Here is a 71174-nt window from a genome sequence, read left to right as displayed (position 1 = left end):
CACACGGTTTAGTTCCAGACTCCACTGCGTCCATCCCGCACTTGGCGTTACGAAGACCATTCCAATCAACAAATAGTAAGAAAAAAGCTGAGAAACATATGGTAAAACCAAGACTTAGAAGCTCTACTATCCACTTTGTTATGATGCACCAAAGCCCTTTGTCACAGTAATAGCTATAGAGCCTTTCAAAGAATAGGTCCAAGTCAGCTATTGGTTCCACGCTTAAGCGCTCCCCATCAAGAAGCTCGGTAGGNAACATGATAAACACAAACAAATGATAACAAAAAAAAAAATCAAAAGGAATCAAAATAAGCAACAGGGTTAGCCACAAACATTACCTTCAAAAGAAACATGAATGAAGGGATTGAAGCAGATGAAGATAAGACAAACCCAAGTCAAAATTAGTGGTTCAGATGATCGGGAGAGATTAAAACCCCCAAAAACAGCAGCCGCGAATCAAAGAACAGAAGGAAATCGATAGAAACAAGGCGAAATCAAAGAGGAAAATGAAAGGGGTTGCGTGCAAGGGAAGAAGAAAATTTACAGAATTAATCGGGTGTTATGAGTTGGACTGAGTTGAGAGTTCGATTGTGTGCTTCCAATCTTTACACAGCTCGGATTTCGGATTAAGAAACAAAAATAAATAAATAAAAATGAGAGTCCCGGAAGAAACGTGAGGTCAGGTCGTCTCTTTGCTTCTCCTCTCGGCAGCCTTAATCGAGCAGTCTGCTCATTTGGGTTGCTCCACTTTTTGTATCTCACCTTCAAATCATTAGCTTAATTAAAAAATAAGGGCTCACATTCTATAACTCAAACCAGATATTTTCAGTTAAATTTTAAATTTTTTTTATAAATATTTTATTTATTTAATATGTAAATTTTAATTCTATATTAAAAAAATCAAATGACTCGAAAAACTTGATCACCCGTAGCTTGTCCGATTTTGGAAGGGTTTAAATAAATGCAAATTTTATAAATTAAATTGATTATTCGCGTACGATATCATTATTATGTATATATTATTTTTTATATTTAATTTATATAATTATTTTTTATTATTTATTATTCCGCTACTCTTTAAAATATTTTTTAATTATTTGAAATATAATTTTTTTAAAAATATATTGGGGTTTGCAAATATTACTTAAATGTTAAAAAAAAAATAGTCTAATATTAAAAATAAATTATTTTAACTATATGAATTAACTTAATTTAAAATTTTTATGGTTGTTGCTTCATTATTTAATAAGATTAAATAATTATTTTAATTTTATATGAAATAAATAAATAAATAAAGCAATTTGATCCGCATACCAGAAGCGTATCTGATCAGAATCTTTCTTTCTTTTTTTTTCAATATATATTTATTATTATTGTTGTTATTAAACAGGATTCTTTATATTGAAATTGGGCTGCTAAATGGGCTCTGGGCCCAAATGATTAAACAGGATTCTTTATATGGAAATTGGGCTGCTAGATGGGCTCTGGGCCCAAAGGATTAAACAGGATTCTTTATATGGAAATTGGGCTGCTAGATGGGCTCTGGGCCCAAAGGATTAAACAGGATTCTTTATATTGAAATTGGGCTGCTACATGGGCTCTGGGCCCAAAGGAACATGCTACAACTTGGTTGGTGAGTGCCAAGGCCCAAAACTCATACTACTTCATTCGGCCTTTGGGCTTATATTGGACTGACGAGTTGACATTTTTTTGTCGGGTCAGCCAACTAAGAATGATTATAAAAATTAACAATATTTAACGTTTCTATTCTACTTAAAAAATTATTGTGAAGATTAAGAATATTTAACGTTCGTAATGTATGTAGTGATGCGTTGTGACTCATAAATGTTTGATATTTGAATTTTATATTAATTTTAATTATTAAGTATATTTTTAAAAAATGATATTAAAAAAATAAAACACTCAACAACCCAACCCGAAAATACAAGGTTGGATTGAGTTGGATGTAAACTCTTTTCGGGTTGCTCTTTCATTTGACAATCTTTTCATAAATCCACAACGACAATACTCGCCATTGGTGGCATCCATCTAATCTACAATTCATATTGACGATGTCTCGTGAACACCCAAATTGATTAATGGCAGTGTGATTTTCTCTCCCTTGCACGTTTTTTTTTTTTTTGTAAATGTGGTAATTTTCGATTGAGGTAAAACATAACATCAAGAAAATATCGAGAAAATCTTAAGTCCATACAATAATTATTATAACAACACATTTCCTCGATGTTTTTCTCGACATCTTGATCAATATTTTCTCAATACTCAACATCGAGAAATGTGGTAATGTTTCGAGCAAATCGTGACATTCCTTACAACCATTCAGATTTGTTATCATGCATAATTATCTAATGAGATGAACATACAATTTGTAAGCTTTAATCGGTTAACTTTCCCTCCATTAACTTGAATAAGGATAAATCACGTTGGGAGGACTCGTGTTGGTTGGTAGGGACAACATTCACTCTTAGAGACAAGTAGTAAGTAACGCATCTATGTTGCAAGGGATGTAGGGAAATGTCGGGGCCACAAGGTGCCGAATCTTGGGCACGAGACGTTGTATTATATTTAAATATCACTGATATTCTAATAAACAATTTATTGATTACGATCCAATCATAAACTATATTTCTCTTATGTCGGTGAGAGGACGAGACTCATTATTTATGTTCCAAAATCAACCATCGAGAAAACTATTCATTAATTCTTTAAAATAAAATTTTAATGATTTTTATCCAAAATTAATGGTACGAGTATTTTTGTAATATATATATATATATATATATATATATATATATATATATATATATATATATATATATTTCCATTTTTTTCTCCATCAAAATTGATTAGGGATAAAATTTAAATATTATCATAATTTTACAAATAAATTCTAAAATTAGAAAAAAATCGAGTGATTTTTCTGAAAGAATTTTTTATTTTTAAACCAATTGTAAAAAAATCTTGAAGTTAAATTATAAATAAAGTGATTTATGAACTTTAAAAAATATATAATAAATCTATTTTTTTTTAATTTTATATCGAATAAATCATTAATAAATTAATTGATATATTAACTATAAATTTAAATATAAATAAGACTCTACATTAAATTTATAATTTTAAAATTAAGTTGGTAATAAATCAACAAAATTATTAAAAAAAATTATTCACACAAAATATAATTAAAGAAAATCCAGGCTGGCCCACGTTCCTCAAGATCCAAGGGAATCCAAACAATGAGGATAGACTAATCCATATTCCGAATAAGCCAAAAGAATTTGGCGGGAACCAACGTTCCCTCGAGCTGGCTTATACGTAGAGTCCGAGTAAGTCCGTTCGTAGTCCGGCTATACTAACCCAGCTCCCAAACAACCCAGGACATTTGCGCGGGATCGAACGGGCTGTTTTGGCGGGAGACCACGTGGCAGGCCATAGAGCAGCGCTAGCTCCCCATTCCCGCCAAAATCCATTCCATATATAAAAGCCCATCAGATTTCATACCCTAAATCACCTCTTTCTCTCTGCCCTTTCCCATCTCTTCCAATCGGTAACAATGGACGCCTCCGAGAAGATTTCTTCTCCATCATCATCTTTACCCTTCAAATCGAAGAAAACTTTGCGCTCCAACTCCAAATCCTTACTTCAGGATCAACAATCTTTGAGTTCCAAGACGCCGGAGAAGCCGGCGGAGCTCACTACCAGAACTAGGAGCCGTAAGGTTGTGCTTTCAATCAAAGAGGTGCGGCGAGCTGCTGAGAGTGTCCGTGAATCTAATCGTCAGCTGCCTCGTGATCTGACCACGGAAGGGAGTAAATCGGTCAGAAGGCAGATAGATTCGTGGTCGAATGAAAGTCCATCTAGTAGATTCAAGACTTCTGTTGATAAGTCTAAGAAGTTGCCTGAGAAGTAAGTCTTTCGTTTCTTGATCTTGAATTTGGATTATTGATGGCTGGTTGCTTTTAGATCTAGTATCAATGTTTAGTGAATGAATGTTGTTACTTTGGTGTTTGCAGATTTGAATTTCTGAGCAAGTTCTTTGATAGCTTGGACTCTGTAATGCGGTTGTTACGATTTAAAGGTGTAGCATCCAACTTCTCTAATGTGTGTCCCAAGATCGAAGTCCTTACTGATAGGTACTTATTCTGCCTTCTACATTGACTTTTCCTATCTTTCATCGGATGCCATGGTCAATTTATGTGTTGATACTGCAGATAATTTAGTATTTTGAATCTTACTTAGGTGCCTAAGTAACACTGAAGACGTTTGTTAGATCCTCTATTGTTAGCTTGTAACAAAATAATGCTTGTTTGTAATGATAATTAATTAAGAAACGACGACTATGGACTTTGTTCTAAATATATGATTATTTTTTTCGTGAAGTGCAATTGCTTTGTTCTGATATAGGTAGTTAAGCCTCACAAGATTGATTCCAAAACCTTCATTCGTACTTAATTTTCTGGCCATTAGTTATTTGACTTATTTTACTACTCATGAGAGCATCTCTAGACCTTATGTTGTGTTTTCCGATTCTGAACTTCGATGGCTGCGAGTGCAGGAGGTTTTCATATGGTCATTTGGCCCAAATGAAGTTTATTGTACCTGAAGCAATAGAGCTTAAGAAGGTCATGATCTTTGATGAGCGGACCAGTTGTATGAAGCCAGATCTTCACATATCATTCAATTTTAGCGTGCTAGATTATAAAGATGACCTTGAAACAGGAAACCAGTATATGCAATTGAGAAAGTTGTTCAAGGCACGGCTTTCAGAATTTGCAAGTTCCCATCCAGAGGTATGCTGCATTTTCCTTCTCTGATTTGTAGATGTAGTATTTGTTTGTGTTTGTGGTCATGAATCCCAGAATGTTAATTCTCTCTCTATAGTTACTGGTCTTAAATGTGAACTTGGGATCCCTCTGTTATTTGCTAGTGCTTGGAGTTGATAGCATTCTGGTCACTGAAGTTTATAGTTATCATTTATTTGATGACCACTCATGATGGCTTGATTATTCTTATTCAATTTGGAAGTCAATCTTTTCCTGTAGGATTTTGGAAATATTGTATCCCGCATCTTCAAATTTTAATATTCTAAGACATGTTTTTATATTCAGATTGATGATGTTCCAAAGGATTTGCTGCCAAAGCCATTCAATTGCTCAAGTCAAGATCTTTTTCCAAAAACCAACTTTTTATCATCTGTCAAGGCACCAATTGAGCAATTGGCCGCTGAGCAACCAGCAATTTCATCAAGTGTTGCAGAAGATCATTCAAACGAAAATCAAGGTTTTCGGATAATTAAATCTACCATGACTGTTACTGGCCCAAGTAAACAGAAGGAATTAATTGGGTTATCTCATTTTTCACCATCTTTTACCCGGCGTTTCTCTCAGAAAGTTAACAGAGAAACGGAGAAAACTGGCCAAGCTGCTAAGCGTTCTGATCAAATTCCATTTTGTTCCGATGCCGAGACAAAAGTCGAGACAGAATCTTCATCTATGCCTTTCTCCCCTGTTAAACTACCTTCCAACTCAACCTGCAATTCAAACTGTCCTGAAAACTATGCTTCTCCCCTTCGTTCTTCAGCATTGCCTCTTCCCACAACTCCCAGTAATATGGCAGCTAGAGTAGCCCTTACAAATGAAGACGACCCAACTGCAAAAACTAGTGATATAAAATCAACTCCTGCAAAGCTTGTTTCAACCCCGGCTCGTCTGATGGCTAGCACACCTGCAATGGCTCCACCAAAAAGAAGCTCCATGAGTCCCGATGACGATGATTCTTCTCGGTCAGCAAACAAGTTGGTTCGACGTCCTCCCCGCTCTAGATCACTTGTATTTGACACTCCCACAAAGGAAGATAAAAATGATGATCAAAAAGATCTTACAAGATGTGCATCACCTGACGATGACATCTTAGATATTCTACCTCAGAGCCTTGTGCAATCGGTATGACCATTCCCTAATCTTATAATCAATTCTCTCTTATTTTGTGCTTGATTGAAACTTCCATTTGCAGTCAAGCATGGCAATTTATGTTAAGAATTTCTCGTGTTCTCAATTTGCAGATCAGAGAGAAAGAAAGGAAGATTAAAGAAGAACAAATGCCGGCAATATCTCAAGCTAAGAGACGACAGAAAATGATTGCCAGCCTACCCAAACTCTTCAATGCTATCTTCTTCTTGTTCCACAAGCGCACAGTTATCACCAGGGAGGAGCTAATATACAAAATAATCGTTGGCAACATGGACATTGTTGACAAAAGTAAGCAAATAACGCACCTATTATAATTACATTCCACTTCATTTTAGCTTGTCTGGAGCTGATTCTGATTCATTTCATATGTTCTTACGTGTAGAGGAAATTGAAGAACAGATAAATTTGTTGCTAGAACTGGTTCCCGATTGGATTTCTGAGAAGTTGGCATCCAGTGGTGATGTATTACTCTGGTAAGCGTTGGAATATTATCATAATGGACCTTCTGCAAAAACTTGATGATTCTCCGACGAGGGGTTACTTAAAATCCTGTCTGGTTTCTTATTGCAGCATCGATAGATTGTCGAGTGCCGAGACGGTACGCGCTCGACTTGCAGAAGCTAAGTGAAGAAGAACTTTGGAGCTGAAAAGTTGCTTGTTGTTGTTGCACGCCAGTGATGGGTCCATTTTGTTTCCCAGCATCTAACCTCGCAGTGTAGTGGTTACACAATTCAATTGCCAAGCCCATAGCCTCTGTAATGTAAATTAACCATAAACCTAGAATACGAAAGTCCTAACTTGAATGAACAACACCTTTTGTTTTGATTGATTCATTGCCCTTCACAGAATTAGTGTCACCTCATTGTCTATCTGTGCTGATATATAGCACTAGGAGGGTAGTTTCAAATATTCATGAAGGAAAGTAATATATTATTTATGAACATTCAGTATTGAATTCAAGGAGTATGTACTATTTGTAGCATTATAATTTTTTTTACAACATCTTTTCCAAGAGTCACTTTATTATGCTCTTTTTTTACGTTCCTTATAAGAGTAGAAATGTTTCTTCGTTGGGGCCAGCGTCGTTGATGGCACACTGCATGACGTCTAGCTTTGATACCATTGAGATCTCACAATTCATCCCCAGAACCTAATGTTCTTGCTGGCAACTACTACTCGGTGTCTGGCTCTGTTACCATTTGTAATAGCCCAAGCCCACTGTTAGCCGATATTGTCTTCTTTGAACTTTGACTGAAGTTCTTGCTGGCAACTACTACTCGGTGTCTAGCTCTGCTGCCATTTGTAATTGCCCAAGTCCACTGTTAGCCGATATTGTCTTCTTTGAACTTTGACTGAAGTTCTTGCTGGCAACTACTACTCGGTGTCTGACTCTGCTACCATTTGTAATTGCCCAAGTCCACGGTAGATATTGTCTTCTTTGAACTTTCCCTTTCAGTCTTTCTCTCAAGATTTTTAAAACGCGTCTTTTAGGGAGAGGTTTCCACATATTTATAAGGAATGTTTCGCTTCCCTCTCCAACCGATGTGGGATCTCACAGAATCAAGATTTGGAATGTGTATTCGTTACCTATATGCTCCGACATTCTCTTCCATTTCCTTACGACATGATTACGTTACTTATTACTTCTAAGAGTAAACTATCTCCATATGACCAACCTAATTTCTGCCGCATGTTTTTTCTTCACTCATATGCACTTTAAGAAAACTACCCGAAGATCACCCTACATAAAATGGTTCAAAGCAAACACTGAAAATGAAGATGTATTTTGTATTCTTATTCGATGTGGTCTTAGCTCATTCATATACTCCTCCATTACTCGGGTGTCACAATTCTAATACATTTGACAACGAAACTATAGTAATATACAACCAAACGAGATGCAATGTCTTGTAATACTCACCTCCATTAAACAAGCATCAATCCTACAAGACAAGGATGAACATTAACAAAATGGGCGCAGTCATTTTACATCTCCAATAAAGAAACTTATCTAAATCCAATGGAGTTCTTGGAAGTTGGCTCCCATTGATATCTACGAACAAGAAAACCAAGATTCTCACTACAAAAACCACCTCAAAATGGTTGGTTGAGTATTGGTGAGTTAACCAAATGAGGCCCATACTAGAATTTAGAACACCACAACACCCTTCTCTTGGCAAGAACAATTGGGGTGGAGCTTCCCCTTTGCTAGCTAGAAACATACCCCATGACACTCTTGAACTTAGGTATCTCAAGCTCAACTCCGCTCGTACTCGAGACGAAATCTTTCCTCTTCTAGAAGACGATCAGCATAGCTATTACTTGCCCGTCTCGTACACGCCTCGACTACAGTGTCTCGAGAAGTCGAGGTACGTGAAAGGGAGTTCGTTTTTGTCGAAATTGTCTTTACCGTGGAGAGGGAAGAGGAAGACATTGTTGGGATCGAACTCGAGGACGAAATGGTTCAAGGGATGGGATTATCAAAACCGATGGCCTCAAGGATGGTGCTAAGGTTCAGTTTGATGTCTTATTATATGAACTCATGGAATTCTGGAATCAAATCGAATAGACATCATTGTTGATATGTATAAGGCAAAATGATGTTAAATTCACGTGTCACCAACCAACGCATCACTGATATTAATAACATCAGTTACAAATGTCAAATATTTTTAATTTTCATAATAATCTTAAAAGTAGGGTAGGGGGCCGGGTTTTAACCCTATTTTAAGTTGTCGGGTTGTTTTTTTTTTTAAAAAAAAATATAAAAAATCATACTCGTATACAATAAATGTTGCATTAATATTAAAATCCCATAAAGTTTAAATATTAAACATTCACACATTACAACATATCACTAATATCGGTTATACATGTCAAATATTTTTAATTTTTGTAATAATCTTAAAATAAAGGTAAGATTGAATTAGACTGTAATTCTATTTTCGAGTTCAAAAAATGTTAATGTGCGAACTGACCTAAATTTTCCGTTTTTCAAAAATTTAACCAAACCCAAATTGAATTTTTTATTTTTTATTTAGCTCAACTCAGTTTTATATTTTATGTCCGATAGTTCTAGCTCAACTCAGTTTTATATTTTATGTTGGATAGTTCGAGTCAATTAGATTATCGACTAATATATGTTGGATGAAAGTCCCGCTAATTTAGAGAATGATCATGAGTTTATAATCTAGAAATACTATTTGGTAGGAGGCTTTTTGGGAAGTCCAAAGTAAAGCCATGAGAGTTTATGCAAGGTCCATATGTCTTGACGCCATCCCGAGTCTCGGGATGTCGTTGGCCATCATAACTCGCTCTGTTATGCCATCGAGAATGACAAGATGAGATGCGACGTTGCATTGAGAGACCTTGGCCCGAGCAGAGCCAAGGTCGAGCTGAATGACTTAGCCTTGTGTAGAGGCAAGTCGGATGTGTCGCAGACGATTGAACATGTACGTGCAGGTGGCGTGTGTGGTAGAACAAGCTTGAATTCTACCCAAGCGATGTTCGATGGGCGAAGACAAACTTCACCTAAGGTCCGACTAAGCCACAAAGTCGGGACGAAAAATATACATGGGACTTAATTCCCCTCAAGACTAGTCATGAGCGTGTCAAGATCACAACGCTAAGGCACGATTATATCAATGTTCATATCATTGCAACCAACAGAAACAAAAAAATTGAACTAAAATGGGATTTAAATTTTCTTATGTCCGTTAAAAGGGAAGAGGGCGGGAGATGAGAGAAATCAAGAACAAGGAGGATGGAGTTCGCGTTCACCCACTCCAAAATATACGCAGAAAAGCCGATCTCTCGGCCTCTCTAGTTTCCAGAATGGTTCAGCTAAATGGTGATGGAGAATAGCTGCAGCGATGTTTTCAATCACGCCTACCAACGCTCTTAAACAGATAACAAGAAGCATTAGCAACTTCGCAAGTTCTTCAACCCCACGAACTCTTCAAGGATCGTATGTTTCTACTTTCAAGCAAACTCTTCTTGATCGAATCAAAAACTGCTCCACAATAAACGAACTGGATGGTATTTATGCTTCAATGATCAAAACTAATGCAACCCAAGATTGCTTTTTAGTGAATCAGTTTATTAGCGCGTCGTTAACATTCAACTCTGTAGATTACCCTGTTTTGGCCTTTACCCAGATGGAAAATCCTAATGTTTTTGTGTATAATGCGATGATTAGGGGATTTGTATATTGTGGGTATCCATTTCGAGCTATACAATGTTATGTTCATATGCTAGAATCGCAGGTTTTGCCAAGTAGTTATACGTTTTCGTCATTAGTTAAAGCTTGCACCTGTATGTGTGCGCTTGATTTGGGACGGATGATCCATTGTCACATTTGGAAGAATGGGCTGGAATTGGATGTGTTTGTTCAAACTTCTCTAATTGATTTGTACTCAAATTTGGAGAGATTTGGGGATGCGCGAAAGGTGTTTGATGAAATGCGTGAAAGAGATACTTTCGCATGGACTACTATGGTTTCAGCTCTAGCTCGTGCTGGAGATATGGATACGGCTAGGAAGTTATTTGAGGAAATGCCTGAAAGCAATACTGCCACTTGGAATACCATGATTGATGGCTATGCAAGATTGGGAAATGTGGAGTCTGCAGAGTTTCTCTTCAATCAGATGCCGGCTAGGGATATAATCTCCTGGACAACTATGATCACTTGTTATTCTCAGAACAAGCAATATGAAGAAGCGCTGACAATTTATGGCGACATGAGATTGAATGGGATTATTCCCGACGAGGTAACAATGTCGACTGTTGTTTCAGCTTGTGCCCATGTTGGAGCTCTTGATCTAGGAAAAGAGATACATCATTACGCAATGTCTTGGGGGCTTAATCTCGATGTTTATATTGGATCTGCATTAGTTGATATGTATGCTAAGTGCGGGAGTTTAGATCGATCACTTTTGGTTTTCTTCAAATTGAAGGATAAAAATTTATATTGCTGGAATGCTGTAATCGAAGGGCTCGCTGTTCATGGTTATGCGGAGAAGGCGCTGAGGATGTTTGTTATCATGGAGAGGGAGAAGATCATGCCCAATGGTGTTACCTTTATTAGCATATTAAGCGCTTGCACACATGCTGGGTTAGTTATAGAAGGCAGAAGTAGATTCTCGAGCATGATTCGTGATTATGGAATCCGTCCCGAAGTTGAACACTATGGTTGCATGGTTGATATGTTGAGTAAAGCAGGATTGCTCGATGAAGCGTTAGAATTGATTAACGGTATGGAATTTGAACCGAACTCTATCATTTGGGGAGCTTTGTTGAATGGATGCAAGCTTCATGGGAACTCGGAGATTGCGAAAGATGCTGTTCGACAGTTGACGATTTTGGAGCCCAAGAACAGTGGACATTACAATCTTTTGGTTAGCATGTATGCTGAAGAAAAACACTGGATGGAGGTTGCTCATATTCGAGCAATGATGAAAGAAAACGGAGTAGAAAAGAAATATCCCGGGTCAAGTTGGATCGAATTGGAAGGGAGAATTCATCAGTTTTCAGCTTCAGCGGATTGTCACCCGGATTCTGACAAAATATACTTTATACTGACAGAATTAGATGGTCAGCTGAAGCTAGCTGGTAACGTTCTCGAGCCTTCAGTATCCGAAATTTGACATACGTTAAGGGAGGGCCTGGTGAGATTGTATGTTATTTGCCTATCAGCCATTTCTGCTCTACTGATTAAGGTAGATTGAAGGGAGAAATCTCAAGGCCAAGTGCTTATTCAGATCAAGGCTCAAATTAGCCTCATTTAGAGCCATGGTAATCTTTGAACTTAGGGATGTAAAGCTCGAATCTCTACGCTTGTTCGTCGAAGTAAATTCGATCATTATATTTATGCTAGCGGTATATTCACGTTCGGTTTGTAATTTTTGCTCCAGTGATCGAAAGAAGAAGGGGCCGTGACTAAATTTATAACTAGAGAACGTACTGCTATCCCACGACCGGAGCAGACTTAGTGAAGTGATTTGATTGAACAACCCCAGCTAATGGATACCCTGTAACAGGTCAGTCATTTTTCCTTCTCTGTACAACACATTCATATATTTCAAACACATATATGATCATAGTGTCTGCATTATGCGCTTCTTTAGAAACGAGCTAGGTTTGGAGAAGAATTGAAATCAAAACTTACTTAGCATACTCTTCGCATATAATGTCATTCAAGACAAATGTGTTTGAATTATGTTCCAAAACCTCCAACTCGTCCTCCAGATGTTTAAGGTTGGAATGACGTGGGGAAAGAATACTCCTAGTGTAACGGCCCAAGCCCAATGCTAGCGGATATTGTCCTTTTTGAGTTTTCTTTTCCTGACTTCCCTTCAAGGTTTTTCAAATGCATCTGGTAGGGAAAGGTTTCCACACCCTTATAAAAAATGCTCAATTCCCCTCTCCAACCGATTTGGGATCTCACAATCCACCGTCCTTCGTGGCCTAGCGTCCTCGCTGGGATTCGTTCCCCTCTCCAATCGACAATCCACCATCCATTCTTTTGGTAGGACTCGACAACTGTCGTTTTGTATAATTCAAATCTCATACCATAACGCCCATGCTCAAGATTAAAACTTCTTGGAAAATCCAGAACAAAAGCCTTGAATTGGTCAAAACTTTAGTGAGGTTAAATAAAAATACAATAAGTAGACTTAACTTGTGAGATCCCATGTCGGTTGGAGAGGGCAATAAAACATTTCTTATTATAAGGGTGTGGAAACTCCAACCTAGTAGATGCGTGGGAGAGAGAGTAAAGTCAATTCATTAGCAGTCCGTTAGATTTGAATGTGTATAGCAATATCTAGCCGATGCGAGAGCGGTTAATGTGGACGGACTGAAAATTCGTTGGCAATATGTCTTTTTAAAATTGTGAAATTGACGACGATACGTAATGGGCTAAATTGGACAATATTTAACAGCAGTAGGTTTGGGATGTTACATAACTATTAAAGAATGAAGACTTAAAAGTTAATCTAGAGTTCAATGCGATGAAATGAATGGGTGAATATAGAGTTAACCATTTAAACTTTATTGCACAAACTTACCATTAGTGGATGAAATAAGGAGTGAGACTTTAAGATGAAAAGCATACACCTCCCAAAGCTTAGGGGTGGAAATTGATTCCACACCATCAATGTGAGATCCCACGTCGGTTGGGGAGGAGAACGAAACATCTTTATAAGGGTGTGGAAACCTCTCCCCAACAAACACGTTTTAAAAACCTTGAGGGAAGCATGAAAGGAAAAGTCCAAAGAGGACAATATTTGTTAGTGGTGGGTTTGAGCTGTTACAAATGGTATCAGAGTTAGACATCGAGCGATCTGACAGTGAGGAGGTTGAGCTCTGAAGGGGGGTGGACATGAGGCGGTGTGCTAGCAAGGATGCTGCGCCTCGAAGGGGGTGGATTGTGAGATCCCACATCAGTTGAGGAGGAGAAAAAAACATTGGGTGTAGAAATCTTTCTCTAGCAGACGCGTTTTAAAAACCTTGAGGGAAAGCCTGAAAGGGAAAGTCCAAAAAGGACAATATCCGCTAGCGGTGGGCTTGGACTCTTACAATCAAAGAGAAACAAAACTAACCGAAAAACCGAAATTATGTCAAGTGATCGCTGACCATGTTTGGAAAAGAAGAAAGTTTCATAAACTCCTAAGAAAATGATCATTAAAAAAATGACTCTACAACCATTAGGGAGGTGCTTGACTGATCAAAGCTCGAGATCAACATCAACTGTATTCATGANAAAAAAAAAAAAAAAAAAAAAAAAAAAAAAAAAAAGAGAAAATCTAGACGCCCAACATGTTGATATGGACGTCGCTTGTTGAATGTAGGTGGCAGCATTAGGGTTACCGACAGAGAGGAGACATTGCTCAAACTGGAAGCCATTACTACCTTTTCTTTAAACATTAAAACCCCATCATGCGGCCAAAATTTTAGACTTCTTTTTTGGGTAAACAAAGAAACCACAAACAAAAACAAACACGTCTAAAAAAACTGAAGCCAAACTCAGTTCAATGATGCAATTTTTTAAAAAGGTTTAAACCTTCTTCCTTTTTTCTTTACCTTTTTGAATGGGATACAACCAACTTCTCTGCCTCTAAGTTGTTTGGGAGAGTTTGTGTGGTTCAAAAGTAAAAGTAGTGATAAGAAATTGAGAATAATGCTTCCAAAATGTGTCAGTTTGTGTGGTGAAGCCTGAGGATAGAAAGAGTTTTGTAGGGTTGTGGATTTGTGGGGCTTTCTTGCATCCTCGAAAACCCAGAAAGGTATTCCATCTTCTTAAGAAAAAGAAAACTACGTTTTAAGTTATAAACAATACTATGAAAAGTTTGTCATTTATTTCTAAAATATCTCTATACTTTATGAAAGATAACGAGATCTCACGTCGGTTGGAGAGGAGAATGAAACATTCTTGATAAGGGTGTGAAAACCTCTCCCTAGCAGACACGTTTTAAAGCCTTGAGGGGAAGCCCATAAGGGAAAGTCCAAAGAGAACAATATATGCTAGCGGTGGGCTTGGGGTATTACAAATGGTATCAGAGCTTGGCACCGAGCGATGTGCCAGCAAGGACGCTGGGCTCCAAAGAGGGGTGGATTGGGGTGCCCCATATCGATTGGAGAAGGGAACGAGTGCTAGCGAGGACCCTAGATCCGAATGGGGGTGGATTGTGAGATTCCACGTCCGTTGGAGAGGAAAATGAAACATTCTTTATGAGAGTATGGAAACTTCTCCCTAGCATACACGTTTTAAAATCTTGAGCGGAAGCCCAGAAGGAAAAGCCCAAAGAAGACAACATTTGCTAGTGGTGGACTTGGGCGGTTATAAATGGTATAAGAACTAGGCACTGGGCGATGTGCCAGCAATGACACTAGTGAGGGAACGAGTGCCAACAAAGACGCTGAGTTCCAAAGGGGGTGGCTTGTGAGATCCCATCAGTTAGTGAGGAGGACGAAACGTTCTTTATGCTAGCGGTGGGCTTGGGCTTGGGCTTAGGCTGTTACATTCCTTCTATAAATGTTCAAAAACTACTGTCATTAGAGTTGTGAAGTCCTTTATAATTTGGATATGAAGCACGGTGTCAGTGACCTAAGGAAACGTTTGGATCATCACATCGTTCTAGATCACTTCCACACCGTTTCAAGTCCAAACTTTAAGATAATTTTAAAACGTTTATGAAAGGATAAAGATAAGGATAATGTTTACAAATTTTAAAATAACAAACAAAAATGCAAGAACAGCCTCTAAACATTGACTAGAGTTCACACGGTGAGACAAAAAGCAAGGCTAGGGGGAAACATGGCGTTATTGCTACAATACAAAGTTAATGTTTTGGTCAAAGCTTGTGTGGTTTGGTCCCTTAGTTTCTCCAAGGTTGTCTCCACCTGTGATTATCTTTCTTCCCTCTCAAGCTCATACCACTTTCAAGTATGGCACTAAATGATTGCAATAATCAATGGCTTTGTGGGGTTCGCCTTACTTTGTCTTCACCTACTCTTTCTTCCACGTACGAAGATCCCGTTTTAGATATCATATCAAATTATTGAATGCACGAAACTATTAATTCATCATCATCAACTTTATATATGACTCGGTTACTTTTCAGTATGGTTACCTTACATAAATGTTTCAAAACTACCATAACAGTAAACATCTGTTAAAATGTTGGACAAAATCACGATATGGAATGGTGTGGCGTGGCAGTGGCTTGAAATAGTGTGATTGTCTCAAATTCCATTTCAAGTCAGTGTAGCACTGTTTCTTATCATAGTTTTTGCTCAACATTCTAACGAATTTCTACCCCAAATCGTAATCTTTGTAAAATAAAAAATACTAAGAACTACAGAATGATTGCACGGGGGTAGATCCATGTGAAGAGGGANTTTTTTTTTTTTTTTTTTTTTTTTTTTTTTTTTTTTTTTTTTTTTTTTTGTTTCGTTATTAAATTTGGTCCATAAAATACACAAAACCCGAAAGGGTATGAGATAAAATGAATTTAAACCCGAAAGTAAAGAGACCAAAATAATATTTAAAGTGAAGAACGAACATCGTTCTACTTGATTCTTAAAATTCTTAAAATATTGGTGTGATTTAAGATCCACATGGTTTTACATATTCTAATTTTTAATATTTTTAAAAAAACAAAATTAGAAAAAATAGAAAAATTGATGAAGAAATAATGTTGTAATAATAATTGAAATGACAGGCTTAGAAATGATGATATCAAACTCCCTCATTTCCTGGTTCAAACTTTGAAACATTGCCTCCCTTTCAAACTACACTCAATATTTTTTTAAAATAAATTCTTAATTCTTAAATTTTTATTTATTATTCTTCAATTAAATCTAATTTTCTTATTATGTTTCTCAATCATTGACAAATTTCATTCATTTCCATTCTTCTCTTCTCCTTGACCAATCTATAACCCAATGTATTTGTCTTTACTCTATAATCTTTTGTNAAAAAAAAAAAAAAAAAAAAAAAAAAAAAAAAAAAAAAACACGGGGAGTGAATTTCAAACATCGAGCTGATAAAGAAACTAAGGTCGGTGTCGTAGGCCCATTATTAATTTTTTAAATTAAAATTTATCATATATTTCTAACACGGTGAGAACATATGTTTATATGTTTATTCAACCTATTGGGTGGGAGTCCCGTGCAAACCTACCCCAAATGGAGTGGAGGAAGCAAGTGGGAAGATATTTTTCTACGTTAACTAAACGGGACCGAGAACAGGGATTTTGTGGGGATAAAGATTGAAATAGGTGGCAAGGACGGTGACGGTGACGGGGAAGGCTTCTCTGTCCCTGTCTTCGCCTCTGTAGACATCTCTAATAGTGAGTAGAGATGTTTATTTAACTTACGGGACCAGGGTCCCATGAAAACCTGCCCCAAATAGAGTGGAGGAAGCGGGTGGGGAGATATTTCTCTACGTTAACTAAACGGGATTGAGAACAGGGATTTTGTGGGGATAAAGATTGAAATAGGTGGCTAGGATGACTTCTCTGCCCCTATTTTTGGCCCGTGGACATCTCTAATAGTGAGTAGATATGTTTATTTAACTTGCAAGATCGGGGTCCCATGAAAACCTGCTCCAAATAGAGTGGAGGAAGCGAGTGGGGAGATATTTCACTACGTTAACTAAACAGGTCTGCGAGTGGGGAGATATTTCACTACGTTAACTAAACAGGTCTGGGAATATGAATTTCATGGGGATAAAATATTGAAATAGGTGGCCGAGGACTAGGACGAGGACGACTTCTCTGTCCCTGTTTTCGCCCTGTGGACATCTCTAATAGTGAGTAGAGATGTTTATTTAACTTGTAAGATCAGGGTCCCATGAAAACCTGTTCCAAATGGAGTGGAGAAAGCGAGCGGGAAAATATTTCTCTACGTTCACTAAACGGGACTGGGAACAGTGATTTTGTGGGGATGAGGATTGAAATAGGTGGCGGAGACACTAATGGGAAAAACTTTCTTATCCATGTCTTCGCCTCGTGAACGTCTCTAATAGTGAAACCATACGAATTTTACGATATAACATTTTTTAACTCTACGACTCACGATTATGTCGGTTAGAAAACATGAATTTTAAATAAGATATATATATATATTTTAAGGACCTAACTTAAATTAATACTAAAGTATGTACTCTATATCTTAACTTTACTCATATTTATATTAAAATGATAGCTTGGCTTTTGAGATTTTTGCATTTTTTTTTAATACAAATATTTTTCATATTTAATTTGGTCAAAGAAAGACTCAATAAACAGACAATTTCTAATCTTGTTAACAACTTTCAAATTAAATTAAATAATTCCTAATAATTTCTTTAATACATTTTTTTATAAAAAAAAAATATATTTTCATCCTAATAACTTTAATTAAAACTTTATATGCATTTAATAATGTAGATTATATTAAAAATAGGAAAAAGAAAAATGATAGTAATCATCCAAACACGTGCGATGGCCCCATGCGAAATTAGTGTCGGCTTGACCGGTCTAATTTTGATTAATTAGCATTAATTTCCAACTAATTAAAACACTATTTTATTTCGAATTTTTTTAATTATCAAAGATTAAGCTATTTATTATTTCTAAAATTTAATCCCCTTTTTCTTTAAGCATGTGGGCTTTGACTAATATTCCTAATCAATTATGAAAATCATTAACTAATTAATCCTTTTCTTTAATTCCATATGATTGGTCAAAAGTATGACCTGCAATTCAATATGGGTGAGATTTATGTCTATTTGGTCCCTAAACTTTTAAATGTATTAGATTTTTATAATAATTTTTTAATTTTATATCAATATATTTTTAATTTTGAGTCTAACCCGTACACACGGATCCACTTATACTCAAATTTAAAAGTTTAGGGCTTTATTACACAATAACGTTTGATTTATATCTAACAGATCAAATATTTTTATACAATTTCAAATATGGTAAGGACTTATTAGTAGGGGTATACACGAGTAGGGTTGGGATAGGTTCGGTTGGGAAATCTTTTGGACTAACCTGAAATTTCGAGTTGGTTAAATTGATGACCCCAGTAACTTGAATAGAGTTCACAACGCAACCTTTGGGTTACTGGGTTGTGTTTTTTTTAATTATTTAAAAAATTATAATTACAAATATCAAATATACACATCCATTACTGACATAGTTACAAATATCAAANAAAAAAAAAAAAAAAAAAAAAAAAAAAAAAAAAAAAAAAAAAAAAAAAAAAAAAAAAAAAAAGAAGAAGTATGGTGGGGTTGAGTTGGGTTGGATTGAGTTGTAACTCTATTTTCAGGTTTGTCAAGTTGACCCGACCAAAAAAATATCAACGTGCAAATCAACTCGAATTTTTTTGTTTTCGAAAAATTCAATCCAACCTATATATATATATATATATGACACAACTCGATTTTTATAGTTTGAGTTGGATCGGGTCATAGGGTCAGATGAACACCTCTACTTATTATACACAAAATTAAACGTTCAAGAATCAAATATACACTAACCTCAAAATTTGTGACGAAATTGGTTGTCTACCTACTTTATTATATAAAATATTTATTTTATGTTATAATTTTTATTACAATATATTAAACATTTAATAATACAAAAGTAGGTCGGAATTGTACTTCTCAATGCATTTTTTTTAATTATTAATCCCTTTCCTTTATATTATAACCAATTCCACCATGAATTAAAAATAAAAAATATGAATATAATAAAAAAATTTATTAATTATTTAGAAAAATTTGAAATTCAATCCATTTTCCTTCTAATTTTTTTGTTAATTTATTTAAATTATTTCCATATAAATTTATTTTCGGTCAAATTTAATATTTATTAAAAACTAATATTTATATATAAATATAATTAAATTTTGAGAAAAGAAATAATTTGGGTGAGCTGCAGTTGACGTGGAAACGGCGGATGGGGCCCTCCAAGATGATCGCTCGTGTGGTGTGTCAGAGATGAAATAATCTCGCACGTGCCCTCTCCTCTTTTTGTCCTTCCGTTCATGTTATAAATTTTACTTTAATTAAAACATTAATGTTTTAATGTTACTCGATCTTACGTCATTCTTAAATGATAGTAACGTAGTTTATTATAAAAATTATTAAGACATGTAGATATGATAATGTTTTAATTGAATGTAACGTCGTCAACCTGGTTTTAGCATAATAGAAATCGGAAGAAAATTTGAACATTCGACTATGATCTAACCTAAGGGCTACAACTTTAACAGACGATTCGTACAAGGGTGTCTTACCTTTATCTGAAAATAAGAGTAGTACGTGACTTGAGTAGTTTAAGAAATACTCAGTAAGTAACTCCACTATTAAACGCAACTGCTGGAGGTGAGTTGAGGCCTGAGCTGTGGATGTTGGGAAGTTGTTTGTGTCAGCGTAAGCAAAATGGTGTGAGTTGACGGGTCGTGAATTGAATACTGGAGTGGGTCAGTGGATATCTCAGGTCGAAAGCGAGATTGAGCCAAAGGGTAGGTGCGAGCATATGATGGGCTGAAGGTGTGGAACTGTAAGTTCGTAACATCGAGGGAATAAATTGAAAGATGTGCAAAAGACTGATCGACAGACTCTGTATAAGGCAATTCTAGTACATAAATCTTATTTTCTTTTAAAAGTAGCTAATAAAACACAGACGTTTTGAAAGTCAATAGAATGACGAAAACTAAAACAACCCGTTTGGTTATGTTATCTTCTTTTTATAAATATTTTCAAAAATCGAAAAAAAAGGCGAGATTTGAATCTTTGACCTAAAGTGAAACAAATATATGTTAATCATGTTTGAGTNAAAAAAAAAAAAAAAAAAAACGAGTACAATTTTAAAAAACAGAATCCTAAAAACAAACTCGCTATCAATCGAGCTTGAAAAATTAATTTTTAATACCAATTTAAATACAATTATGTCGTTTAAGATATACATTCTCGATCAACCCTCCAAAGCTCGAATCCCACCATTCCATTTTTTTTTAAAAAATGAAAAATATTATGAAAAAGAGAAAAAAAAAGTTTTTATTTTTTTTATTTTTTATTTTTAGTATAAGCTATGGAGAATTTGATTACTTTAGTCCTCAAAATCAGATATGTTAGCTAACCCTAAACCCTAAACCCTAACCCTAACCCTAAACCCTAACTCTATGAATTGGATTTACTATTGAGACAAGCATGCTTGTAAAGAGATTCCCTTTAATTATTTACGTGGCATTATGTAACCGGCACGAATTACCACTCCTCTTTTTCTCTTTTAACAAACATCGAGGTTACCATTTGAAACACGAGATCCAAGTTTAGCTCATAATTATATTGTCCAGTATTCGAAATTCGAGGTTCAAACCCTCATACCTTCTCATTCTCGGGATTGAAAATAAGTAAACAGTAAATATCAATCTAGAGAGAAAATGACATTACAAGAGTTCAAACACACAACCGACTCCTCTACCCTCGTGTTTGTTTGCCAACCGTCGAGGTTAGAACCCTAAACAGAGTGCCGAATACTATGTTAGATCATTCATCAAATTTATTCGACACCACGTGTTGGACACAAACGTAATGAAAGGGTAAAGATTTGGGTAAATGGTATATAAGAATGGAGACTAAATAAAACTAAGAACAGGAATTTGGGGATTAAATATTAGTTTTGGGAGACAAAATGACAGAATAATGTAATGTTCGAAGTTTGAGGAGTAATTAAATCTATAATTTAACCCATGTTATAAGAAGAGAGAGTAAAATAATGTGTAATAATTGTAAGTATCAGTGTGACAGTGGTAAAATAATAAAGGGAAGATGATTGGTAACACATTGTTTATAAATGTTGGAAACAATTGGAAGAGTGGATTCAACACATGCTACACACATTCCACTGTTTTCCAAGATGGGTATTAATTAATTATTCATCATGCTCGAATATTTTTTTAATTGATATCAACCGCACGAAAAACGAGACACAAACTAACACAAAACATGTCGACTGTAACAGCTTGAGGTCACTGTTAGTGGATATTGTCCGTTTTGGTTCGTTGCGTATCGCTGTCAGTCTTATGGTTTTAAAACGCGTCTATTAGGGAGAAGTTTTCACACTTTTATAAATAATGTTTCGTTCTCCTCTTCAAGGAACACAAACTAACACAAAACATGTCAATTGTAACCGCTTTAGGTCACTGTTAGTAGATGTTGTCCATCTTGGTTCCTTACGTATTGTCGTTAGTTTCACGGTTTTAAAACGTGTCTATTAGGGAGAAGTCTCACACCTTTATAAATAATGTTTTGTTCTTCTCTCCAACCAATGTGGGATCTCACAATCTACCTCTTTTGGGAGCAACGTTCTTATTGGCACACTGCTCGGTGTCTGGCTTTGATACCATTTGTAATAGTCCAAGCCCATTGCTAATAGATACTGTTCGATTTGGCTCGTTACTCGTGGTTTTAAAACACGTCTACTAGGGAGAGGTTTCCACACCCTTGGAAAGAAAGTTTCGTTCTCTTCTCCAACTAATGTGGGACCTCACATCCACTCCCTTGGGGGACAAGTGTTCTCCCTGACATACCGTTTGATGTCTGGTTCTGATACCATTTGTAACAGCCCAAGCCCATCGTTAGTAGATATTGTTCGTTTTGGCCCTTTACGTATCACCGTTAGTCTCACGGTTTTAAAACGCGATAGGGAGAAACTTCCACACTCTTATAAGGAATATTTCGTTTATCTCTCCAACGAATGTTAGATCTCAAAATTTAGACTGTTACATCAAATACAAAATTGTTCTAAGCAAAACCCACTTAAGTTTGAAATTCTTATTATTGAGCTAATAAAAAGGAAGGTGCACGGTATTTATATTAGTAGTAGCTTTCAATTCTTTTAAGTTTTATTCCGATGTCATATCAGTTCATTCATGTAACCCTTGTTTCACTCGTCATACATTTTTTTTTTTTAAAGATATATGTAAATTTACAACTCGCAAGTTAGGGAGGTTGAAAAACACAAACAATACGTTAAAGCTCAAACCGTGAATCCACGGTGAATTTGTGGTTGATGACAAATGGGCAAGCCAGTGTGGTAACTGAGTGTCTGACCGACGATTCTGTTGAGGATTCTATATTAGAAAGATGAAAAGACATGACAATTTTTATAAGATACATGAGTTACATGTCGAACACATGTTATTCAGAGTGTGTTTAGACATATCCGTCTCCGACATTGATTCTTCTCCTAAATTAGAGTATTTTTTCGAGAAACCCTATTCTAAAACTCTTCGAACTTTTACATGTACATATTCAACCGAAATAAACGAGCTACCAAATATATTTGAGTGAATAAAATACTACATATATTTGAGCTACAAATACATGAATTTTGGTGACTATAATTACAATCAAATTATTGAAAATGAATAGAATAAGGTTCATGAGGAACTAATCCCCATGATGAAATCCTCGAAATAATCTACCTTGGTTAACTTAAAATAGTGACTAGGGATAGTACATTACAGTGATAATCCCTACCAAATAGGAATATCCACCCCTACTTATTTACTCTTAATATAATTTACCACTTTGAGGAAGCCTTTAATTAAAATAACCACTCTTATTTACTTATTTTTTTTTACCTTTTCAATGACGAAGGTGTTCATCTCATTCGACGACTCGAACAACGTAAGTTATTTAATTCAAATCGTGGGATTGAATTAGATTTGATTTTTTTCGATTTGGGTTATGTTGATTTTTTGAAAAAGTCGAAAAAAATTCAGTTCATGGGTAGATTTTTTTTGTTTTTTTTGTTGAAAACTAAAAAAATAGGGTTTACAATCCACCGAACCACATTCTAGTTTTGAGATTATTATGAAAATTAAGAATATTTGACGTTTGTAACTGATGTTAATGATGGATAGTGACTAGTAAATATTTCGGAATAGAGTAGATTTTTTAAAAATAGTTTAAAAATAAATAAATTAATAACCCGACTACCTAATCCAACCCAACACGAAAATAAAAGGTTGATTGGGTCGGGTAGTGACCCGAATGGTTGTGAACGTTATTAAAGTCATTCGGGTCACTACCCCGACCAGCTTGAAATTTCGAATTTTCATTATAATATAACAAAAGAGTTTGTAAACAATCCTAATGCTTTACATAATCTACAATTTTTTTTTTAACATAAAGTTTTTATGAACATGAAATATTAAAAGAATAAATATTTGAAGATACCGTACACAGCCTTTTTTCCATTTTATCCCTATTTATTCCATCATTTCTAGTTTTAAATTATAAAATAAAGAATAATAAAGAATATATTAAAGTGCCTTTGGGATGCAAAAAAGGTATCCATTGGAAGAATATATATAATTAAAAAAATATATATTTTTTTAATTAAAAAAGTAATTAAGAAAGATTAGACAAATGATTATAANAGGACAATTGCATTTTTTCTTTAAATACTCAAGTCACGTGCTACTACATTGATATGCAAGCCATGGAAATGAAGGCAGGACAATTGCATTTTTTCTTTAAATACTCAAGTCACGTGCTACTACATTGATGTGCAAACCATGGAAATGAAGTCAGGACAGTTGCACGTACTACTATACATTGATGTGCAAGCCATGGAAATGAAGGTAGGATAGTTGTNGGTTTTAAAACACGTCTACTAGGGAGAGGTTTCCACACCCTTGGAAAGAAAGTTTCGTTCTCTTCTCCAACTAATGTGGGACCTCACATCCACTCCCTTGGGGGACAAGTGTTCTCCCTGACATACCGTTTGATGTCTGGTTCTGATACCATTTGTAACAGCCCAAGCCCATCGTTAGTAGATATTGTTCGTTTTGGCCCTTTACGTATCACCGTTAGTCTCACGGTTTTAAAACGCGATAGGGAGAAACTTCCACACTCTTATAAGGAATATTTCGTTTATCTCTCCAACGAATGTTAGATCTCAAAATTTAGACTGTTACATCAAATACAAAATTGTTCTAAGCAAAACCCACTTAAGTTTGAAATTCTTATTATTGAGCTAATAAAAAGGAAGGTGCACGGTATTTATATTAGTAGTAGCTTTCAATTCTTTTAAGTTTTATTCCGATGTCATATCAGTTCATTCATGTAACCCTTGTTTCACTCGTCATACATTTTTTTTTTTTAAAGATATATGTAAATTTACAACTCGCAAGTTAGGGAGGTTGAAAAACACAAACAATACGTTAAAGCTCAAACCGTGAATCCACGGTGAATTTGTGGTTGATGACAAATGGGCAAGCCAGTGTGGTAACTGAGTGTCTGACCGACGATTCTGTTGAGGATTCTATATTAGAAAGATGAAAAGACATGACAATTTTTATAAGATACATGAGTTACATGTCGAACACATGTTATTCAGAGTGTGTTTAGACATATCCGTCTCCGACATTGATTCTTCTCCTAAATTAGAGTATTTTTTCGAGAAACCCTATTCTAAAACTCTTCGAACTTTTACATGTACATATTCAACCGAAATAAACGAGCTACCAAATATATTTGAGTGAATAAAATACTACATATATTTGAGCTACAAATACATGAATTTTGGTGACTATAATTACAATCAAATTATTGAAAATGAATAGAATAAGGTTCATGAGGAACTAATCCCCATGATGAAATCCTCGAAATAATCTACCTTGGTTAACTTAAAATAGTGACTAGGGATAGTACATTACAGTGATAATCCCTACCAAATAGGAATATCCACCCCTACTTATTTACTCTTAATATAATTTACCACTTTGAGGAAGCCTTTAATTAAAATAACCACTCTTATTTACTTATTTTTTTTTACCTTTTCAATGACGAAGGTGTTCATCTCATTCGACGACTCGAACAACGTAAGTTATTTAATTCAAATCGTGGGATTGAATTAGATTTGATTTTTTTCGATTTGGGTTATGTTGATTTTTTGAAAAAGTCGAAAAAAATTCAGTTCATGGGTAGATTTTTTTTGTTTTTTTTGTTGAAAACTAAAAAAATAGGGTTTACAATCCACCGAACCACATTCTAGTTTTGAGATTATTATGAAAATTAAGAATATTTGACGTTTGTAACTGATGTTAATGATGGATAGTGACTAGTAAATATTTCGGAATAGAGTAGATTTTTTAAAAATAGTTTAAAAATAAATAAATTAATAACCCGACTACCTAATCCAACCCAACACGAAAATAAAAGGTTGATTGGGTCGGGTAGTGACCCGAATGGTTGTGAACGTTATTAAAGTCATTCGGGTCACTACCCCGACCAGCTTGAAATTTCGAATTTTCATTATAATATAACAAAAGAGTTTGTAAACAATCCTAATGCTTTACATAATCTACAATTTTTTTTTTAACATAAAGTTTTTATGAACATGAAATATTAAAAGAATAAATATTTGAAGATACCGTACACAGCCTTTTTTCCATTTTATCCCTATTTATTCCATCATTTCTAGTTTTAAATTATAAAATAAAGAATAATAAAGAATATATTAAAGTGCCTTTGGGATGCAAAAAAGGTATCCATTGGAAGAATATATATAATTAAAAAAATATATATTTTTTTAATTAAAAAAGTAATTAAGAAAGATTAGACAAATGATTATAAGGTAATAGTGTAGTTTTGCTCCTTTTAAGATTAGTTAAATAATTAAGTTTGTATTAATTTGGATTAATTTAATTAAACATATTGATGAAATTAGGATGCCCTTCCTTGTCCCATTTCTCCAATATGAAACAATGTTTATTAAATAAAAAAAATTAAATTAATTAGCTCATGCTTAAGTGGCCAACAAATAAAAATGGGGATGCNCGTACTACTATACATTGATGTGCAAGCCATGGAAATGAAGGTAGGATAGTTGTATTTTTTCTTTAAATACTCAAGTCACGTGCTACTACATTGATGTGCAAGCCATGGAAATGAAGTCAGGATAGTTGCACGTACTACTATACATTGATGTGCAAGCCATGGAAATGAAGGTAGGACAGTTGCATTTTTTCTTTAAATACTCAAGTCACGTGCTACTACATTGATATGCAAGCCATGGAAATGAAGGCAGGACAATTGCATTTTTTCTTTAAATACTCAAGTCACGTGCTACTACATTGATATGCAAGCCATGGAAATGAAGGCAGGACAATTGCATTTTTTCTTTAAATACTCAAGTCACGTGCTACTACATTGATATGCAAGCCATGGAAATGAAGGCAGGACAATTGCATTTTTTCTTTAAATACTCAAGTCACGTGCTACTACATTGATATGCAAGCCATGGAAATGAAGGCAGGACAATTGCATTTTTTCTTTAAATACTCAAGTCACGTGCTACTACATTGATATGCAAGCCATGGAAATGAAGGCAGGACAATTGCATTTTTTCTTTAAATACTCAAGTCACGTGCTACTACATTGATGTGCAAACCATGGAAATGAAGTCAGGACAGTTGCATTTTTTTATTTAAGTTGTAGCCCTTAAATTCGATCAGAGTGTTCTCATTTCATTGAAATTATTATTGTTTCGTTTATATATTTTGAGTTTAGAAAGTGAGAATTTGAACGTTTGACTTTTTGATTAATAGTACATGTCTTAATAACGAGTTGGGCTGTGCTCGGACAAAACGAGGATGATCGTCTGACTGTTGAAGAACGAGCTGGTGACTCACAGACAGTGGCTTGGTTGAGGTAACCCACTAGAACCGTAGCAAATGCGAGTCTTCATAGGGCAATTTCACTACTTATGGACTCGAACCTGGATGATCTATCCATGACTAGGATGAAACTTGAGTGAGACTAAGTAGAGGTCCGAACCTACTTGTAACGACCCAGATCCACCGTTAGCAGATATTGTCCTCTTTAAGCTTTCTCTTTCGAGCTTCCTCTCAACGCTTTAAAACGCGTTTGTTAGGGAAAGGTTTCTACCGTTGTAAATGGTGGTTTGTTCTCCTCCCCAACCAACGTGGGACATCACACGACTGATGTTGAAGAATCAGTGGAGGCAGCTGACATAATAGTGGATTGTTTTTTTTAAAAAAAGGAAGAGTGAAATTGATGTGGTTATAATTAGGGTTGGGGAGCAAGGTCGACATGTTGGTTTGGAAATGAAATAAAAGTGAAAATAAGTAATTATAAATTGGATTAGATAATGATAAGAGTGGAGTTAGTGGTCGACATGTCGTGCCCTCTCAAACTTAAACAATTAAAAGCACCATTTCTATGTCTGATTATTAATTTAATTTGATGAATTAATGTGTGATATTAATTAGTATATAGTTTTAACTGTTGTATTCTCCAGTGTCACCATTCTTTGTTTTCTTCAGCTTTTTTAATTCTCAGAGCTTCCATTATCATATGTTTATTGCAAATCCCCATCATTACTCCTTTTCTTCTACTTAAAAACACCACATTTTTCAGTTTATTACGGCCTTTTTCAGCCTCAATTTCGACAATTATTAATTCACAAGTTTCAAGTTCGTGTTTAGTAAGCTCCCGAACAAATATGGTTGGATACGATTGAATAAAGATGTGGAATAGCATGTTCTTGAATCTATTAGATATATAAAAGTTGAAATTTTAGACCCGTTTGATTATTATTTGGTTTTTTAAAAATTGTACTTGTGTTTCTCACTGTTTCTATACAATGGGATTCAAACGAGGAGTAAGTAACGTGAGCATGTCGCTGGAAAATGTCGAATCCTTTTTCGAATCGTGTACAAATGTAAGAGCCAAAGTCCACCACTAACAGATATTGTTTGTTTTAACCCGTTACATATTGTCATTAGTCTCATGATTTTAAAACGCGTCTATTAGGGAGAAGTTTCCACACCCATATAAGAAATGATTCGTTCCCCTCCCCAACTAATGTAGGATCTCACCGTTCAGCCCCTTGGGGCTCAATGTCCTCGCTTGAACACCATCTAGTGTCTGGCTCTGATACCATTCATAACAGCGAAGCCCACCACTAGCAAATATTGTCCACTTTGACTTATTACGTATCACCATCAGCCTCACAATTTTAAAACACGTTTACTAGGGAGAAGTTTACACACTCACATATAAGGAATTCTTCGTTCCCCTCCCAACCAATATGGGATCTCACAATCCACCTCCCGTAAGGACCCAATGTCCCCGCTTGCACACCAACTAGTGTCTAGCTCTGATATCATTTGTAACAATCGGAACTCACTACTAGCAAATATTGTCCACTTTGACCCATTACGTATCACCATCAGCCTCACAATTTTAAAACAGTCTACTAGGGAGAAGTTTCCACACTCACATATAAGGAATGCTTCGTTCCCCTCCCAACCGATATGGGATCTCATAATCCACCCCCTTAAGGGACCAACTTCCCCGCTTGCACACCAACCAGTGTCTAGCTCTGATACCATTAGTAACAACTGAAGCCCACCGCTAGCAAATATTATCCACTTTGACCCATCATATATTGTCACCAGCCTCACAATTTCAAAACACGTCTACTAGTAATAAGTTTCCACTCTTATAAAAAAATGTTTCGTTTCCCTCTCCGACCCATATAAGATCTCACAACATAACTCATTACAACTTAAAACTTCCATTAAGCACAAACCCAAAAGTATAAAGATTAAACGTGTAATTTAACCCGAGTTATCATGTTTAATTAAAGAAATCCAATCAGAAAAGAAAGTATATAAAAAAAAGGGTTTAATCTACAACGACAACAGCTGATCTTTTGTCGTATGGAGATAATAAAGAGAACCCATCTGAGAGTAATAAAATACTCAAAAATGTCGTCCATTTAGGGAACCTAAACCCATTTCTTATCATTTTAAAATCATCCACCTCTTCCTTCTTCAAGTGTTTATAAACTCCATCATAATCCCTTGACGAGAGAAACCCATCACCCAAGAACAACAAGGAAACCCCAAAAAAAAACAACAAAAAAACCCCAAAAGATCTCTCCAAGTACCAAAAAAAAAATGACAGGTTCTGGTTCTCCCTGTGGAGCCTGTAAGTTCTTGAGAAGAAAATGTGTCAGAGGCTGCGTTTTTGCGCCATATTTCTGCCATGAACAAGGCGCTACTCATTTTGCTGCTATTCATAAGGTGTTTGGTGCTAGCAATGTGTCTAAGCTTCTTGCTCGTTTGCCTGTTAGTGAGCGTTGTGAGGCTGCTGTTACTATCTCTTATGAAGCTCAAGCTAGGCTTCAAGATCCTATTTATGGCTGTGTTTCTCATATCTTTGCCCTCCAACAACAGGTGATTCTTCCTCTTTGTGTTTTTCTTTTCAATTCGAATGACGGGTTGTGGGAAAGATTTGAACTTTGACCTTAATTCGTTCTCAAATTGTGAGATCCCACGTCGGTTTGGGAGGAGAACGAAATATCCTTCAATAGGGTGTGGAAACTTCTCCCTAGAAGACGCGTTTTAAAAATATCATTTTTTCTTTTCATTTCGAATAATGGGTCGAGGGAAAGATTCGAACTTTGACCTTAATTAATTCTCAAACTGTGAGATCCCACATCGGTTTGGGGAGTAGAATGAAACATTCTTTATAAGGGTGTGAAAAACTCTTTGTAGCTGACGCGTTTTAAAAACACCATTTTTTCTTTTCAATTTGAATAATGGGTCGAGGGAAAGATTCGAACTTTGACCTTAATTCATTCTCAAACTGCAAGATTCCATATCGGTTGGAGAAGATAACGAAACATTCTTTATATGGGTGTGGAAAATTCTCTCTGGCAAACTGGTTTCAAAAACATCCTTTTTCTTTTCAATTCAAATAATGGGTCGAGGGGAAGATTCAAGGAGAACGAAACACCTTTAACAAAGGTGTGGAAAGCCGAAAAAGCCCAAAAAAGACAATATCTGTAATAACTAACGTCTGGTCATTTGGCATTAAAACCCTAATTCAGCTCGTTTGTAAGATTAAATTTACTATAACTCATTAACTCAAGCTTGTTTATTTTTTTTTTTTTTCAGGTTGTGAGTCTTCAAGCACAACTAGCTTCTCTTAAGGAACAAGCAGCAGAAAACATGATGAACGTGTCTGGTAATAGAGGTGAGGCTGAGAAGAATAGCAGAAAGGTTCCTTGTCATCCACAAGATCTCCATAGCTGGTTTCAGTCGGAGCAACCGAACGTAATGCTCGAGTTCAATCCGAATCCGACTCGGAATAATTCGGCATCGAACCCTTATTATGATGAGAATTATAGCATTATGGTTAATTCTCAGTCCAATGAGAACTATGAGCATCACATGGCTAAAATGGAGGAAAGTGGATCATATGAAAGCTTTGAAGAAACCTCAGGCTATTCCATGTATACTCTTGATCACTTGCATTCAAATGTTCAACAATGGAGCTTCAATGAGTCTGCTGATGATTTACAATCAGTTGCTTTTGGTAATAGGCATTGGTAAGAGAGAGAGTGAGAGGAGAGAGAAAGGAATTTGAATTGAATCACAGTTGGAAATTATTAATGGAAGCCCTCTATTTCTTTTATCTCTCATCTCTATAAACAAAATCATTTATTTGGGTATTCAACCACGTATCTTTAGAACGATAACCTGCTAATTACTTTGAAATACCGGTTTATAATAAGAGAACGACATTCATTTGGGTATCTCGAACTGTCGATCTTCAGAACGATGACCTACGAGTTCTCTTGAAATACCTATTTATAATACGAGAACGACATTCATTTGGGTATCTCGAACCATTGATCTTCAGAATGATAGCCTATGAATTCCCTTGAAATACGTGTTTATAATATGAGAATGACATTCATTTGGGTATCTTGAACCAGTGATCTTCTGAATGATAACCTATAAATTTCCTTGAAATACGTGTTTATAATATGAGAACGACATTCATTTGGGTATCTCGAACCATCGATCTTCAGAACGATAATCTACTAATTGCCTTAAAATACCTATTTATAATACGAGAACGACGTTCATTTGGGTATTTCGAACCGTCGATCTTCAGAACGATAACCTACGAGTTCTCTTGAAATGCCTGTTTATAATACGAGAACGAGATTCATTTGGGTATCTCGAACCATTGATCTTCAAAATGATAACCTATGAATTTTCTTGAAATACGTGTTTATAATATGAGAATGATATTCATTTGGGTATCTCGAACCATTGATCTTCAGAATGATAACCTATGAATTCCCTTGAAATACGTGTTTATAATATGAGAATGACATTCATTTGGGTATCTCAAACCATCGATCTTCAGAACGATACTAATTACCTTAAAATACATGTTTATAATACGAGAACAACGTTCATTTGGGTATCTTGAACCATCCATCTTCAAAATGATAACCTACAAATTCCCTTGCAATACATGTTTATAATACAAGAACGACATTCATTTGGGTATCCCAAACCATCTATGAGATCCCACATCGATTGGGGAGGAGAACGAAACACCTTTTACAAGGGTGTGGAAACCTCTCCCTAGCATACGCGTTTTAAAAACCTTGAACGGAAACCTGAAAGGGAAAGTCCAAAGAGGATAATATGTCGTAATCCTAGAAACTCGAGAAAACCCATTAACAAAAATTATATTTTTCTATTAGATAGAGAAAATTTTCCTTCATTTTGAGCTAATAAAGTATAGAAAAATTTAGGGTTTTGAAGGGGATGGGCTAAGGATTGAGTATCATTCTATTTAAGGAAGAGTAGGATCCAAATAGGCCCATAGGTATGCTTAATTTGACACATATTATTGCTATCACACTCAATAGCTTAGCTTAGTTACCTAATAAATGCAGATCCCAACACAATTACATTTACATGAGCTGCAAACTTGCAGCAAAAGTTTGGAACATCTCTGTCTTTTTTTTCTTGTCTTTCTGGGCAGCTAAAGCTCTCATTTTTTACCTCTTGGCTCTGCCTCTTTGTATATATATCCTCGAGTAAGTACTCGTTCAGCTTTACGGTCTCTCTTGTTATGTGGGTCGGATATAATTACAAAGCAAGATCTCACATTGCTTCGATGCATAAATTAGAGTAGCATAGAACTCGATAGTATTGATTGCGTCTGTCTCTTAAGTCAGTTTTATCATACTACGTAGATGTTAGGGTTGTACATTGAGTCGGCTGAAATTACGAGAAGGGTCTAAGTTGTTCCGAGATATCAATGGTCGGGCCGGGTTCCTCGCCTCGGTATGACAAGTTTTTTGGGCTTTCTTAGGATTTTATCCTATTTGAGGCCCATTGGGCCTAGCTTTGGGAACATCCACAACACTAATTAATTAGATTAATCACCTAAAAGTATCATCATTGGTACCCCTCACCATGTGTAGTTGAATCTTTATGTATGCATATAAATATTACAAATAATAATAATAATTAAAAAAAAATGAATGGGCAATTTTTAAGTCTTATCAAATAGGTCAGAAATATCTAATAAGTCTCTAAATTTTTAATTTTGTATTTTTTTGAATTACGAATTTATTGGACATAAATAAATTAATCGACAATTAAGAAATTCAACTAACACGAGTACGATGTTAGTTTAGAGTAGTGATTTTCAAGTTAAATGTTGATGCCAAAATGGTAACTTCATTTATTTGAGTTGAACGAGATGAATAATTAAACTATTGATCATTAAAATGATAATTGATGTATTGTCTTTCACTGAACTATGCTCAAATTGACAATCTTAGAAGTTTTTAATTAAACATGAATAACGCTTGAAATCCTAACTAGACTAGTAGCTTATCTAACTACAGTATCACAATACAAGTAAATCACTCGTAAAAGAGTTCAATACAAGTTAAAACTATCATTTCTAATATAATTGAGTAATAACTAAGTTCGAGCATAATAGTGGATCAAATGTTTTGTTGTATAGATTAACGAGTTCACATGATCGATGGGTAAGAAAAACATGCTGGTTATATTTAAATCGAGATGTATAACTTAATAGAGACAGATCTAAAGAACGATCGAGGAGGCTTCTTTAGTAGAGACAGGTCCGAAAAACGATCGAGAAGGCTTCCCGATTAGGGTAAAGCAAGAGAAATAGGTTTTGGGTATGTCCAAATGTATGCCCTTTTGTGTCCTTATCCTTTTCACTTCTTTAATGCATTATTCAACTTTCCCCCTTCAATCACACTCAACTTTGATGAGATATCAAATCTTCCCCCAATTAAATTAATGGGGTTTTTTTTTTTTGAAAGAATATATTTATAATATAAAGTACATGAGAAATAAATAATTTTATTTAATTAGTAATATGAAGGGTTAAGTGTATAATTTAGTGATCAAATGAGATTCCTTGTCTATTAGGTTTGGTGTTGGCCACATTCATGGGATCAAAATCTCAAATAATTAATAATAATTACTTTATGTTAGCTCACTTAGGCTAAAATTATTGGTTTTTTTTTTTTTTTTTTTTTTTTTNTTTTTTTTTTTTTTTTTTTTTTTTTTTTTTTTTTTTTTTTTTTTTTTTTTTTTTTTTTAAATTCCTCTACAATGTATATAGTCAATAATCAAGTTAATGGTATTGGGATTTTAAATGGTTTTTTTTTTTTTTTTTAAGACCAATGATGGTTTGATAATCGATTAATTCTCTTTCATCTCTCGTGACATGGTCATGTTACAATTTCTCACTTTTTAAGATTGAACACTATTCCCACAAACTAATACGAGTCATTCAAGCATGTCATGGCACCCGATGGTTCAGGTATTCTCTTGCATCCCAACGACATGGTCAAGTTACTATTCCTCGCTCCACAAACCAATACGAGTCATTCAAGCATGTCATGGCACCCGATGGTTCAGGTATTCTCTTGCATCTGAACGACATGGTCACGTTACTATTCCTCGCTTTTTAAAAGTGAACACTGTCCCTAGAAACCAATACGAGTCCTCTAAGCATGTCATGGTCATGTTATCTACTCGTATTTTAAGAGTGAAGATTATCCTTACAAACCAACTCAAGTGCTTACAGTATATTTTGTTCTCACTCACATAGGAAAACTCCCAGATGGTCACCAAACATAGAATTACTGCAAGCAAAACCCGTTTAACCATGAAGATCCTGTGATTGAGTCACCAAAAATGAAGATGACCTTGTTGGTATACGGTTTAAACCATGAACATCCTGTGATTCAGTCACCAAAAATGAAAATGCACCTTGTTGGTATACATAGTAACTTTCATTTCCTTTAAACCTTTCTTAATCCTTCTATTCTCAAGATCATTCTCATTTAGATTTACTCTCGGTTCATTTATACACCTCTACTTTACTCGGGTGTTACATGAAAATTTTAAAATTCTAGATAATCGTGTTGAAGAGATTAATTATGGGATGTTGTAGATAGAAATGGTTAGAAATGATGCATTCAATCAAGGGGACACTTTGCTTAGTTGTGTGAATACAAAATTATGAGTGATTAGTTTGAAACTTAGTTTAAAGGTTGGGTGCACCTAATTATTACTTAACATGTAAACCCTAAACCACAAGGCTCCACCCCATACCAACCTCCTACTCCTTTTCTTCAATCCCTATGTTGGGAACAACTTTTTTCATAACCCTAGATTCCCACATTTTTCGAACCTTTTTTTTTCTTCATCTTCTAACGATTTTACTCGAGAAAGTCATTCCAAACTGACTCTTATACTATAACATATTCAATTAGAGAGTTTGGTATGGCGGGCCATAATCCGTCCCTATCTCTGTCACCTGTTTCAATTCTCATCCTTACGATCTCACCTCGTTTCGCCAACGAAAATCAAAGTTTTCCCATTTCCATCCCGTTTCCACTCTGTTCCCGCAAGTTAAATGAATATCTCTGTATTCAACTGNACTTTAGCTTTAATGTAATCGTACACCATTTTGTACTATTCCCTCAATTCTTTTCTTCCCTTCGTAAATGGTTTACAATCTTCAAAATTAAATATTAAAAAAAACAATATACAATTAATTAAAAACAAGAACAAAGCAACCAATCCATGATGTTGAAAGAAATTGGAATTGGTGTTTAGGGTAATCAAAACGTGTGAAATTAGAAAGGAGAATCCATGAGTTTATATATACATAATATATTTAGGGTTCTTAAATGATATTAAGGGGCCTTTAATGAGTATCATCTCTAACAAAACATGAACTTAAATTAGACCCTTTTTTGATTAAGTGAGGAAAATTAGTTTCTCATCATTCTAAGGGCCAAAGCTTGAAGCTCCCCAAGATCACCATGACATGAAGCTGATCTTCTTCTAGCCAATGTTTGGCTCTCTTGATAATGGTTCATGAACATTAATGCTGCATCGTTGTTGGCTGCTGATTCCACTGAGCTCTGTGGGGAAACTGCTGGGTTCATAATTTGAGTCTCATAATTGCTTGGGATTCCATTGGAGAGATTGTTATTGAAGCTCCCTGTCCATTGAAGCTCCATGTTGCCTCCTGATTCCATCAGGGTTTGGGCAAGTTGAGCCTTGGCTTGCATCAATTGTGCTTGTAAGTATGCCACCTTCAAAATCAACAACAACAAACAAAACCCCATTTTAAGGATTTTAAAAAGGGTGTTCGTGGGTTCGGTTGAGTCAGATTGAGACTTTTTGACCTAATTCAATTGTTAGATTTGATAATTTTTTCAATCTAGATTACTCTTCTTAAATAATGAACTCAACTCAATTTGTTAGGTTAGTTTGAGTTATTAAGGTTATTCATTTGAAATTTTCTTTGTCCAAAGACCACAGCTAGCGGATATTGTCCGATTTGGTTCTCGATCTCACGAAAAAACGTGTCTGCTAAGAAGAGGTTTTCATATCCTTGTTGTGAGATCTCACATCAGTTGGAAAGAGAAACGAAACATTTCTTATAAGGTTGTGAAAATCTTTCCCTAGTAGATGCGTTTAAAAACTGTGAGGTTGACGACCATACGTAACAAAATGAAATGGACAATATCTGTTAGCGGTGGGCTTGAGATGTTACAAATGGTATCAGAGTCAGATATTGGGCGGTGTGCTAGCCAGGACGCTAGACCCCCAAGGGGGTGGATAGTGAGATCTCACATTGGTTGGAAAGGGTTACGAAGACCAATGAGACTGATGACAATACGTAACATGCTAAAACGGACAATATCTACTAGTGATTGGTTCGAGATGTTACACTTACAAGGAATGTTTCGTTCCTCTCTCTAACCCACGTGTGATCTCACAATCCTATCTAGTTTTAAAGAAACTCATGAATCAATTCAATTCAATCAGTAAAATATTCATCTATTTGAAACTGAACCCAATTCAAATAATTCAAACAAGTTCGTAACTCAACCCAAACCATATAGCTTAGCTTGAATTGGGTTGATCAGGTTTCCCGAACCCTCAAAAACATAATCTTGCATTCATATTCAAAATTACCTGTTGTTGGAGAGCAAAAATATGGGCAACACAGCCATAAACAGGGTCAAGAATCCTTGCTTGAGCTTCATAAGCAATAGTAACAACAGCCTCACAGCGATCATGAGCAGGGACATGAAGCAGCAACTTAGACACATTACTAGCCCCAAACACTTTATGAACGGCGGCAAATCTTGCAGCCCCTTGTTCCGAGCTAAAGTAAGGAGCAAAAATACACTCAGCCACACATTTCCGCCGCAGAAACTTGCATGCTCCACAAGGAGAGCCACCACCACCGCCACCGCCGCCGCCGCCGCCGCCGCCCGACACGCTACTATTTGCAGTACTAGAAGAAGAAGAAGAAGACGCCATGGAATAAAAGAAGGTAAGAGCGCACGAGTAGAGTAGAAAAGAGTAAAGGGAAAAGGGAGTGGGCGTGCGGGTTGGGTTGAAGGGTTAAGGCTTAATAAAGGAGTGTGAAAGGGAGACATGGAAGGTCTTTGTGTTGGGTTATTAGGGAACATCTCTTTAATAACTCCATATTTCTTCAAAATTCTTCTACTTTTTTGTTCCTCACTCATCAAACAAACGTTTAAATCTGACCCGACCTATTCTCGGTTATGAATTTTTAAGTTTAATTTGAATATGTATCGATAACCCTGATAAGTTATAGACGAACTATGAACTTTCGTCTTTTGTCTTTGAGCTTTAAATCTAACCCGATCGACTTTCGTCTATGAACTATCGATTCGACCTATTCTCGATATGAATTTTCAAGTTTAATTTGAATATGTATCGATAACCCTGATAAACTATAGACGAACTATGAACTTTTGTCTTTTGTCTTTGAGCTTTAAATCTAACCCGATCGACTTTCGTCTATAAACTATCGATCCGACCTACTCTCGATTATGAATTTTCAAGTTTAATTTGAATATGTATCGATAACCCTGATAGGTTATAGACGAACTATGAACTTTCGTCTTTTGTTTTTGAGCTTTAAATCTAACCTGATCGACTTTCGTGTATGAACTTTTGACTCGACCTATTCTCAATTATGAGTTTTCATGGTTAATTTGAATATGTACTGATAATCCTGATAAGTTATAGACGAACTATGAACATTCGTTTTTCGTTTATAAACTTTAAATCTAACCCAATTGACTTTCCTCTATGAACTTTCGAATTTCATATCGAAAACAAAACTTCGTTGGCTTTGATTTTAATTAGCTTAGTTCAAGTATGTGCTGATAATTCTGATCCGTTATAAACGAACTATGAACTTTCGTTTTTCGTTAATGAGCTTTAAATCTAACCTGATCGATTCTTTTCTATGAACTTTTGAGTTTATACTAATATGTTAATACTACGAACAGGGTTTTAAGCTAAATAAGATAGAGTCGAACGTCAGGTACCTGACAAACTTTAACCATGACTAAAATTGATAGCTTTAAAATATATATTGTGAACGTTTAAAGACCATAATAGAACAAACTTTCAACATCCCGATTAAACTAATATCGGGATTAAAAATACATATATAATAATTATTATTTTTTTCTTTAAAAAAAAGGAAGAAAAATGTGATAATTTATTTGATTGATGAGTTTTGATAAAATAGTAATTAATTTTTTGTTTTCCGCCGAACGCCGCACCTAAGAATTGCTGCGTTTTTGTCGCTTTCCGCTTTTTTATTTTGTAATTAAATTATGTGTCCCCACGAGCGTTTGGTCCCATCAAACCCTAATTTTTATTATTTTCCTTTTTTTTTAAAAAAAAAAAAAATGTTTTCAATTCTTTCATTATTTTCAAAACATAATAATTAAAAAAAACACGTTATGTTGATGTGTTGTGAAATTAGGTATAAATATATAATCATACACGAAAAACTCGAGCATAATTTAGTGGATAGAAATTTATTAGAAAATTGATATGTCGAGCCAAACCGTGAATACTCTTATTAGTGCACTATCATGTTAATACGAGCATGCTTTCAAAACTCTCTGCCCTCGTTTTCTAAAACTTTCTTCTTAGATCAGGATCAGAGGCTCAAGCATACGTCGTTTGGTCGTAGGTGACGCAAGAACGAATTGGCTTAGCTCACTTGTTGTTGGGAAGTGAGTGCCGCATAGTCGCAAGTTCGTTGCTATCAAAAGTGCGATTGTGACAAGTGATATATTAAAGCTAATCGAACCAATTCAAGAATGTTCCTATTAACTCGAAAGTTGGTATGAACATTACTTAGTGACTAAGCTATCTTAATCTTTATGGAGTTTAGATTTGAATTCTTTTCTTATATTATATCGAAAAATGGTCGTTGAGAGTTGAATTCATGTAACTACTCACCTCTCCCCCTTTGCAAACGCTCTATTCCTCCAATCTGTTTAGGATCCTTGTTAGATCCCATATCGATTGGAGAGGGGAACGAGTACCAGCGAAGATGTTGGGCCCTGAAAAGGGATGGAATGTGAGATCCCACGTCGGTTGGAGAGGGGAATTGAAACATTTTTATAAGGGTGTGAAAACTTCTCCCTAGCAGACACGTTTTAAAAACCTTAACGTGAAGCTCGAGAGGGAAAGCCCAAAGTGGATAATATCTACTAACGGCAGGCTTGGGATATTACAATCTAACCTATAACGACCCTACTTTTCTACTATAATAAAGTCGCTACTTCATGCATAAATTAATTAAGATATACCGTAAAGTCTTTTAAAATATTTTAAAATAGTGCCATGGACTTAGATGTTCGTAACAAAATCATAAAAAATTAAAAACAATGCCTTAACCTTAAGAGCTACAAATAACATGAGTGTCACTGACGTAGCTACAATCTCATGGCTAAAAACAATGTATTAATCTAACCTAAGGGCTACAAATAACATGAGTACTACTATCTTAGCTTTAGTCTCATGTTTCACTGCGTCGTCGTCATCCATTCAGAGGTGCTTCAATCCCATGGCTAAAAACAATGTCTTGATCTAACATAAAAATAACAAGAGTACTACTATCCTAGCTTTAGTTTCATGGCCATCACCGCGTCGTTGCCATCCTGCAAAGGTGGTTTCAATCTCATAGGTAAAAGCAATGTCATGATCTAACCTAAGGTGTGAGATCTCACAACGGTTGGAGATGAGAACAAAATACCCTTTATAAGGGTGTGGAAACCTCTCTCTAGCAGACACGTTTTAAAAATCTTGAGAGAAAGTCTAAAGAGAACAATATCTGCTAGCGGTAGGTTCTGGCCATTACATAAGGGCTACAAATAACAAGAGTGCTACTACTCTAGCTTCAATCGTATGGTCATCACCACGACATCGTCATCCGTATAGAGGTGTCTTTCTTTACCGAACGGAACGGAAATAATATTTAAAGATAATGAAGTTGGTAGGTTTGAGATTAACATGAAGTTAAAGTGGGAATCTATTGGAGTTGGAGACAGTTTGACTTGGGAATCCAAATGAGACACAAAATTCTTTGGTTGGTTTCTAAATATGCAAAAAACTCGTAAGGCATTGGAAGTCGAGTCTTTAAGAATGGTCAAACAAATGCAGCAGAGAAGGGTTCAGTCATCTCTTGGAGAAACAAAGGGCCATGAAGAGCTTAATGGATCCACCGTCTTCCCATGTCATTAAACACAGCAGCAGCTATGATTTTCAGAGAAAACAAAGCCTTTAAAGCCTTTGTTTTGTTGGTAATCATAATGGGATCCTCTTTTCATCTTCTACAATTCCCTAGCTTGTTGTAAGCGTATGATATAAGCAAACATTTACCGATGCACATGACACACATGCACAGTGTCACGGTTATGTTTGTCCAAGACATGTTGTCCATGAGCAGACAATATGACGTTTCGACAAAATCATGTCTTCATCTGATAGACATGAAATACCTCAAAATGTAATATACAGATGCAACTAGTTGTCAAATTCTCCTAGCCCAAAAAGCTATATACTTTTTAAGACGTCGTTGTTGTTTTTTCGCTTGCATGCTATATAACACCGTTTTCAATCTCACTCAAACTCTCTTTCCAACTTCTTTACAAAATCTCTCTTCCCCTATTTTCTAAAATCTTCTTATCAAATCGGAAACTGAAGCTTGAGCATACGTTGTCTCACTGTGAGCAACGCGATCCGAAATCCGCTGCTAAGAAAATGGCGATTGTGACACGTGGCGGCTGGCCGCCTAAGTTGGACTTCAAAATCACAAACTTTGATCCCATTTAGACAGATGAGAATGTCAATCCAAAATCACGTTCTGTCCAGAATCACAAAAGATTTCAATTCAAACACTTGTTTTAAGGCAAAAGCAACGTTTACTTTACATAAGTGGAAGCAAACGAGAAGATCTCCCTCCTCAATGGGCTACTCAAAATGAGATCATTTCATGGCTTGCACAAAAAAAGGAGTTCAAAATAGCTTAATTCTTTCCCATATTAACAAAACAGAGTAGCAGTTTCTGAGCTTATGACAGAACTGGAGGCTGTACAACTTCCCGCCCGTTCGAAAACGTCGTGTTATCTTCTTCTCACCTCTTGTGATGAAACCTCACCTTTAGTAAGAATTGCAGCTTAACCTGTTTAATGACATCCACAACGACATAATTTAGGGAGGGAGTGATTCTGTAACGAGCGAACTTTTGAAAGCCGATTATCAACCTCATGGAATTGCTATCAGTTGTTTAGTTCTTGTAATAGCCCAAGCCCAATACTAGCAAATATTGTCCTATTTGAGCTTTCCCTCGTGGTGTTCCCCTCAAGGTTTTTAAAATGTGTATGCTAGGGAGAGGTTTCCACACTCTTATAAGGAATGTTCGGTTCCCCTCTCCAACCGATGTGGGATCTCACAATCTACCCCCCTTGAGGCCCAGCGTTCTCGCTGGCACACCGTCCGATGTCTGGCTCTGATACCATTTGTAACAGCCCAAGCCCATTACTAGCAGATATTGTCCTCTGGGCTTTCCCTCAAGGCTTTTAAAACACGTATGCTAGGGAGAGGTTTTCACACCCTTATATGGAATGCATCGTTCCCCTCTCCAACCGACGTGGGATCTCACAATCCACCCCTCTTGGGGGTCCAGCGTCCTCGCTAGCACGCTGCTCGGTGTCTGACTCTGATACCATTTGTAACAGCCTAAGCTTACCATTAGCTAATATTGTCCTCTTTCGACTTTCCCTTTTAGGCTTTCTCTCAAGGTTTTTGAAAAGCATCTGCTAAGGAGAGGTTTCCACACCCTTATAAGGAATGCTTCGTTCCCCTCTTCAACCGATGTGAGATCTCACGGTTCAGCTTAGGATAATTTTGTTTTCTATTTATAGTTCTTTTCATTGTTTCTCAACATCTCACCTTTTCTTCTTCGACGCTACCTATATTAGCCTCCACAACACAACCCGAGTATGCAACATAAAACCAAAGCCTTATTTAAAAACTTACTTGAGCTGTATCATACACAATGTACTCATTGTACATCAACTCCGACGCTTTCACGTTCGACGCCACTGGTTTCCCGCAAGGAACCACCACATCCTCCTTCCATTTGACGTGTTCCGATGCTGCTGGCATCTTCTTCCCGAGCCCTTTCGTCGAATGTTTTCCTCGAGGTGGTCTTTCCATATACTATAACAAATATATGTATATGCATCAATTCACTTCTTAACCCTATAAACAATATTATCATTACAAAATCAACTCACTTCAGCTTTCTTCAGCTCGTACACCTCTCCCAATGCAACTTCACTCAAAAGCATAAAACCAACAGGATTGTTCTTGTCCGTGTAGCAATACTGTGCACTTTTACTCACCAAATCCGCGAAGTATATTCCCTTTCCGAACTGTATTCAATAACGTATTCCCAAACACGAAAAAACACTTCAATTTCAGTATAATTCATATTCCCCGAACCAATATACGCTAAATAAGTATACCATATAGCCAGTTGCTGGAGCTTCGGGCGGAGCGATTCTCAATCCCTGGCTAAGTATCCCAACAAAATTCGTCAGCCGTGAACCTACACCATAAAATCATTAACATCAAGTCAACCTAAGCGCCCAACTAGGAAAAACATTATAACTTCGACCCAAAGGTCAAGGTTTGAATCATTATAATAGTACATCATTTTCTATATTCAAATATCGCTAGCTTTACCGTGCCACAGCAGCATTTTGTTCTTAAGTTTTTGGCGGAATGGGGCAAATTTATCGAACTCCCCTTCTCTCTCGAGTGAAAATACTTCTTCGAGCTCCAGAGCCCAATCCTTCCAAAATGTAAATTAAATGAATATCAGCTATTATTTGTGCAACGTGAAGTGATAGGACACGAGACGTAAACTAACCGTATGAGTTGGGGCATGAGTGGTAAGAAGATACTTCTCGATTAACTTATAATCCTCACTTCCGTGTGATATTGGTGCAATATCGCAGCGCAGCTTCTTATACTTATCATCAAGAGATTCATCGCTGTTGTCATCGAACCCAACTAATCTAGAAGCGATCTCGATATCTTGGAGTGCTTCCAGCATTTTCAACTATGAATGACACAAAGTAGTCCAAAGAGGGGAGAAAAAACATGAGGGCTCATAGATAGTTCAAATTGAAACACGAATAAAACAAAAGTTCCCATCTTTTAACGGAATCAGATGCGTCATTGGTCACCTTCGACTTGAAATCATCCTCATCCCTTATAATGTGCGGATGAATAGAAGGAATCACGGTGAAAAACCGATTGCTAGCGTCAATAATCAAGCTTTCTTTCATAGAAGGATCGTGCATGCTACTGTTTAACAGGTTTTGGATTTCTGTTAAAGCTTCAAAACCTAAAGTAGATGCCAAAGAAAGTAGAAATATAAGGAAAACAAAATTGTGAACCAAACCAAAAAAGAAAAAGATGTCTGTTTGGGTTTAAAAAACTATTTCCACTTTAACAGCCAAGTCCACCGCTAGCAGATATTGTCCTCTTTGGACTTTCCCTTTCGGGCTTACCTTCAAGGTTTTTAAAACGCATCTACTAGGGAGAAGTTTCCACACCCTTATAAACGATGTTTCGTTCTTCTCCCCAACCGATGTGGGATCTCACAATCCACCCCCCTTTAGGGCCCAGCGTCCTCATTGGCACTCGTTTCCTTTCTCCAATCGATGTGGGACCCCCACTAAATCCACCCCCCTTCAGGGCCCAACATCCTTACTGGCACACCGCCTCATGTCTACCCCTCTTTGGGGAACAGCCTCTTCATTGGCACCTCGACCGGTGTCTGGCTCTGATACCCTTTGTAATGGCCCAAGCCCACCGCTAGCAGATATTGTCCTCTTTGGGCTTTCCCTTTCGGGCTTACCCTCAAGGTTTTTAAAACGCATCTGCTAGGGAGAGGTTTCCACACTCTTATAAAGGGTGTTTCATTCTCCTCCCCAACCGATGTGGGATCTCACATCCACTTTTATATTTTAAAATTTTCCAGGAAATGTAGTCGGTTTCGTGTATTTGATGAGAGATTCAAGACGTATTTTACCCTTCTGGATGTTTCTTCTGCTTAATTTTCCAAGCGGCATCTCTGCCATATTTATCTCAAACTCCATCATAGCAGCCCTGCAAGGGTTTTACTCAAAATAATGAACAAACAAAAAAAATCATAAAAGCCAATGAGAAAGGTCATTTGGAAAAACCTGTATGTTTCCACGTTGAACAGCATCTTCATTAATTCTGCTAACTGAGGAGCAAGTTTAGTTGCTGAATAATTCTTCGGTTTTTTCGTCATATCTTTGTTCACTCCATAATCCTACAAGTTCCAACATCGAGACTCGACTCAAGCATTGAAATTAACATAATGACTAGTTGAGCTGTAGAACCCGGAAAGTAAATGGTAGTAAAGAAGATGATGCGATAATGATGAAAGGAACAGTAGTACGATATCCAGCGGGAAGAATCGGCCAGGTTGCTTTTCGAAGTTTTGTTTCTGTTCCCAGGCCTCCCATGGATTCCCCGTCTTCTCAAGAAACAAACGTTTGAATTCACGGATTGCATCTGGTTTTGACATCTCTTCAAGTTTGACTCCTCCAATTTTCTCATTTCCCACACGACCCCATTTACGAAAAACGTAGCAATCTGAACTCTTATCATCTTGAATGATTTGAAGAATGTAGTAGCTTTCAATAACAAACATAAATATGTAAGAGACTGCAATGGCAGTTCAAAAGACGTGCACGTTTGCACACACCCTTTGCTTCCTACTGACGAAAAAATTATCGAATGGATGCATAAGGGAGACAATTTCGGGTGCCGGGGAGAAATAAGCATACCTATTAATTCCAGTTGACAAATCCGACATATTTAAAGTTGTATTATAGATGCTTTTCTTGTCTTCAAGAATATGACCTGTATCCTGCAAGCCTGAAGATTCGTGCACCGCACTTCGCCCTTTCACCTTTACGGTCACTAAGCTGGTGGACTCACCAGCGGCTTCGACTTTGTATCTATCATATGGAAGCTTCTTCTGTTTTCGAAAGCAATCTACCAGATACTCTTCCCGAACTATCGGTATCTTCGTCCTCCTGTCCAGTGAATCCGGTAACGAAAAGAGAGAGCAACGGGAAATCGATTGATTAAGAAAGATAAAACTAACTAGAAGGATGCTTTACCTTGCTTTTTTCATTTCTGCATTATATTCATCCATGTCTCCACTCACAACCAAGCAATTAGTATCTGCACTTAGTTGTTGTCATCAAGGACTAACATAACATATCTGAACGAGTTACATGGTGACGGACCTACGGAGGAGATAAAGACGGTAAAGATGATACCTTTCTTAATTTTGGGATGAACAGCTCCACCTTCACCCTCGATTTTTCTTTTCCATTCTCCCTGCAAGATTCAACACAAAGATTTCAACTATTGCATTCGGCACAACGAACGTAATTTAAAGCATACAAAATCTTAAAACGAAAGACCTTACCACGGAATCTTTTAATCCACAGAAGGAAACTCTTAGCTCAGCCAAGCTTTCAGCCTTTGATGATTGTAATTGACTATTAGGACCTTGATTGCCATTGGCACTACTGGAAGACGGTGGGGGCAATAGTCGAATCAGTTTTGCACCTTTTTGTGATTTAAACCACTGCAAGAGACCATTAGATGTGAAATAATGATATATGTCACTTTCATATAAGATTAGTTTTTGCAGAAACCTTGCTAAGATATTGGTTGCTGGTCTCTTCGGGGACTTTCCACTTCCCTTTAAGGCGCTCGGGTTCACGTGTAGAGTAGCTACACTTGCTCCATGCAGACTGATACCCGTGACATCGATACATGCCTCCGGAGTAACGTATTGAACCAGAACAGATCGGGCATTTTGCAAGTGCTCCAAACATCATACCATCCGCGCTAACAAGACATATACATCAATTAGGAAATGTGCCAGCGTTAAAGCAACGAAGAACAACGTTTTGGCGTAACAAATAAAACCACAAATTTGTTCAAGAATTACTACAAGATGCTAGCATAATTGCCGTAAGGGAGTAACGCATAGAAGAACGGATACGTCGAATACTAGTCTCTCAATAACAATCAATTATAAGAAATGAAGGGTGCAAGGCTTGAAGGGACGAGACTACCAGCGATCACGCAAATCAAGCTCTGATCCAGTTGAATCTTGATCATTAGATTCAAGCATTTCCCGCATCTCTACGGTTGTCACGTTCTTTTTCAAATCATCTTTTAGCTTCCATAGTTCTTTGCTCTGTGCCTCGAGTTTACTCACTAAATCAGATGGATTTTGAGGGTCTGCTGTAACAATAGCATTTTTCATGGACCTGCTCTCAGAAACATCTCCTACAGCCTTAGTAACTTTAGAATCCTGGTCTGTCATAGTGTCTTTTTTACGTTTACCAGCTTTCAAAGTCTGCTTCTCTTCTATGATCCGCACGTATGTACGTACACAAAGAGTTAATAAATGAATGAGATTAGAACATCAAAATGCTATTCTGCAAAATTACATGAAGAACATACCATTTTTTTCAGCAGATGGAGGCTTTTTAACCAAGGCACTAACAGCAGCCTGATCAGAAGATGGGAGGTTTTGCCAACCTGCCAACTTCGAAACTTGGGTAGACGGAGATTGTTCCATGTAGCAGTTTGCATGGTACCAAGCCAGACCCTTGGCCCCTTTCCCATCTAGGGCCGTGGACAATCGAACCTTCGAATTGTAATACAACTAAATCAATAGTTTTTCTTCAACGAGTTCATGACATTGATGATGCAATTGAGAAAAAATAATAGAAGCGTGTTCTGCAATGCCCCGCTGTTTTTATTAGTTAAATAACATGCGGAGTTGAGAGATTCAGACCTTTGACCTTATGAGTCGAGTATATATGCCCGAACCAATTAAAGTATGCTCAAGTTGATATTAACATTTACAATCTTTTGGTTTAGATTTGAACTCGAATCCGGCTAAGATGTCTACATATATTCAGATTCACAGAATAGGATGTTAAGGGAATATGCGTGAAAAAGTTACCTCTCCTTTCATAATCTTCTGTTTACAGCGCTTGCAAGAAGCACGAGACGTTTGTGAAACTTCAATACCACACTCTACAGGCGTAACAGCCACTGCAGTTGCGGCTGCACTGTCTTCCACATATTGCCTGATCTTCTGCTGATCTTCCCATCTCAATGAGTCAAGTCCTTCAACATCATCAATTCTATCATATGGCAAATTCGAACGAATGAGCAAATTTTCCGGATGTTATACAAGTATCCATATGGTAAAATATCATTAGCACACATACGATTTGATTTGTTTGGCTTTCTTCAATATGCAGGTACCATGATTCCACATCTGGTTCAGAAAATATGAGCATATCAACATTAAGAATGTTCGATCATAGTTTTATTACAGGTATATACTACGAATTTTAAAGAATGCGTCAAGAAAGATGAACGACATCCAGATTGTTGAGATTGTTGGGAGGGAGTCCCACATTGGCTAATTAAGGGAATGATCATGGGTTTATACATAAGGAATACATCTCCACTGGCACGAGAGCTTTTGGGGAAGTCCAAAGCAAAGCCATGAGAGCTTATGCTCAAAGTGGACAATATCATACCATTGTGGAGAGTCATGTTCGTCTAACCAGGGCTAGAGGCTCGAGCATACGGAAGCAAATACAAATTGGCTAAACTCACTTGCTACTAAGAAGTGAGTGCCGCACAATCGCAAAGTCCGTTGCAAGAAAATCAGTGTGATTGTGACAGAGCACTGAAAGTGGAAGCAAATGCATATTTTCCAAACGAACAGTCAAAACAAAATGACAAGGAAAATTAGAAAACAGGTCAAAAGAGTGATACGAAACAAAGAACAAGAAGAACAAAAACTAGAACATGAAGCTAACAAGAAGAAACCCAACAAAGAGCATCACTCAAAAAAGCAGGAAAATAGCAAAAGAGGGAAATGGGTGAGTACAGGCATGAAGCCGTCGAATTGGGTAGCCTGAACCATCTTGCCAAAGCGGAGATTCTCCTTCTGAATGGGACTTTTGCAGGTCTTGCAAGAGGATCGAGAAGACTTGGCATATTCCACCTTCCATGGCTTCTGGGGATTCTCCATTTTTCACCTGAACTCAACACTGGAATAAGAATGCGCCGAAGAACAGTGGCTGCCCACAATCACAAACATATATATAGGTAAGGAATCTCAGGTGCGACCGAATTTGGGAATCTCAGGTGCGACCGAATTTGGGAATCTCTGATTAAAAAATTGCCATCGTGGTTCACTCTCCCGATCGAGAGTGACGAAGAGTCGGAAGAGCTTCTTCTCGACGCTTCATTTTGGGCCACGTTGACTTTGGGCTCTCAATCTTCTCCGGGAAGGAAAAGTTGCCCTAATATAAAATTCGGCCCAACTACCAAATTACTATATTTTATTTTCTTAATTTATAAAAATTAAATAAATTAAAACGTTTATTATTTTTTTTTTACATATAAATAACAATTTAGTCCTCGTACTCTCGAGTTTATATATATGACCAGTTAACCCAATTAACTCGAACTACTCGGTAGAATAGATTTTTTTCTTTTCTTTTCAATTTGGGTTGGGTTGAATTTTTGAAAAATCGAAAATTCGGTTCAATTTACGGGTCGATATTTTTTTGGTTAGGTCAACTCAACTAACCCAAAAATAGAGTTACGATCTAACCCAACCCTACCCTACTCTTGAAAAAAATTAAGAATATTTAACATTTGTGATCGATAATAGTGATGTGTTGTGATTGGTAAATATTTTATATTTAAATTTTATAAGATTTTAATTATTAATGTACATGTACGATAGATAAGTAGGATTTTCTTAAAAATTAAAAACAACTTAACATTCCGACCTAATCCAGCTAAAAAAATAAAGGGTAGGGTTGGATTGAGTTGTCAACTTTATTTTTAAGCCGTTCAAGTCACCAATTAAACTAAGCCGAAATTTTTTTCAATCCAACCTAACTCAACCTGTGTACACTCTATTCGAGTATATTTTAATAGGAAAACAAAAATCGTCATTGTGAGCTTAACTGAATAGTTAGAGTATCAATTGGGTTTATGATTCGATCTCGTCCCGACCCTAATTTAATTAAAAATAATAAAAAATAGAATGTGGATAGTTTGTGAAGTGAGTGGAGGTCCAACCAACCCCATCCACCTATGAATATTTGGACTCTACGATCTTATCCATTTCCATCAACTAAATTGGAAGCTTGTATCAATTATACCTAATTTCAATTCTCACTCTTACTTGCTTTTAATTTAAGAGTTTGTTCGCTCGTCATCCTAAGAAGATGGTGCGACACTCGAGTAAAATAAGAGTATATGAACGAATCGAAATCACATAATGCATATGAGTGAGGACATAACATGTTAGAAAGACTTACGTTGGTTAAGTAACATGACTATGTTGCACGGGAATGTCGAGGTCCTTATTTGAATTCTGGACATGGGTCATTACGGATGTTGTCTTTTCAAATATGGGTTAGTAGATAAACACAAATTATCATTCCACAGGCTGATGGTTTGATCCTCCACTCTCATAATAAATAATGTTAAATAACTAGTTTAGTGGCGTGCTCAACCTAGTTAAGGCAAGGAAATGACGATACTCGTTTGTCTAGTGAATCTTGGGTTGAGACCGAGAGAAGGGTGAGATAAGTCCCACTAGGTAGTTGTTTATGTTGTGAGTCACAGACTGAGAGAAGGTTTTTCTTGTGCGTCATGGACCGAGTCCAAAAGAATGGTGAGGTGGGCTAGATTCGAGAAAATGGTGAGATAAGTCCAACTGGGTAGTTGTTTATGTTGTGAGTCTCGGTGACTAAGAGAAAGTTTATCTTGTGCGTCGTGGACCGAGTCCAAAAGAATGGTGAGGTGGGCTAGATCCGAGAAAAGGGTGAGATAAGTTCAACTGGGTAGTTGTTTATATTGTGAGTCACAATGACTGAGAGAAGGTTTTTCTTGTGCGTCATGGACCGAGTCCAAAAGAATGGTGAGGTGGGCTAGATTCGAGAAAATGGTGAGATAAGTCCAACTGGGTAGTTGTTTATGTTGTGAGTCTCGGTGACTAAGAGAAAGTTTATCTTGTGCGTCGTGGACCGAGTCCAAAAGAATGGTGAGGTGGGCTAGATCCGAGAAAAGGGTGAGATAAGTTCAACTGGGTAGTTGTTTATATTGTGAGTCACAATGACTGAGAGAAGGTTTTTCTTGAGCGTCGGGATAGAGTCCAAAAGAATGGTGAGGTGGGCTAGATTCGAGAAAAGGGTGAGATAAGTCCAACTGGGTAGTTGTTTATGTTGTGAGTCTCGGTGACTGAGAGAAAGTTTATCTTGTGCGTCGTGGACCAAGTCCAAAAGAATGGTAAGGTGGGCTAGATCCGAGAAAAGGGTGAGATAAGTTCAACTGGGTAGTTGTTTATATTGTGAGTCACAGTGACTGAGAGAAGGTTTTTCTTGAGCGTCGGGATAGAGTCCAAAAGAATGGTGAGGTGGGCTAGATCCGAGAAAAGGGTGAGATAAGTCAAACTGGGTAGTTGTTTATGTTGTGAGTCTCGGTGACTGAGAGAATGTTGTCGTGTAAGTCTTGGGCCAAGTCCAAAAGAAGGTAGGTCCAAGGTGGGAGAAAACCCACAACCATTACTCAATTGTTTATGTTGTGAGTCACAATGATCGAGAAAAGGTTTACCTAATGAGTCTTAGGCCGAGTCTAAGAGAAACGTGAAGAAGATCCAACGTGAGAGATAGTCTGCAACCAGTTGTCTATGTTACTATATCCGTTGGCGATATAATTCATAGATATTGCATAATTTTCGTATTCATTCTAAAAACACGACTATTTTTCATAAATTTTATATTTTATGTGTCATAAAATTTATATTTTGTGGGGGGGTTGGTAGAGAATTTAAAAAATTTAAGATTTTAGAAACTAAATTTATTAGGTTGAAAGTTTGATATTCATTACCATTAATGTTTTCAATATATATCTCTTACTCCCCGTCAAGATTCGCCGATCGTCTCCATTTGTCACCGTTTCCAGTTCAGTCCCTCCGTCAATTCTCGAACTTTCAGGCTTCAGCTATCCGATAATTGGTTCTGGTACGTATCTCTTTCACCTCCTTCCTCCTGAATCTCTGTAAATTCCCTTTTCAATTTTGATCTTCGAGGTCGGATTGTCGATGCATCTGTTTTTCTTAATTTCACTTGCCTCCGATCAACATCTACTCTAATAAACTTCGAATCCTCAACAGGGAAGTGCGTAGGCAACAGATCGAGAAATCTTTGATTCGAATTCAAGAACGCGTAGGGTTGGGCGTGGATTCTATTTCGTTCCGGGAGAGTCATGAACGCGAGAAGGTTTTTCTTGAATCTTTCAATACTCTTCTTTTAAGTTTCTTTACTGTTAAGCAATCCGCGAGAGTCGCCAATGTTTTTCATTCACTGGATTTACATTTACGATTCAGGATCCTGTTGCTCTTTTATAGGCTACTGGATCTTTATAGGTCGATGACTTGATGAATTTGAATCTGTATTCGGTAGGAGGGCTTCATTTCTATGGTCTGTATTAGGGTTTTTCATTCATTATTTCTAAGTGTTGGAACTGCAATCTGCGAAATGTACTTGCTTATTTCTTGATGCACCACAAAGATGCAACATCTGAAGAGTACTTTTCTAGCTCATTTTCTTGCACATACTTCCCATATTAACAACATTCATAAGCTCCAGTTTTTTTTTTTTTTTTTTTTTTTTTNTTTTTTTTTTTTTTTTTTTCTTTTTTTCAAGCATTTCTTGATTCTGTTTGCAGACACTGATATAGTCTTGAAATTCATGATATCTGTTCTTTAGACATGTAATATTCAACTCCTTATGTTATGCTATGACTTTCTATGCCTGTACTTGAATTATTCGAACTGTTAAGTGATTTGGCATTAACACCATTTTGGATAATTGGCTACTGATCCAGAATTGTATAGATTAATCTTGATGACATGTTTATTTTCGAAATGAATTTCATTTCCTATATCTTAATTGATATTTGGCAATGATTTTGGTATGCATATTGACATTTACTGATTTTCATTCTTTAGTTCTCAATTTTTATGTTAAACTTCTATTCAAAATACAAATTTCTTTTTCTCATGCCCTTATATGCACCCTTGAAAGTTGAATGGAAGTTCTGAAAGTCCTCTTTCTTAGCCATAAACGGAAGAGTGTGTGCTTGCAGTGGCAAGTTGATTTTTATCAAATGAATCTTGGGTTGATCTTCCGAAGTGCTCGTCGTTCTACTTGTAATATGATCTCTTGGAGTGCAGGGAATTGCGCAACAATAGGGTTGCTCTCTTCGATGGCATTGAGGAGGGTGGTGTTAGGGCCTCATCTTCATACTCCTCCCATGAAATTGAGGAGCATGATAATGAAGCAGCATTAGGAGGCTTGCAAGACAGAGTCCTCCTGTTGAAGAGGGTATTACTTTCTTACCCAGTTTCATTCACTAATCTTAGATGTTTGAGTGTCAGGCAGGAACAGAGAAAAAATTATGCTCCTATAATATGCTGCAATTATTATCAAGAACTAATTTTGCACCTACAATGTGCTTCAATTATTGTCAAGAATGAATTCTGCACTTATGATATGTTGCAATTATTGTCGAAAATGAATTTTTCATATATAATATGTTGCAATTATTGTCGAAAACGAAATTTGCATATATAATATGTTGCATTTATTGTCGATAACAAAATTTGCACCTATAATATGCTGCAATTATTGTTGAAAACTTAGATGACGAAAGTACTGTCTAATGTGTGACGATATATTGTCGAAAAACATACGAGGGATACATAAACTCTGATGGTCGAGAGCTGTATTTATGCTTATATATATTTACCCGAATCACATTCAAATCGAACGATGTTATTGTAACAGTTGACAGGTGACATAAATGAGGAGGTGGAGAGTCATAACCGCATGCTGGATAGGATGGTACGTCAACTCCAACTGTCTTACGTAGTTCTTGCTGTTATTATTCACCATGACTAATTCTTGCACGTTTTGGTTTAGGGCAATGATATGGATTCATCAAGAGGAGTGTTGTCGGGCACTATGGATCGATTCAAGACGGTAGAGTCATCTTTTCAAGAACAATTCATTCGCACTCTTTTGACAATTCCTTTTTCATCGTTTTCGACATCAATTTTGATCTGTTTAGGTATTTGATCCCAAGTCAAGACCGAAGATGTTCTCACTAGTCGCACTTTTCGTGGCAATTTTCTTCATCGTGTACTATCTCACAAGGTAATCCTCCTGTCTGGATATTGAAAATACTCGAGGTTTGCCCGGAAGACAATGATCGCTATTGCTGCTTAGTTCTACCAGTATTATTACCTGTAAGTTTGGCATAGATGTTCTGTTGTTGATGCCTGTGTGAATATGTTTCCTTGTACCCCAAACAAAAGTTGAATGAGTTTATCATGTGCTGCTCTTTAGTGAGCTGACGTTGATGGGAGATATATAATCAGCAAACCAGTTTGTTAGTTGGGAGTTTTATATCCTCCTTGCCTTATTTAGATTATCTGAAGCTATCACCATGAAGTTCTTAAGCTTGCTGCTGGGATGTAATTTCTGAAGAAGATAGAGTAATGAAAATGGTATATTTTTTCCAGGAAAAATTACAAAATATCAGAATTTTGTCCTATCTTTTTGAAAAAGTATATTAATGAAGTAGAAGTATATTGAAAAAAATTCTTTTAAGAAAGGTTCTAATAAAATTTTGAGAATTCATAATTTTATTTTAGTCGAGGTAGATGTATACTCTATATGAATAACTATTTAAAGGATTGGAAAGGAAAATGAACCGGCTTCAAATTGAATCTGAATTTGTGACAGGGTACTATTCTACCACTTGGAGCTAAGAGGTTGATAAAATGAATATAAATAACTGTTTAAAGGATTGGAAAGAAAAATGAACTAGCTTGGAATCAAACCTAAATCTGTACCGAAAAAATGCACTAGTCGAGAATCGAACCCATCCTGACTCCGAGCCTGTATGATTCTACCACTAGACTACTATTGCTAAAAGGTTAATAAATTAAATAAGTTAAAAAAGAGAAATAACTAACTAAAGGATTGAAAAGGAAAATGCACCAATCGGGAATCGAAACCGAGTCTGCACCGTGGCAAGGTACTATTCTACCACTAGACCACTGGTGCTACGAGGCTGGTAAAATAAATAAGCCAAATACAGAAACAACTAATTAAACGATTGAGAAGGAAAATAACGATTGAGAAGGAAAATGCATTAGTCGGAAATCAAACTCAGGTACTATTCTACCACTAGATCACTGATGCTACGAGGTTGATAAAATAAATAAGTTAAAAACAGAAACAACTAATTAAAGATGTGATTGAAAAGAAAAATGCACCAGCCGAGAATCGAACCCAAGTCTGTACAGTGGCAAGGTACTATTCTACCACTAAACCACTCGTGCTACAAGATTGGTGAAATAAATAAGCCAAAATAAAGAAACACCTAATTAAAGGATTGAAAAGGAAAATGTACCGCCAGGAATCGAACCCGGGTTTGTACCGTGGCAGGATACTAAACTAATTAAAGGATTGAAAAAGAAAATGCACAAACCGGGAATCAAACCTAGGTCTGTATCGTGGCAGGATACTATTCTACCACTAAACCACTAGTGCTACAAAGTTAGTAAAATAAATAAGCCAAATACAGAAACAACTAATTAAAGGATTGAGAAGGAAACTGCATTAGCCGGAAATCAAACTCAGGTACACGACTAATTAAAGATGTGATTGAAAAGAAAAATGCACTAGCTGAGAATTAAACCCGAGTCTGTATCGTGGCAGAGTACTATTCTACCACTAGACCACTGTACGAGGCTAGTAAAATAAATAAGCCACTATTCTACCACTAGACGACTGGTGCTACGAGGCTGGGCCGGGAATCAAACCGTATTATTCTACCACTAGTGGTACAAAGCTGGTAAAATAAATAAGCAAACAGCTAATTAAAGGATTGAAAAGGAAAATGCACCACCAGGAATTGAACCCAAGTCTGTACCATGACAGGGTACTATTTTGCCACTAGACCACTAGTGCTACGAGGTTAGTAAAATAAATAAGTCAAATACAGAAGCAACTAATTAAAGGATTGAGAAGGAAAATGCATTAGCCGGAAATCAAACTCAGGGTACTATTCTACCACTAGACCACTGATGCTACGAGGCTCGTAAAATAAATAAGTCAAATGGAATCGCACCCGGGTCTGTACCGTGGCAGGGTACTATTCTACCACTAGACCACTGGTGTTACGAGGCTCGTAAAATAAGTAAGTTAAAAACAGAAACAACTAATTAAAGGATTGAGAAGGAAAATGAGGCTCGTAAAATAAGTAAGTTAAAAACAGAAAGAACTAATTAAAGGATTGAGAAGGAAAATGCACCAGCCAAAAATCAAACTGATATGGAAATCAACCCAAGGGAAAGTATGAATTGGACCTTGAGGTATGGAAATTCCTTGGTCGTGGTTCATATCACAAACCCTAATCTGTACCGTGGCAGAGTACTATTCTACCACTAGACCACTGGTGCTACGAGGTTGATAAAATAAATAAGTTAAAAACAGAAACGGGAATCAAACCCGGGTCTGTACCATGGCAGGGTACTATTCTACCACTAGACTACTGGTGCTAAAAGGCTAGTTAAATAAATAAGTCAAATACAGAAACAACTAATTAAAGGATTGAGAAGGAAAATGCACCGGTTGGAAATCAAACCCAGGTCTATACAGTGGCAGAGTACTATAGTACCACTAAACCACTGGTGCTACGAGGCTGGTAAAATAAATAAGCCAAATACAGAAACAAGCAAATAAAGGATTGAAAAGGAAAATGCATCAGTTGAGAATCAAACCCGGGTCTCTACCGTGGCAGAATACTATTTTACCACTAGACCAATGGTGCTACAAGGCTGATAAAGTAAATAAGCAAAATACACAAATAGGGTACTATTCTACCATTCAGAAACAGCTACCACTATACCAATGATGCTACAAGACTGGTAAAATAAATAAGCCAAATACAGAAACAACTAATTAAAGGATTGAAAAGGAAAATGCACCAAGCCAAGAATCGAACCTTCGTTTATATACCGTGGCAGGGTACTATTCTACCACTAGACCACTGGTGTTACAAGACTAATAAAATACATAAGCCAAATACAGAAACAAGTCATTAAAGGATTGAAAAGGAAAATACACCAGCCGAGAATCAAACCCGAGTTTGTACAGTGGCACGGTACAATTCTACCACTAGACCACTAGTGCTATAAGTTCGATAAAATAAATAAGTTAAAAACAGAAACGAAAAATGCACCAACCAACCGGGAATTGAACCCGGGTCTGTACTGCAATTGGGAATTAAACCCGGGTTTGTACCATGGCTGGGTATTATTCTACCACTAGACCACTGGTGCTACAAGTTTAGTAAAATAAATAAGCCAAATACAGGTGCTACAAGGTTGGTAAAATAAATAAGCCAAATACAAAAAAAACTAATTAAAGGATTGAAAAGGAAAATGCACAAGCCAGGAATCGAACCCGTGTCTGTATAGTAACAAAGCTAATAAAATACATAAGCCAAATACAGAAACAAGTCATTAAAGGATCGAAAAGGAAAATGCACCAGCCGAGAATCAAACCCGAGTCTGTAGTGGTAGGATACTCCACTCGTGCTATAAGATCGATAAAATAAATAAGTTAAAAACAGAAACAACTAATTAATATTGTGATTAACTAATTAATGTTGTGTTTGAAAAGAAAAATGCACCAGCCGAGAATTGAACCCTAGTCTGTATCGTGGCAAGATACTATTCTACCACTAGACCACTAATGTTACAAGGGAGATAATATAAATAAGTCAAATACATAAACAATTAATTAAAGGATTCAAAAGGAAAATGCACTAGCCGAGAATCGAACCCGGGTCTATATCCTACCATTCTACCACTAAACCATTCATGCTACAAGGCTAGTAAAATAAATAATCCAAATATGAAAACAACTAATTAAAGGAATGAGGTTAGTAAAATAAATAATCCAAATACAGAAACAACTAATTAAATGATTGAAAATGAGAAACAATTAATTAAAGGATTGAAAAGGAAATCCAAATACCAGGGTACTATTCTACCACTAAACCATCGGTGCTTCGCAATTAATAAAGTAAATAAGTTAAAAACAGAAATGAGTAATTAAAAGATTGAACTGTAAAATGCAACAGCCGGGAATCGAACCGGGGTCTTCCGCCCGCTTTTTTTAGCCCAAATTCAATTGGGCCTGCCTGCAAACTTCAGCTTGTTTTTTAGCTTACATTAAATTGGGCCGGAGTCCAAATTAGGCCCGCTTTTAAAGCCCAAATTTAATTGCGCCGGGCCTGTAAACTTCGGCCCGCTTTATTTAGCCCAAATTTGATTGGACCGGCCTGCAAACTTAGGCCCGCTTTTTAGCCCATATTCTATTGGGCAGGCCTGAAAACTTCGATCCGCTTTTTTAGCCCAAATTAAATTGGGCCTCCTGCAAACTTCAGCTCGCTTTTCAGCCTCTACATTAAATTGGGTCGGCATGCAAATTAGGCCCGCTTTTAAAGCCCAAATTCAATTGGGCCGGCCTGCAAACTTAGGCCCGCTTTTTAAAACTATATTCAATTGGGCCAGCCTGCAAACTTCGGCCCGATTTAGCAAAAGTTAAAAGACCGAAACCCTACTGGTTGGAACGTCTCTTTTGTTATCTCGTTAATCTTAATGGGTAATTAATCTTAATGTAATTTTAAATTAAATGAAAAAAAAAATAATAATGGAGGATTGAAAATGGTAAGATTTCTCCATGAATCTCCAAGAACATTGGCACGCCCACAACATGCAATAATCATCGTACAAAATGCTGTCTAATTAATTACTTCAATTTCACAAAATCTATACAAACTTGTTCATGATAATCATGTCATGTAGAAGCCTTGAGATGCAAAACAACTTTGCTCCCATCTACTTTTATTAGCAAGTATTCAAGATCAAGTTTTTAATTTCGTACAAAATTTAGAAACAAAAAATAAAAATCAAATTTACGATCCTACCAAACAAATAGAGTGTGTTGGTAACAACAACGACAATAACTGATCAGCTAACATGAACAGACGTTAGCGACATCTCAATTTTCGTACTGAATTTTCCTCATTTAAAAATTCTAATAGCGATATGCACCAAAATCAAATAATGTTCTCTTCACAAGGAAAATACAAAGCGGGATGTTTATTCACACAATGAAGAAATAGATATAAAGATTTATATAGATATATGTAACTTCACACACAAATGATATATGGATCGTAATGGAAAAACATTGAATTATATAATATTACTTCTACTACTACCGATCATGGCCGAGTCGAAGCTCCAAATCAAGTTCATCGTGATTATCATCATCGTTCTCACCACTATTGTCATCTGATCTCTTCTCTCGACGATCGGTCGAAGCAAGGGCAGGCGACGATCGCGAGGCTAGGCTCATGTTGAAAGCATTCAAATATTGAGGATTGTTGGTGTCGTTCGAGAATTGATGATCATGGGGTGGCGTAGTAGAAGAACCCAAATACCAAGAGGAAGAAGGGGGGAAATAGGTTTGAAAAGGGTGGTGCGAAGGATGGTTATTGAAGAGTTCGGGCTTAGAGGGAGAAGTAGTTTTGGCTTTGACACGATCTTTACGGTGGATATTCATGTGCCCGCCAAGGGCTTGAGCTGTCGTGAATCCTCGTTTGCAAAATACGCACTCGTAGGAGCGCCCACTACCCATTTGGTTGCTGGTTTGGTCGGTCTCTTCGGTCGTTGTTTTTGAGCTCTGATCTTCATTGGTGGCGGCGGTGACGGTGGCGGTGACGGAGGCGGTGGGAATAGGGTTAGGGTTCATAGGGGATGATTTTGCTTACCCCCCAACTTTGGTATTGTCTATACCAAGATCTATAAGAAGAACAAATAAGAAAAAGTCTTGCAAGAATTTTTATTTTATTGTTTTTTTGGTTGTGATGAGACAGCCATTACTTCGCCGGCTCTTGATGTATTCATCTTTTGGAGACAATATTATGTTTTTTTAATCTATTTTTTCTTCTCTAGGTTGTCTTCGAGTAGCTTAGATCTCTTCGTCTTTACCCTTTTCTAATAATATACATGTTTTTTTCTCTTTTTATTTATTTACCATTTTGTTTTAAATTTAACGGGACTCGAGCTAGAGTTACTAAAGAACTGTCTTTGATATAATAAATTGATTCAAAAGAGGAACTCGTTGTAATGGAAACAATAAGGCTAGTCAAGCTCAAAATAGTGTCTCATATGCTAGAGATGCTATGAACCTTGGACGACACGATAGTGACTGACCATACAATTGAGCCAAAACTGCAATGACTCAACAATGCAAGCCATATATCTAGAGGCTCTTAGCGGTATGACCTAGTATCTTTGATGGGTTCTCTAGCATCCCGTCAAAAGTAGAATTATGGCTATCATCATTAAAGATCATTTATGTTCAAGAGGGATTGGTGATGGTTCAATCACTTGGTTGCAGTTGAACGATGCTTTAAGAGAGTATTATCCAACTATCACTCATACAAAAAATAGTTAGGATTCATGAACATCTAAGAGAGACAAACAAAGTGGATTTTGAGAGGGAGATCCCGAAACTCCCATGATTTACCTGAAAACATATAGACACAAAGGTCAATAAGTTCGAGAGGATCATCACATACCTATATGAGGAGAAGTATTGAGTGAGATAACTTGGACTCGGTGAGAATTCAAATGGAGGAAATTCTGATTCAATTATCATCATCGTAAACGTCGATTTATAATTCAATCTTCAAACATGTTCTACATTCTACATTTAGTGTTTATATGACCCGATGACGTGACTAATAAAAATTATAAAGGTTGGTTCGAACCCTACTTTTAAAATAAGATTACGAACCCTACTTTTAAAATTATTATGATGATTAAAAATAGTTTATGTTTGCAACTGTTGTTGGCGATGCATTGTGGTTTGTGTATATTTTATATTTGAGTTTTATGAAATTTTAGTTATTAACATAACATGTAGTGTGAATAAGCAAGATTTTTTTTAAAAATTCAACGAACCAACCAATCCAACTAAAAAAATAGAGGGTTGAGTTGCATTGGGTTGTGAACCCTTCAGATTATTCAGATCACCAATCCGACCTGATTCTAAATTTTTGAATGGTCATAAATAATTTTCAATCCAACCCGTGTAACCCATGTAAATATTTTTTCATGACTCATCCGATCCGTTTTTATAATTTTACATGGTATCTTGTAGTTGTCAATTAAAAAAAAAAAAAGTACCTTTCATAAAATACAATAAGAAATACACGTTATCATCTTATTATTGTTGACCTAGATTTTTGAAATATTATTCGACAAATCGTTACAATGTGGCTGACAATATTTTATCGGTGGGATTATCGGTAGAAATTTTTTTAAATTTAAATTAAAAAAAATAAATGAATAATTTGTAAGTTCTATCATATTTTCCTCAACTTCTATTATCTTATTATAATTTTTTTTTTTTTAAGGAAAATTGGATTTACTTTATTATATATTATATAAATTTGATTTGTCATTTTCCCATTAAGCTTTTAAAACTATGGAAACTTGAATCCATTTTATTATAAAGGCAACTTGTTTGACAAAATGATCCACCGGCTACAATGGCTTGAATGCTTGGCTCCATTTAGGCACATTGTAATCAACCTGAGAGTTTATATATAACTAGCAATATTTACGAGTATTGACGTAAGCTTCACGGTTTTAAAATGTCTCTTTTAAGGAGAAGTTTCCACGCTTTTATAAGAAATGTTTCGTTCCTCTCTTGGGGGCCTAGCCTTCTTGTTGGAACACTGTCCGGTGTTTGACTCTAATACGATTTGTAGCAGCCCAAATCCACGGCTAATAAATATTGTCAACTTTGGCTTGCTACGTATTGCCATAACCTTATGGTTTTAAAATGCATCTACTAGACAGAGGTTTCTATGCTATTCTAAAAACACAAAAATGTTTTGTTTCTCTGTCTAAGGATCTCACATTATAGTTTCTAATTAATTGCAAGTTAATCCCTCAATTGATTTTTATTAATGTTTATTTAGTCCACGAACTTTCAAAAATATTTAACAAGTCCTTGAATTTCTAATTTTATCTCAAATTGATCTTTGAACTTTTGAATATTTCTAATAAATTTTTAAACATTTAAATAAATCGTTCAACTACTCATATATTGACCCATGGTTACGTGTTAAAACTCTGATCCCATATTGGTTGTAGAGAGGAACAAAACATTCTTTTATATCGGCTAGCCGCACACAAAGAGGATAGATTGTGAGATATGTGAGATTATTGAAGTAGGAAACGAAACATTTTTTAAAATTCACTGATCTATCGAACACAAAATGGAAAGTTCAGAGTTTCATTCTTTCATTAGATACAACATTCAAATATATATCTACTATGTCAATTAATTTCTTAAAATATCGAACATGGCAGGAACTATTAGTCATAAAATTAAAAGTTCAAAGACCAGATAAACACAAATCTAAAAGTTACGGGATCCAAATTTGTAATTTAAGCTTAATCTTTTGTGGTACATTAATATTCGAAAACAAAACTCAAGAAAATGTTAGTTGAATGCAATCCAAATCAAAACCAAAACATATCCCCTCAATTCTATACTTGAAAGAATCTTTCCTCAACATCCATGATCTATTCACTTCACCTTTGCTTCTCCACATTTAGCCTTCTTAGGCATTGACGTCAAATCAATCTTAATGCATGCCCATGCATCAAAAGTAGAATTATTAAACACCCGACCCAAAAAAATATCGGTTCACACTTATCGACTAAAAGTGAAGAACGATTATGAGTATATAAATAGGAAATACATACCAATGGATGATATTAGTGACAACTGAAAATTTTATGTTAGGAGACCTGAAATGTTGTAAACTGAACTAAGACGTTAGATAATAAAAATTGATACTAAATTTTGATAAGATTTGTCAAGGTAAGGACAAAAATTGTAACAAAATTGAAAGTATTTCGATTCAATTGTTACACGGTAAAGTCCAAGAGCTAGATTATTTATTAAAAATTTAAGAGTATGAAAACTCGTTACGATTTAAAATTGAGATTAAGTTATTTACTTTGGTAGAAGTTCGGGAACAAAAGAACCAAAAATTGTTAAAAGAAAAAAGATCCATAAATTTTGTTATTAGTTTTAAAAGAAACATATATTCTTTCCAAAGTTAAAATATTATTTCGATCTTTTAAAACTACTATTTGAACGGAAGTGGATAGAAATTAAGACCTAAAACAGGAACACTGCTACTAGATATTGTCCTCTTTGAACTATTATGTATTTCTGTCAACCTCACGTTTTGAAAATACGTCCGGCGGACAGTGATATGTAACGGGTTAAAGTGGACAACATCTACCAGTGGTAGACTTGGACAATTACAAATGATATCAAAATATCGGGCGGTGTGCCAACAAGAACGTTGGGTGGATTGTGAGATCCATATTGGTTGAAGGAAAGAACAAAACATTAGCAGACTTGTTTAAAAACCGTGAGGTTGACGGCAATATGTAACGGACTAAGACGGATAATCATACCTGTTTCAGGTTTTAATTCTCGTTCGACATTCTAATGAATTTCTATTTCATGATAGTTTTAACGAATAAAAGTATTTTCGAAACACAGATCGAGTTGTTGTTTTTTTGTTTAGGCAAAGAAAAAAGAGATGGAACTTAGGGAGAGGAAAGTGATGTGCGCCGACTAGGGAGGGGTAACTTTATCCCATGCCCTTATCTTTCACCAAAACAGTCACATATTGCAGAAACCACAACCCCAAAAGGATGATCAGTTTCTTATTTGAAAGGCGTTTGTTTTCTTGTGGCCTCATTTTCCAAAGCTAAGAACCCAACATTTTATGGCATTTTTTGGGTGAAATTAGATAGAGAGAGAGAGAGAGAGGAGAAGTGTAGTGTAGTGTGTTCTTTCTTTCTTTGGTTTTGAACTCAACAAATAATGTGTTTCCATGTTAGGAAAAGCCATCATACTCTGCCTGACACCAAACATTTTGTGGGGAACATGCAATGCAATGCCATCACAAAAACCTTATAATTTTCACTCACCAAACTTCGAATCATTACTCCCAATTCTTGCCACCTCACCCGAGTAAACGAGATGAGATCACATCACATTTAAATGAGAGCGATCCTGAAGATATAACAAGTAATAAAAGCTTAAAAAAATTAAAATGTACTACGTATACCTACAAGGAACACATTCCTTCTCGGTGGTTCAGTCATAGGATCTCCAGGTTTAAGCGTAGTTTCGTTGGAGCAATTCTATGTTGAGCGACCTCTTGAGAATTTTTGTAAGTGAGGACAAGATATGTTGAAAGGACTCGTGTTGGTTTGTGGAGATAGTCTTCACTCTTAGAAGCGAAAGAGTAAGTAATATGGTCATATCGTAAGGGATGGAGAACAATGGCTGGGTTATCAAGTGCTAAACCTAGATTCAAATTGTGAGATCCCACGTCGGTTGTAGAGGGGAACAAAACATTCCTTATAAGGGTGTGGAAATCTCTTCCTAACAAACGCGTTTTAAAACAGTGAGACTGACGATGATATGTAACGGGCTACAATCGGTTGGAGTGGAGAACGAAGCATTCCTTATAAAGGTGTGAAAACCTCTCCCTACTAGACACGTTTTAAAACCGTGAGGCTGACGACAATACGTAATGATTCCAAACAGACAATATCTACTATTTGTTGTTGAGGACAAAGTATCTTGAAAGGACTCGTATTCGTTTGTGGGGATAGTTTTGACTCTTAGAAGCGAAAGAGTAAGTAATGTGACTATATCGCAGGAGATGAAGAGGAATGTCGGGGCAATCAGGTGTTAAATCCAAATTCCGAATCTTGATCCAAATACTAGACATGACGTTTTAAAGTTTACGAATCTATCGACACAATCTTGTTCAAGAACCGAACTTATAATTTTCCCTAGTTTTTTTCTTGTAGCTACCTCTCTCACACCATTGATTTTTTTTCAATTTATGTACTATATGAGATCTTAAACTTGACCACATCGATATGATTATATATTTTTCTTGGGACTATTTGATGATCATAACTTCTTCCAAACTAAAAGTCTGAGATTTTGAAAAGAAAAACATACAAACTTAAAGGTTTTTATTTCTTTTTCTTCTTGTTTTCCAAAACTAAACTAATGGCTGACTCAATTTGTCCTTCAACCAGGGATGATAATTGTCCCCCACAGGCTACTAATGAGGCAACATCAAGCCCCATTTTAAATGGAAGGGGATGGGAAATTGTGTTCCTTTTTCTTCCTTTTGGTTTCATTTTCACCACTTATGATCATGTGAATGCATTAATTTTCTTTTGTCTCACCTCTACCTCAAATGCTTCATAATCCATTCTTTTACTAAACTCATTTCATTGTGATCAGATAAATTTTGTAGTTTCAAGTGATCTCGATCTTGAATATCTTGAAATCTACATTTCCGAAGCTTTGTGGGTGAAACTAAAAGCAGAACTATAAAAGCTTATAGTTCGACTACTATACTCGGTCGATACATGTAACTGTCCAAACCCATTGCTAACAAATATTGTTCTCTTTAGGTTTTCCCTTCAAGGGCTTCCTCTCCAGGTTTTAAAACGCGTCCGCTAGGGAGGAGTTTTCACACCCTTATAAGGAATGTTTCGTTCCTCCTCTAACCAATGTGAGATATCACAATCCATCCTCGTTGGGAGCCCAACATCCTTGCTGGCACACCGCCTGGTGTCTGATTTTGATACCATTTGTGCTACACCTGCACATGTAGACGTGTGACACTGGTCGGAGTAGGGCTAGACCCTCTCCATAATAGACGCGTTTTAAAATCGTGAGGTTGTCGGAAATACGTGACAGACCAAAGTATATAATATCTGCTAATGGTGAGTTTGAGCTTACAATATATATTACAACTTGTTAAAGCATAGAAAGAGTTTCTTTTTAATCCACAAAAATGGGAAGAAAAACTGAAGTTGAGAGAGACACAGAAAATTATGCACTTCTCACTCTCATTGATATTACTTTTGTCCATGAAAAGAAAATACTTTGAGTTGCATTTGCTAGAGAACAATCAAAAAAGATACTCTCTTTAAACTCAAATGTGTACTCTTCTCTCTCTTTCTCTCTTATACTTGAGTTGAGTTCTTGATAGCTATTTGGCTTTTGATAATTAAATTTATCTACATTATCTAGTGATTTTTAAAATTTAAGTCAAGTTTTGAAAATTTAAACAAAAAATCAAATTTAAACAATCTTATTATTCGTTTTTTGAAATCTGGATATGAATTCAGACGTTTATCAAGAAATAAACGAATCATTGCAATGGATTCTTTGAAACCCGAGCAAGAACAGTTAGGAAACACGACAGAGACTTTCGAATATCTTAAAAGAATGAATCATGACTATACTATGAATGATCATTACAATACGAAAAAAAAATAGAGAAAAATGAAAAAAAATTCAAGTTGTCTCATGCAAATTCATGTTAAATGATATGATAAGGAGAAGAAAAAAGAAACCCTTTGTTTATTTTATGAGAAACAAGGAGAGGAAATGAAAGTGAAAACACTTCACAATATTTTCCATTTTAGAGTCAAAATAAAACACAGGTGACAGCTGAATAACAGTGGAAGTTCCCATAAAATTAAATCAAACACTCATAAACAAAAGAAAAGGGTTTATAGATAGAAACACAAATCAAAGATGAAGCTCCAAATCAAGATCTTCATTTGAAGAATCATCTTCCAAATTCCCCATTTTGAGCTCTAAATTCACTAAATTTTTCTTCTTTTTCTTCTTCAAAACATGAAGAACATCATCATGATCATCTTGAGAGCTGAATGAGGGCTTGTAATTGTTCCATGAACAACTCCCAAAACCTTTCTTCTCTTCTTGAGTATTGGAACACAAAGAGTTGTTGGTATTCAATTTGAAAGTGAAGCAAGAATTAGGGTTAGGGTAAGAATTATCCGCCATCCAAGAAGGCAAAAGCCTCATTCTTGCCCTATCCCTTCTATGAACATTCATATGTCCACCAAGAGCTTGAGCTGACTTGAATTCCCTCTTGCAAAAATTACAAGAATAATTCTTTGCAGGCCATTGAAATTGATTGCTCGAAAAAGTTTCGTCTTTTACGACGAAACCCCATCGTCGTTCTTGTTCCTGTTCTTGTTCTCGATCGTTCGCAATAATCTTCCCACCCTCCATGGCTCCAACTTTTCTTCAAATTCCTGAAAATTAGAACAATGTATATGAAAGGAGAAGGGGTTTAAGAAGAGAAGGAAAGAAAAGAAAGGGTTTTATGAGGTATCAGGTGTACTAACAAGGAGATGTGTGGAGCCATATATGGATATTACTTAGCCAACACAATTAGGAAAGTTAAGCATGGCAGTGAAGTTCCTTTTTGCCAATTCAAGAGGGAAGGACTGGCAGATGTTATTATTCCTTATTAAATGGTACCTACACACATTCCAAGAAACAAAAAAACAAAGAATCAAGATAGATACATACATTTTATATCACTCTTCACCTTTAGATTTATCAATAATTTGGTTAATTATATGAATGTTAACCATTGTTGGATCCATAATATGTTTTAATTCTTTGTTTTAGTTTGGTAAAGAATTGATTTCCCTTTAAAGTACTACAAGCTTGCAATTAATATCGAACCCAACTGAACTTCGATTGTAAGACAACATTCATCACAAATCTTGTTATAGGGACATTTTTGTAATTTCTTACATCATGCATACCACACTTTATTGTCCAACTTGTGTTTTAGTCATGCATATTCTTTTTCTAGCCCTCATAATAGATAAAACATCAGGGTTCTCGAAAATCTCAACCTAGGGGTATAATGGTAATTTTAACATAACATACATACAGTACATACTCATCCAAAAATGCCCTTCCGAAGTCCTTAACATGCATTTTCTAACCACTTAAGGCAAGGACTACTCGCATGCTAAAACGTTCTAGCGATTCCTACTAGTATTACTTCCTAGAATTTGTGTGGTTATTTGGATGACGCTCGTCTTCTTGAGCTAGCTTTTTTACGTGTTAGGAGCCCCAAAATTTCTGAAATCTTTTATGGAATCACCTGTATTATACAAAAGTAACATCCATGTTTGAAATAGAGGCAAAAAACCATTGAACGGAAGCCAAAAATTGGAAAAAGGTACTCACCATGCCAGTCACGCACCGGGAAGGCGGAATACGTGTGCACTTGGCTGGTCAGACACATTCACTAGACGACCCATGGTGTGCTTCGAGAAGTCTATGTATCGACGCGCTTCGAGAACTTCCAAGAATTCATGATCTTTTTTAGAAACGATTCCAGTTTTTGTGTTTTTCCTTATCTTCATATCTTTTTGTACATAACTCGATTCAACTTGGTTCGTTCATCAAAGTTGAAGAATTTTAATCTAACAATTCAACCAAACTATTTCCATTCAATTTCAATAATCGTGGAAAGAATTAAACGCATTCATATTTGGCCGAAAATCAAAAACTTATTATTCCTAAGGTTTGATTGGAATTCATAAGCATTTGAAACTCGTGTTTTTGGAACTATTTGTGAAGATGGCGTTTGAATTGATAAGTTATACAATTTTGGTTGCGTCCAAAAGCCTCTACTTACAAGTTTCAAAGTAAACATATACTTTTGGACCTCTCTTCTTCAATCAAAAGCTCTTGATTTTGCCTTGGTTTCGTGCAATGTCAACAGTCCAAGTTGGTTATAGAATTCAATTCAAGCTGCCGTTTAACGAGGGGAAGTCTTCTCACAATTAGAAGTATCATCTCACTTTCCATGAGACCTTTAGCCTTCAAATTTGGCTCCAATATTGTCAACCAATCTTAAAATTAGTCACGTTGATAGTTCGTCAAAAAAAAAAAAAAAAAAAAAAAAACAAAGTCTCGAGTAGAGGTATTCGTGGGTTGAGTTGGGTCGGGTCAGATCAGGTGGATTGGATCGGGTTGGATCAGTTCGAGACATTTTTAGACTTAACCCGACTGTTCGAGTTATAAATTTTCAACCCAATCAATTCCTTATTGGTTCCCGTTGTTCCCGTCCTTTATTCATTTTTATTTTTAAATATTTAATTAATATTTACCATTCAATTTGAATATATATTTTAAAAAATTAAATAAAAATAAAATATTTATGGGTATACTTGTAACATAAACAAAAATTAACAATAAATTCAGGTGGATTCAAGTTCTACCAATCTAAAACCCACGAATCAACCAAACTCATAAAGTTTTCATTTATTTGACTCAATCCAATCCAATCCAATCCAATCTAAATAAATTCATGATTCATTTCAACCCATACGTATTGTTTTGAGTTGAGTTAGTTTGATTTTTCGAGTCATCAGACTTTTCGAACATTCCTCGTCTCAAGTAAGCTTATCGGGAATTTTTAGAGGTATTTTGTATAATTTAATCTTAAAAGATAAGTTTTAACTCATGCAAAAACACTAATTTGTGATAGGCAATAATAGAAATAATAGAATTGAATCATAATAAGAAAAAGGTTGTAGGGTTTGAAAATTCATACTCAAATAGTAAAATCACATGATTTAATTTTTGTGTCAATGAACAACACCTACTTATTCAAACCCATTACAAAAATTTCTCCTAAACATAGTTCCTAATGTCGTCCCATTGGTCAAATATCATTTTCAACAAAACTATTTAAACGACTTAATTCTCCTTTTTTTTAACTATTAAATAAAAACTCAAAACACGATCCGTCTGGTAGAGCTCAATCACGGATCTCTGAAGCTCATAACCCTTTTGTTCGGTTTCCAAGTATTCTATCGATGACTCAATTTGCATGTCCTTTTATCACTCGCCTTGTACGTCTTTATCATTACTTGAAAAAGAAAATTTTGCAAAGATTGAATATTAAAAATACTCGTTAAGTTACTTCTCTAATGGATCACAGAAGCATACACACCACAAGAACATTCAACGAGCAGCTCTAAGTCCTAAGTCTTAACTATCAAAACATGTAATTTTTATGTGGACAAAGTGGACAATTAACTCATTTTAACAACAGAACATGACATATTATGACATATGCAAGTGTCACGGGACACATGTAATCATAAATAATACAAATTCTCGAACCAAGCTGATAACAAAGTGACTTACTTGGTTCGCCTAGGCTAAAGCCACTTATCCTAATTGCTCCTTAAAATTTAATTCTACCTAAAACTCCCACAATCATAACTTAGAATTATACTATGCAAATTGACTCACCAAATTTTGCCTAAAATAATTAAAACTTAACTCCAAATGATTTAAATCAGCAGAGAGGCGAAACTTATCTCTAAAGAGTTGAAACTAGTAGGACAGGATCAAGCATATCAAACACAAGCCAGAAAAGCCGACCTGGAACCGTCATAAAATGTATTATCCGACTGACTTCGAGCCACCCAGATAGGAAGAAAGGGACCAAGGGTTGTAATTTAGTAACCCAAACCCATTCAAATGGTGTGTTTTAAGACTCAATCTAAGAAGAAGGTACGAGGAAAATTAGGTAATCAAAAGACTTGTTGTTCTCAAGAAAGTTAGCCCTCACTTTCCCCGACTTTGACTTGATCAAAATTCCTACTTGTTCATCTTGTCAATGCCTAAACACTCAATTATTCAATTATTCAAAGGGTTTGAAGAACACGTATGAAAGTGAATCAAGTGGCCTATAAATATACCCACCAACTCCCTCAAATTTCACCATCATTTTCAACAATCTCCATTAACCTTCATTTCCATTCCTTATTAGCTCAATTTCTTCTCAAAATGAAGATCCAATTCGCTTTCATTTTAGCCATTTTTCTTGTTCTTGCCAACGTTCATCAGCTCCAAAGTTGCAGAATAATGAAAGTTGATCAACAAAAATGGTCGATGGTGCTTCAGCAGTCGCTGCAGAGGGCGCCGGTTCCTCCTTCCGGCAAAGATGGCGGCACCACTATTCCAGTACCGCTCGGGGAAAGGGCCTTTGCCGGAAAATTCATGGCGCCACCGCCAGATCATGCATATCCAGATCATCTACTGATTCCTTCTGGCGTCGCCTTGAACACAAATTAATTCAACAAAATTATATATTCATGGGTTTTGATTTCTTTTCATTTGTTTTTTTTTTTTTTGTGTAATTTAATTCATTTATTTATATTTTTCTAATGACATTCATCATTATTCTTAAGAGAAATGTATGAATATAAGACATCTTGTTGGGAGTGTTAAAAAAATCGATTGCTTGAAAAGCTCGATTGATTCGTGTAACAGTTCAAGTCTATCGCTAATAGATATTGTCTACTTTGACACGATACATGTTGTTGTCAGCAAACTCGATTGATTCGTGTAACAGTTCAAGTCTATCGCTGTAACGACTCAGATACACCGCTAGCAGATATTGTCCTCCTTGGGCTTTCCCTTTCGGACTTCCCCTCAAGGCTTTAAAACGCGTGTTCTAGGAGAAGGTTTCCACCACCATTACTGCTAGCGGTAGATCTGGGTCGTTACAAATGGTATCAGAGCCAGACATCGGACGATATGCCAGCCTTCTCGCTATTCCCCAAAGGGG

At 36.1% G+C, this 71174-nt stretch overlaps 9 protein-coding genes across 11 annotated transcripts in view; 4 read left to right on the top strand and 5 right to left on the bottom strand.

The window, feature by feature from the left end:
• LOC111811589 (autophagy-related protein 9-like) overlaps window positions 1-768 on the bottom strand; it is a 7534-nt gene extending 6766 nt beyond the window's left edge. The window contains exon 1 of one of the 3 annotated variants that reach the window (XM_023698514.1): window positions 339-768. Coding sequence is in view for 1 of the 3 variants with exons in the window: in XM_023698517.1 (XP_023554285.1) it covers window positions 1-34 (34 nt within the window). In the remaining 2 variants the exon portion in view is untranslated. Of the gene's footprint in view, window positions 248-338 lie in introns of those variants that run through there. The other 2 variants (XM_023698515.1, XM_023698517.1) reach the window with 2 other exon arrangements.
• A 2773-nt stretch (window positions 769-3541) lies between these two features.
• Window positions 3542-6985, top strand: LOC111811122 (CDT1-like protein b). The gene is made up of 7 exons (XM_023697862.1): window positions 3542-3927; window positions 4035-4154; window positions 4577-4811; window positions 5130-5963; window positions 6083-6278; window positions 6373-6463; window positions 6561-6985. The coding sequence occupies exons 1-7, from the start codon at window positions 3575-3577 to the stop codon at window positions 6616-6618; spliced, it is 1887 nt and encodes a 628-aa protein (XP_023553630.1). The 5' UTR covers window positions 3542-3574; the 3' UTR covers window positions 6619-6985.
• Window positions 6986-9727: 2742 nt separating this feature from the next.
• Window positions 9728-12299, top strand: LOC111811928 (pentatricopeptide repeat-containing protein At1g06143). Its single transcript, XM_023699000.1, has 2 exons — window positions 9728-11783; window positions 11903-12299. Exon 1 carries the CDS (start codon window positions 9863-9865, stop codon window positions 11633-11635), a length of 1773 nt encoding a protein of 590 aa, XP_023554768.1. The 5' UTR covers window positions 9728-9862; the 3' UTR covers window positions 11636-11783; window positions 11903-12299.
• A 17193-nt stretch (window positions 12300-29492) lies between these two features.
• On the top strand, window positions 29493-30932 carry LOC111776519 (LOB domain-containing protein 29-like). The gene is made up of 2 exons (XM_023655986.1): window positions 29493-29771; window positions 30495-30932. The coding sequence occupies exons 1-2, from the start codon at window positions 29493-29495 to the stop codon at window positions 30930-30932; spliced, it is 717 nt and encodes a 238-aa protein (XP_023511754.1).
• A 4748-nt stretch (window positions 30933-35680) lies between these two features.
• Window positions 35681-37247, bottom strand: LOC111776496 (LOB domain-containing protein 16-like). The gene is made up of 2 exons (XM_023655954.1): window positions 36897-37247; window positions 35681-36007 (listed from the first exon to the last, which is right to left on the bottom strand). The coding sequence occupies exons 1-2, from the start codon at window positions 37245-37247 to the stop codon at window positions 35681-35683; spliced, it is 678 nt and encodes a 225-aa protein (XP_023511722.1).
• Window positions 37248-41074: 3827 nt separating this feature from the next.
• Window positions 41075-48678, bottom strand: LOC111811542 (poly [ADP-ribose] polymerase 1). Its single transcript, XM_023698439.1, has 20 exons — window positions 48319-48678; window positions 47645-47694; window positions 47374-47557; window positions 46866-47052; window positions 46472-46769; window positions 46046-46241; window positions 45814-45975; window positions 45662-45722; window positions 45500-45563; window positions 45161-45412; window positions 44770-45007; window positions 44528-44640; window positions 44374-44450; window positions 43523-43683; window positions 43204-43395; window positions 43017-43125; window positions 42797-42879; window positions 42566-42703; window positions 42306-42488; window positions 41075-41448 (listed from the first exon to the last, which is right to left on the bottom strand). Exons 1-20 carry the CDS (start codon window positions 48460-48462, stop codon window positions 41401-41403), a joined length of 2940 nt encoding a protein of 979 aa, XP_023554207.1. The 5' UTR covers window positions 48463-48678; the 3' UTR covers window positions 41075-41400.
• A 2645-nt stretch (window positions 48679-51323) lies between these two features.
• Window positions 51324-53923, top strand: LOC111811098 (bet1-like SNARE 1-1). The gene is made up of 6 exons (XM_023697827.1): window positions 51324-51475; window positions 51628-51733; window positions 52690-52840; window positions 53303-53359; window positions 53438-53497; window positions 53586-53923. The coding sequence occupies exons 2-6, from the start codon at window positions 51720-51722 to the stop codon at window positions 53673-53675; spliced, it is 372 nt and encodes a 123-aa protein (XP_023553595.1). The 5' UTR covers window positions 51324-51475; window positions 51628-51719; the 3' UTR covers window positions 53676-53923.
• A 4893-nt stretch (window positions 53924-58816) lies between these two features.
• Window positions 58817-59353, bottom strand: LOC111776323 (transcriptional regulator TAC1-like). The gene has a single exon (XM_023655749.1). The coding sequence runs from the start codon at window positions 59351-59353 to the stop codon at window positions 58817-58819; it is 537 nt and encodes a 178-aa protein (XP_023511517.1).
• Window positions 59354-66094: 6741 nt separating this feature from the next.
• Window positions 66095-66970, bottom strand: LOC111776252 (zinc finger protein 11-like). The gene has a single exon (XM_023655652.1). The coding sequence runs from the start codon at window positions 66788-66790 to the stop codon at window positions 66281-66283; it is 510 nt and encodes a 169-aa protein (XP_023511420.1). The 5' UTR covers window positions 66791-66970; the 3' UTR covers window positions 66095-66280.
• Window positions 66971-71174: the final 4204 nt, after the last annotated feature.

Source organism: Cucurbita pepo, chromosome LG15 (assembly GCF_002806865.2).
Source record: "Cucurbita pepo subsp. pepo cultivar mu-cu-16 chromosome LG15, ASM280686v2, whole genome shotgun sequence".
NCBI lineage: Eukaryota > Viridiplantae > Streptophyta > Magnoliopsida > Cucurbitales > Cucurbitaceae > Cucurbita > Cucurbita pepo.
The sequence above is the reverse complement of the archived record's forward strand: the minus strand, read 5'-3'. Positions and strand labels throughout refer to the sequence as shown.

Excerpts from the sequence above, each read along its gene's own strand:
- LOC111811122 (XM_023697862.1), top strand. The coding sequence starts at position 3,575 with ATGGACGCCTCCGAGAAGATTTCTTCTCCATCATCATCTTTACCCTTC. Across the intron at positions 4,812-5,129 it reads TTGCAAGTTCCCATCCAGAG|ATTGATGATGTTCCAAAGGA; the intron begins GTATGCTGCATT and ends TTTTATATTCAG. Across the intron at positions 6,279-6,372 it reads CATGGACATTGTTGACAAAA|AGGAAATTGAAGAACAGATA; the intron begins GTAAGCAAATAA and ends TCTTACGTGTAG.
- LOC111811928 (XM_023699000.1), top strand. The coding sequence starts at position 9,863 with ATGTTTTCAATCACGCCTACCAACGCTCTTAAACAGATAACAAGAAGC.
- LOC111776519 (XM_023655986.1), top strand. The coding sequence starts at position 29,493 with ATGACAGGTTCTGGTTCTCCCTGTGGAGCCTGTAAGTTCTTGAGAAGA. Across the intron at positions 29,772-30,494 it reads TCTTTGCCCTCCAACAACAG|GTTGTGAGTCTTCAAGCACA; the intron begins GTGATTCTTCCT and ends TTTTTTTTTCAG.
- LOC111776496 (XM_023655954.1), bottom strand. The coding sequence starts at position 37,247 with ATGGCGTCTTCTTCTTCTTCTTCTAGTACTGCAAATAGTAGCGTGTCG. Across the intron at positions 36,008-36,896 it reads TTTTTGCTCTCCAACAACAG|GTGGCATACTTACAAGCACA; the intron begins GTAATTTTGAAT and ends TTGATTTTGAAG.
- LOC111811542 (XM_023698439.1), bottom strand. The coding sequence starts at position 48,462 with ATGGAGAATCCCCAGAAGCCATGGAAGGTGGAATATGCCAAGTCTTCT. Across the intron at positions 43,684-44,373 it reads CAGAAGAAACATCCAGAAGG|GTTTTGAAGCTTTAACAGAA; the intron begins GTAAAATACGTC and ends CATCTACTTTAG. Across the intron at positions 43,396-43,522 it reads AGGATGATTTCAAGTCGAAG|TTGAAAATGCTGGAAGCACT; the intron begins GTGACCAATGAC and ends TGTCATTCATAG.
- LOC111811098 (XM_023697827.1), top strand. Across the intron at positions 52,841-53,302 it reads GAGTCCTCCTGTTGAAGAGG|TTGACAGGTGACATAAATGA; the intron begins GTATTACTTTCT and ends TTATTGTAACAG. Across the intron at positions 53,360-53,437 it reads ACCGCATGCTGGATAGGATG|GGCAATGATATGGATTCATC; the intron begins GTACGTCAACTC and ends GTTTTGGTTTAG.
- LOC111776323 (XM_023655749.1), bottom strand. The coding sequence starts at position 59,353 with ATGAACCCTAACCCTATTCCCACCGCCTCCGTCACCGCCACCGTCACC.
- LOC111776252 (XM_023655652.1), bottom strand. The coding sequence starts at position 66,790 with ATGGAGGGTGGGAAGATTATTGCGAACGATCGAGAACAAGAACAGGAA.